Below are 72,089 nucleotides of genomic sequence, written 5' to 3'. Positions count from 1 at the left end.
GCCATAAAACTTCACGGTCTGTCGTCACCGCAGCACCGGCATACCTTTGCCCTTGAAACACAAAACTACTGCCGTCTGAAAACATGCTGATATCAGGGTCATGTAAAGGAATGTCCGTAAGATCAGAGCGGAGGGACGAGATCGTTGCCAAGGTTTCTGGGCAAGAGTGTAAAGGGGGATTCTGTCCTTCAGGCAGCAAAGTGGCTGGGTTTAAGGTTGTGGGAGCACAAAAACGTATTCGGGGCTGGTCAAGTAGCAATGCTTGATATTGGGTAATCCGAGCATTTGACAGCCATCGCTCTGGGGGGAGCCCGCAGTAAAGTTTCCACTTCATGGGGCCCCGTGACAGACAATGCTTGCCCTAAGGTTAGTTTGTCTGCATCTTTAACTAGAAGCGCAGTGGCAGCAATTTGTCGAATGCATGGGGGCCACACGGAAACAACTGGATCCAGCCGTTTTGATAAATAAGCCACTGGTCGGCGCCAAGGTCCTAGGCGCTGTGTCAGAACTCCCTTGGCTACCCCCCCTTTTTTGGCTACAAACAAATGGAATGGCTTGGTGGGATCTGGCAGGGCCAAGGCTGGTGGGGTCATGAGAGCATCTCATAAGGCTTGGAAGGCTTTGGTTTGAGTCTCTCCCCACATGAAGGATTCTGGAGACCCTTTGAGGGTGGCATACAAAGGGGCTGCCAGTTCAGCAAAGCCAGGTATCCATAGTCTGCAGTAGCCTGCCGCCCCAAGGAACTCGCGGACTTGTTTGTGAGTTTTAGGCAGAGGAATATCGAGTATGGCCCGAATTCTTTGTTCACCAAGGTAGCGCTTACCTTTTTTAAGGTTGTAACCTAGATAGGTCACTGCAGTACGACAGACCTGTGCTTTTCTGGCTGACACTCGGTACCCCAGTTTTTGTAGAAGACTCAAGAGTCCTTTGGTGGCATTCAGGCATTCTAAATGAGAAGGGGCCACCAGCAAGATATCATTAACATATTGCAATAGAGTTACCTGTGGGTTGGAAATCCGAAATGGCTCTAAATCTTGGTGCAGGGCTTCATTAAAAAGAGTAGAAGAATTTTTAAATCCCTGGGGGAGTCGCGTCCAGGTGAGCTGTCCGGCTTTTCCCTCTTCAGGATCAGTCCATTCAAATGCAAATAGTGGCTGGCTTTGTGGGGCCAGCGGGATGGCAAAGAAGGCATCTTTTAAGTCCAGAACTGTATATAATACACCTGAGAAGGGGGAAGCAGACTAAGGAGAGTATAAGGGTTGGGTACAGTGGGATGAATGTCCATTACCCTGGCGTTTACTGCTCTTAGGTCTTGAACTGGCCGGAAATCGGATGAATTAGGCTTCCAGACAGGAAGAAGCGGAGTATTCCATGGCGACTTGCATGGGATCAAAATGCCAGAGTCGCGCAAACGCTTGATGTGAATAGCGATTCCCCGCCTAGCCTCCCGGGACATGGGATATTGTTTTAGTCTTACTGGAAGTGCGGATGCCTTAAGTTCCACTATTATGGGAGCTTGATGAATTGCCAGCCCAGGTGGATTAGTTTCAGCCCATACCTGGGGAAAATCCGTCTGGAGGCTTTTAAGGAGGGGATCGACTGCATGAACATTTTCATTAGGCACTGGAGTGAGCAGGCCCTCTTCCCCAAGTGGCACAGTCACCATTACTGTTGTTGGACCATCCTGGCCGACTTTAATATACATACCCCCTTCAGTGAATTTCAAAGAAGCCGTTAGTTTATGCAGTAGGTCTCTACCTAGTAATCCAGGGTAGGGGCATTCAGGCATGATTAGGAAAGAATGTGTAACAGTTTTACGGCCTAAATCTACTTGTCATTCAGTGGTCCATTTACAAGTCTGGGACCCAGTTGCTCCTTGCACCAGGGTTGCCCCTTGCCTGGTGGGGCCAGGATCTTGTTTTAAAACTGAAAATGTTGCCCCAGTGTCCACCAAGAAGGTCTTAGGTTGGCCCCCTATATTAACAGTAACCAAAGGCTCAGAAGGGGCCACCGAGCCGCGGCCCCATCAGTCGAAATCGACTCCCATCACAGATACCTGGGGTGGCCCAGTTTTGCGTTGGGCTAAGTTGGGGCAATCCTTTTTCCAGTGTCCCTCTTGTTTGCAATATGCACACTGATTTTTTTCCCAGTGACACTTTAACCCTTTGTTTATCTCTTTTCTTTTGTTCAGACCAGAATTCTTTGGGTGTTCTGGGTCCTCTTCCCTCACGGGCATCCAGGACGGCTGCCACCACCCTGCTTAATTTTTTTGTCTGTCTTTCTTCCTGAGAATCCCTATTGTTGAAAACCTTTTGGGCTATTTCAACTAACTCAGATAAATTTTTTTCCTTCAAACCCATCTAATTTTTGTAACTTTTTCCGAATGTCTGGGGCTGCCTGTGAGACAAAAGCCAGATTTAATGCCCTTCTATTTTCAGGTGCCTCAGGGTCAATAGGGGTAAAGGTGCGGTACGCCTCCATGAGCCTTTCTAAGAAGGCCGAGGGGCTTTCCCCAGCTCCCTGAATTACTTCTGTTACCTTAGACATGTTTGTGGGCCGGCGGGCGGCCGCTCAGAGACCTCCCAGTAGAGTCTGGCGAAATAGGGTTAATGATTGCCTACCGTGAGGAGTGTTTGGGTCCCAATTCTCAGGATTCGAGGAAGGAAAAACTTCCTCCAGCACAGCAGGATCCACGGTGGGTTGCCCGTTTGGCCCCATCACTAATTTCTGGGCCTCACGACGGATCTTATCTCGCTCCTCAGTGGTGAAGAGAACCTGCAAGAGCTGCTGGCAGTCATCCCAGGTTGGCTGATGGGTCACAAATATGGTTTCAAGAAGAGAAATTAAGGTTTGGGGTTTCTCTGAGAATGAGGGGTTTTGAAGCTTCCAATTATAAAGGTCGCTAGTGGAGAAGGGTACATAAGTCATAAAGGGTCGGACTTCACCCTGCAGGGGTGGCCCTGGACGAAGGGGTAGGGCAGTGGGAGGGGGATGAAAGGGAGTCCCTGACCGGGTATGAGATGGGCTCAGGGGAGTGTCCTGACTCGGGCTTGCCTCCTGATCCGAAGCATCCTGACTTGTATTTTTTTGAGCGAGAACTATAGGGCGGCGGGCGGTAAGTTTCTTCTTCTTCCTCTGGTGCAGGTGATAGAGGGGGCAGCTGCTTAGTCCCATCAAGATTCTTATTTTGAGCTCCAGATGGGCTGCCTTTGAGTGGTAAAGCCTGTACTTTAGGGAGGTAAGGGGAAAGGGGAAGGAGAAGTTTTAACCAATCTGGAGGGTTTTCGATGAGGGTCCTCCATGCCCCAATATATGGGATTTGGTCTTCGTGCCTAGAAAAGACAATATCATGAACCTTATATATCAATGTAAGGTCAAAGGTCCCCTGTGGAGGCCATTCCACCTGAAAGCTGGTCCATTCCACCTCGCAGAGAGTTCGAAGGACTGAGTTCTTAACGTGGAGGCTGAAAACTGAGGCAGCTCTCCTATAGTCCTGGAAATGGGTTAGTATGAGACTCAGAGGGGTGGGGGTACTCTGATTTTGACCCATGACAAAGATAGGCAGAACTGACAAGGACGCACAGACAGTCAACAGGAAGAAGACAAGACACGAAGAAAACACAAATTTGAGATCTCTAGGCCAGTAGGCCATGGCAGCCACCTGAAAATAGGATCCTTCTTGACAAAAACCAAACCAAATGGGGTCCACCGGCGTCCCGGTAGGATCCCTGACTCTGGGTCTATAGCCGCGTCCAGCAGACCCTCCTGAGTCATCCAAATGGCGCGCCCCAAGAATTCCTTACCTCTCCCAATCCCGAGCTTCTTCCCAGGGGTCGGCGGAGCAATCCGCAAAAAGGGCCCTGTTTCAGACCTTTAACTTTCTGGCGGAACAATCCGAGGAAAGGGCCCTGTTTCAGACCTTTAACTTTCCCGTGGAACAATCCAAGAAAGGGCCCTGTTTCAGACCTTTAACTTTCCCGGCCAACGCACCAAATGTTGCATCCACACGACTCCTGAAACAGAATGCTACGGGCACCAGTGACAGTCACAACAAAGTTTATTACAATGAGAGGCAAGGCCGACCGATCGGGACCAACACTCTTGATAAGAGTGCGGCCCCGAACAGCCGGGGTACAGAGTTTTTATAACCGATCACATCGTTTTATCATCACCTGGGAACAGAACAAAGAAACAATTTCCAGATGAGTTAGAAACAGTTGCCTGATGAGGTGTTTACTTTAGACTTTCTGCCTCTAAGTTGCAACCAGTGGATCTCCTTGACCCTGCCTCTGATGCTCTTTTCTTTGAACTTTTGTTTCCTTAATTGGTGAAGCCTAATTTACAAGAGTATGAGGCGTAATTTATAAGAGTAAAGCAAGGCTGTTATCTCTTAACCTTCAATGTCAACACAAAGCTGTTATTTTTCAAGCTAAGCATTAGCCCTACACTACAATTTAACCCTTACATCAGTTAAGCACAAAGCATGTTTTTTAAAAGATTTAAATATGTTTAGTTTTTCTGAAATAAGAAGCCAAAAGCATAAACTTATGTTTAGTAAGCAATGCCCTAGCATTCCATTGGATTTGGAAAAGGAATAAATGCCCAATGAATTTAATTCAGTTTATCATCCAAGCAAAACTCTAAAGTTTCAGGTTACCAAAGACGCTCAAAGCTATTTTACCAATTACCCATGAAAATTTTGAGACAGAGGCGCCTGGGTGACTCACTTGGTTAAGCGTCAGGTTTTGATTTCAGCTCAGGTCATGATCTCATAGTTTGTGGGTTCGAGCCCCATGTGGGGCTCTGCACTAACAGTGCAGTCAGTGCAGTGCCTACATGGGGTTCTCTATTTCCCTCTCTCTCTGCCCTTCCCATGCACTTGTTCTCACTCTCAAAATAAATAAATAAACTTATAAAAAACTTTGAGACAGCAAAATTAAGTCACCTTTTTGCTGACAAATTGCAAGAGAGATAACATGAGCTTGTTTGACCTTCAGTAAACCTAGGTAGAAAGTTTTATATTTAATGCTGATAACTCTAAAGCCATGTTTGTCTTAATTAAACCAATAAACTTAAATTAGCTTTAACACCGAATATGTTCCACCTGTGTCCATTTAAGAGTCAATCAATTTGTTCACCATTGTCAATTTTTACCTGGGCACCAGTGAGTAAATCTGAAGTGGGCAGTATAAGTTTAAGGGGGTGTTCTTCACTCCTTGACCATGAGGGGAACAGGAGGGGCCCATGGTGTCAGAGGCATGGAAGATGGTGTAGGAGACAGCTGTGCAGGCTGCGCCCAAGGTGGTGGAGAAGCAGGAGGAGGGGGAGGGAAAGGCAGAAGAGGTGAGGTGTTGCCAAGAAGCCTCGTGGCAGATAAAAGCCCAGAGGTCAGAGAAAGAGGGCTCCCAGTCCTAAAACTTGTCAGCTTGGACAGATGAGTGGATGCAGATTTTTTTCCACCAACCAGTGGAAATGGAGAGTCTCCAGAAAAGAGAGGGAACTTCTTTGAAACAAAAGTTTTGACAGCTGCTTGGAAATATTCCTTAAAGTCCACATCCTGTCTCGAGGTAAACTAACCAGAGACATTTGGCTCTGATTATCATTTTCATCTTGTGGGAGCCTGCCAAATGTCTTCTCTCCCCATGCCCTTGTGGGCATCAGCAGCAGGAAGAGGGTAGTAAGCCCAGAAGGTGTTGAAGTAAGTCCTGCTCCCTGCCCCACAAGAGACATTTGAAAATAAAAGGTAAAAAAATGGGGAGGTGGGAGGTGAATGTGGCCAGAGTGTCAGAAATGGAGGCAAGCTAGGGCGCCTGGGTGGCTCAGTGCTTGCCATGGTGATGTGGGAAAAAGGCAAATGAAAAATTAAATTCCCTAACTGCCTACAGCCCATTGACAAGTCCTTGAAACAGGCAGAGTGACCTTCCCCTAAGAGCTCAGCTGCTTCGATGATGACACTTTGCTAGGGGCAAAAGGGAATCTTGGCTTAACATCCTGACCCCCACCCCCCCACCTTCCCCCGCCCCACCCTCTGCCCAGGATCCTGTGAGTCTCCTTATACACCTAAAAATTCCTTTGCAAACCTCCTTTATCTTTAACCCCCAAGTATATGTTGGTAATTATACTCCAAGCATATGGCCCCTGATATACATCTGAAGGATCTCATGACTGAGGTTTTACTAAATAGTAATAAATGACATTTTCCTGACAACAGCTAGCCCCTCAAGGTCCTGGGAAACTTGTTTCAAAAATTCCTTAGAGACTTATGCTGTCCCTAACTTGCTCCCAACATGAAGGTATATAATCAGTCACTCTTCACAACCTCAATGTAGCTTTTTCTGCCCACAGGCCCTGTCCCCATGCTTTAATAAAATCACCTTTTTGCACCAAAGACATGTCAAGAATTCTTTGTTGGCTGTCAGCTCTGAACCCCACCATCACCCCAAAACCCCATCAATATAGGATAGAAATGAGGGCATTAGCTGCTATTTATCTACAGTTAGAGGATGTTGAGATCCCGACAAGCTCCCAAAGAAACTTTGTAGGATTATTTACCTCAATACCTAGGGTTTATTGTCTCACCACTTCGAAGAATGAAGAGGTAGACACAAAATAAAATGAACAGGCAAAAGTTTATAAAAAAAGCTAGAATACGTGGTGCCTGGGTGACTCAGCAGGTTAAGTGTCCGACTTCAGCTCAGGTCATATCACGGTTCATGAGTTTGAGCCCCAAGTCAGGCTCTGTGAAAAAAGCTCAGAACCTGGAGCCAGCTTTGGATTCTGTGTCCCCTCTCTCTCTGTCTCTCTGCCCACTCTCTCTCTCTCTCTCTCTCAAAAATAAATATTTAAACATTTTTTTAAAAAAAAGCTAGAATAGCAAAGGTAAGAATAGCACAAAAGCTCTCTTTGCAGAGAGAGGGCATCTGAAAGTGAATACCCCTATGAGAAAGCAACTTTATTTTATGGGGTTTTGGTCCATTTCCCCTTTTATTTTCCTTTTTTTGGCCTGATAACTCTTGGTGCTGAGTTGTTTAGTCCTGTGGGAAACATGAGGGGGGAGTAGGTAGTGCTTGTTACATTCTTAAGACAAACTTTACATCTGAGGGAGTGTCTCTCATGGTCAGACGTTCCCAGCACTGTTTTTATTTATTTATTTATTTATTTATTTATTTATTTAATGTATTTTATTGTCCAATTGGTTTCCATACAACACCCAGTGCTCATCCCAGCGGGTGTCCTCCTCAATGCTTATTTCATTCACAAAAATAAACTCAAAATGGATGAAGGACCTGAATGTGAGACAGGAAACTATAAAAACCCTAGAGGAGAAAGTAGGAAAAAAACCTCTCTGACCTCAGCCGCAGCAATTTCTTACTCGACACATCTCCAAAGGCAAGGGAATTTAAAAGCAAAAATGAACTATTGGGACCTCATGAAGATAAAAAGCTTCTGCACCGCAAAGGAAACAACCAGCAAAACTAAAAGGCAACCGACGGAATGGGAAAAGATATTTGCAAATGACATATCGGATAAAAGGCTAGTATCCAAAATCTATAAAGAACTCACCAAACTCCACACCCAGCACTGTTTTAAAATATGTTTTTTTTTTTTTTTTTTTTTTTACAATCAGAGAACTCAAGTCCCAACTTTTCCCTCTCTACCTATTTAACTCTATCTTTCCCTATCATAATATGGGGGGCCCTCTCCTCCTGACACTGGCAGACTGGGTCTGGGGACCCAGAGGGTGTCCTGCAAGACCAGCCAAGAGGATCTTTGGTTCCATGCAGGATGGAAATCAAACAGGGGCCAGCAGGATGTGAAAGCAAAGTTTACTGAAGATAGAGAGCAGATGACAGAGTGAGTGTCCAGGAAATTCAGAAAGGAAGAAGTCTCTCCTATGTTCAAAGTCTGGGGTTTTTACTAGAGATGGCAGTCTGGTGCCTCAGGCCTCTAGGAACCAGTTAGAGAAAAGACGAGAGCCCAGGTGCCATTCCTTGGAGCCAGGAGGGTCTTGGCATTGATGTCTAGCTCAGGTGGTCTGGAATGAGCATACGAGAATTTCTTCCAGTCATTGTCCCTCCTAAGATGCTATTTATCCTAGAGAGTCATCAATGCCTTGTCCCATAGAGGGAGGATGTAGGTTATTTACAAGGCATGTGTAAAGTGGGTGGGGGGTGCAGTTTCTAGCAACAGAAGCAGGAAAAAGGAGGAAAAGCAGATTTTTATGGAGTCCTTAATTTTCCCTGTCTCTCTCCCACCTGGAGGAGAGAACAAAAACCAAAGACATCACCCAGGCTGGACTTTGTTTCCCTTTTATTCCATTTGGCTAATAGCAGCCTGGGGGTGGGGGGAGTGGTTACCCAGTGAGCCTGCTATCCTGAGATTAGATCTATCATCTTCAAATTCCATAGCTAACATTGACCTCTCACCACTGAGAGCAGCTCAGCAGCTGCTTCACACCATGGATGACAGCATAGCCACCCAGGCACTAAATAGTCCTGCCTCCCTCTTCTGTGGAACTTTGCATGAAAACTTTTTCCTTCATGATGAGACCAGATGCTTGGTTGCTGACCTTGTTTTGAAAGTATAGGCAGAACTGGGGTGCCTGGGTGGCTCAATCGGTTGAGCGACCGACTTCGGCTCAGGTCATGATTTCACGGTTTGTGAGTTCGAGCCCCGTGTCGGGCTCTGTGCTGCCAGCTCAGAGCCTGAAGCCTGCTTCTGATTCTGTGTCTCCGTCTCTCTCTCTGACACTCCCCCACTCATGCTCTGTCTCTCTCTGCCTCAGAAATAAACATTAAAAAATTTTTAAAAAAGTATAGGCAGAACTATAATTGTATTCGTTACATTAGTAACATCCATCCATGTTCCGTTTTGTTCTCTACTTAATTATGTTTTATGCATCTCTTAACATCGTACACCGATGAGGGAGCCAAAGGCAAGCTGAAGGCAAAGCACAAATTACCCCCAAAACTACCCCCCTCCCCAGGTGGGGTATGTGTGACATTCCTCAGGCACTCCTGGCTGCCCATGGACAAAGGAAAGGGAAAAACAAATGGTTAACTGATAGAGATCACAGCCATGTAGAACATAAGTCCCCATCAGTTTGCAGCTGTTTTAATCATTTACAAGGAAAAAAGTAATCTCTAGAAACCTATTGACTCAGTTTCCTGGAGCCCTAACATCACCCTCTCCTCCATAGTGATGCGGGGAACAAAGGCAAGAAGAAATTGTAGTTAAATTAAATAAATTTTTTAAAGTTTATTTATTTATGTTGAGAAATACAGAGACAGTGTGAGCAGAGTAGGGGCAGAGAGGAAGAGAGAGAAAGAATCCCAAGCAGGCTCCACACTCATCACAGACCCGGGGCTCGAACCTGAGCCAAAACTGAGAGTCTGACGCTTAACCAACTGAACCGCCCAGGCGCTTCCAAATTAAATTTCTTTATAGCCTGCTGCCCATTGACAGATACTTGAAGCAGGTGGAGTATATTTCTCCAAGAACTCCTATTTTTATTTTTTTCCTTAAGTTTATTTTTTATTTATTTTGAGAGAGACAGAGAGAGAAAGAGAGAAAGAGGTAGCTTGCAAGTGGGGGCAGGGGAGGGGCAGAGAGAGAGGGAGAGAGAGAGAGACAGAGAGACAGAGAGAGAGAGAGAGAGAGAGAGAGAGAGAATCCCAAGCAAGCTCCACACCAGCAGCCAGGAGCCCAATGAGGGGCTCAAACTCACACTGTGAGATCACGATCTGAGCCAAAGTGGGTTGCCCAACCTGACTGAGCCACCCAGGTGCCCCAGAAATCCTTACTGTCTTGATGTTAATGCTTTGCTAGAGGCAAAAAACCTTAGCTTCACAGTGACTCCAATGCCATAATATATAATCGGTCACTCCTCAGCCCCAGTGCAACTCTTCCTGCCCATGGGTCCTGTCCCTGTGCTTTAAGAAAATCACCTTTTTGCACCAAAGATGTCTCAAGAATTCTTTCCTGGACATCAGCTCGGGAACCCCACCACCATTCCAAAACTGCATCATGCACAATGGATCATTAACTTTGCCTTTTTACCCCTATTTCCTGTTTACCCATTGATTGCTGAAACCTAAGGGGACCAGAAGGTGAAATTTGTCTTGAAATTATCTGATGTACCTGATTGTACCAGGTCCCTAATGGTCCCTCATTGTCCTAAAGAAAGCATACTTCCATAATGTTTCAAGCCTCTCCTCCTTCAAGGTTTCCAGAAACCCCTCACAACTTCTCTCATATATAGGCTCTCCCTGGGCTCAACAGGGCAAGGCAGCTTTGGGAATGATGCCCCACCTTCTCACTGGGCTGCCTTTTTGATAACAAATCTTTTCTTTGCTTCAGAAAAAAAATTAATGTTTATTTTGGAGAGAGAGACAGGGTATGAGTGGGGGAGGGGCAGAGAGAGAAGGAGACACAGAATCCAAAGCAGGCTTTAGGCTCTGAGCTGTCAGCACGATCATGACTTGAGCCGAAGTTGGGCGCTTAACTTGATATCTTACCTCATCCTCTCCACTCATTCTCAATATTCTGTTGCTAATGTCTCTTGAATATATCTTGATCTATTCCCTTCTTGCCACCACCTTAGTTTAGACTTGAAAGACCACATCAGCCTCTTAAACTAATTTCTTAACTAATCTCATAACCCCCAACTCATGCTCTGCAGATCAGCAAGTGTGATCTTTCTGAAACACCATTATGATCACCTTCCCCTCCTAACCTTCAATGGTTCCCCATTCCCTATTCCATTTCCCAGCTATTTCCTTCTTTTTAGGACTTACCTTAGATGTCAGTTTCCTTTCCAGATCCCCAGGATGGACAGGATGGAAGCATTTCCTCTGTGGCCCTTCAGCTTTCTGTCCACTTCTGTGATCTCGCTGAGGTGCCAATGCCTGTTTTCCTCTCGCTTCACCCTGCCACTAGACCATGAGCTCTGTGAGCCCAGGGCTATTTCTTTCTTTCTTTTTAAACCTTTTTTTAAAGTTTATTTATTTTGAGAGAAAGAGGGTGTGAGTGGGGAAAGAGCAGAGAAGGAGGAGAGAGAGAGAATCCCAAGCAGGCTCCACAATGTCAGTGCAGAACCCAATGTGCAGTCTATCCCACAATCATGAGATCATGACCTGAGCAGAAACCAAGAGTCAGACACTTAATTCTTAACTGACTGAGCCACCCAGGAACCCCAGGGACTATTTCTTTCAGCTCTGTGCTTGCTTCAGGCCTGACTTACAGTAAGCAGTTGATTGAATGACAGAATGAATGAATGAAGCAAGCTAAAATAAAAGACTTTGAGCAACCCCACTGAAAATGAATCAGACTTGAGTGGAAGCTTATAGAGAGAATTGCCAGAACCAGTTTCCACTTGCAAATGACACGATCTTTTGGGAAGCGCATTACAAGACAGGCAGTAATGAATGTCTGTGTCAGGTACAAACATGGAACAAACTCATGAACTGGTGGTTCTCATTAGATTTCCATCATCAAGTGTGAGATTTGCTAGGTGTTGGTGTTTATCAAGGGCTTTTACCAGGCACTGTGCTAAGGGATTTACAAGTCTTATCTCAGCTCCCCTCAGCCATGGCCTAAAGCATGTTCTATCACCATCCTCCCTTTTCAAATGAAAATGAAGAAGCACAGAGAGGTTAATGAACTTGCCAAAGGTCACTTAGCCAGCGGATTACGTTAAGTAAAACCATTTACTTGAGTGTGGGCTGTATAGTCTTTACCTGATCCCCTGTTATGAAATGTAGGATATGGGAAATTCAAAACAATGGAACCTTTGTAACGTATTTTGGTTCCTTACTGATACAGATTGAGATAAAGTATCACATTTAAATGATTAGCCTAGTCGATACAAGAGTAAACAGGATCCCAGTCAATAAACATACTTTTTTTCTTTCTGGGATTATAATCTTCAGTGCATATTTCTTACCAAGACATAAACATTCTATTTCCTGCCACCGGACTCCTTACTAAGAGTGGAGAAGTGAAATTATATATGCATTTAATGTGGCCAATGAGCACATTCTCTGTTTCTAGTGTAAGATTAATGTTGGCTTCCCTCGTATTAACTAGTCTTTACTACGAAACTTGTCACTTCCCCCTCCATCCTACAAAATGTCCAATCCTGGGCCTTCATCTATGTGGCTTCCCTTTCCTGAAAGCCACCTCCTAGTAAATCTGTCATTTAAGGTCAAGTCCGTGCCCCACCTCCTATCTTGCCACATCTTCCCATGACGTGGGGCTCCATGCTCTCTCTGCTCCGTCTTGTACTGATCAAGAAAACATCCACCCTTACACATGTTTTTGTTTGGCTTGCATGATTTGGCTTCATAGAATTTGTTTTTTAATCTGAGTTTGTTGCCAACTTTAAAAAATCATGAAACTCTACATGAGGATCCACCTTCTGATTTTTCTTGGGAGGCCGCAAGAGTTGGTATCTCCACAGCCATATTCTTTCAAGGCTACAATTATCCAGTACCGAGTAGCCGCTTCTCAAGATAGGAGATATCCACCAGACACCGTCACCACCTAGCACTTCTGGGCACCCAGCTGGACAACTGATTTCCACCTACCGCCTGATCAGGTTCTTTGTGTAAAGTATCCCCCTACCCGTGGAGACTGCTCTGTCTCCTTGTAGGACAGGAAGCACCAGGGAATAAACACCTCCTCAGCCCCCTCCAAGGGCAGCTCTCAACCAATGACTGCAAGAAACTCCCTCATCATCTAAAAATTTCAGAGGACTGACATCCTGGTGGTCTGCTTGTGATCCAGAGACATGTAATAATCACCCCCGAAGGCAGTGGCTTAAAACATTGTATTATATCTCACTATCCTATAGGTTACTTGGGCAGTTCCTCTGCTTCACCTGGTGTCAGCCGGTCACTGGGGGGCTGCAGTCATGTGCAGGCTCATGTATGCTGGACTGTCCAAGGTAGCTGAAGATAGTGCTGGAAGCCAGCTGGGAGCACAGCTGTATTGGTCGAAGAGTAAGCATTCCAAGGGGTGCCTGGATGGCTCAGTCGGTTGAGCATCCAACTTTGGCTTAGGTCATGATCTCACAGTTTATGGGTTCAAGCTGCACACCAGGCTCTGTGGTGACAGTTCAGAGCCTGGAGCCTGCTTCAGATTCTGTGTCTCCCTCTCTGCCCCTTCCTGGCTCTTTCTCTCTCTTTCTCTTTCTGTCTCTCTCCCTCAAAAATAAAGAGTAAGCATTCCAAGAGACCCAGACAGAAACTACAGGCTGCTTATATCCTGGCCTGAGATGCCACATAGCATACCTTCCCCCATATTCTATGAGTCAAACAAGTAAAGGGACTGGTCCAGACTGAAGGGAAGGAGGATTAGAGCCCACCTGTCCAAGGAGGCATGATGGAGAGTTTTTAGACATCTTTAATGCAGCACCTGGTCTACTTGAACAAATAGACATTGGCTGCCACTTTGTTATTTAAATCACTCATTCATCCTTTCATTCAACATTTAGTGAACATTGGAGAAATAACATGAATGAGACAGGGCATCTGCCCTGGAGAAGCTCATTTGGTAGATGGTTTGTGACCATAACAGGTTGAAGTCCACCTCTGCATTCATTACGGATCACATACAGTTGCACACTAGAATCACCTGGACTTTAAAAAAATATGGACACTTTTCTAGAGCAGCATCTCTGAGGATCCTTTGCAAATGCGTTCCAGCAAGCTTGTGACTGATAAGATGGGACCAGGAAAGCTGCTAGGGTGACATTGGTTTCTGACTGAAGTGGGAAAACAGTGGCAGCACGTTCCACTGGAATCATGGTCAAGAAATAATATAGTCTAGGGACACCTAGGTGACTCAGTTGAGTGAATCTTGATTTTGGTTCAGGTCATGATCTCACAGTTTGTGAATTCGAGTGCTGCATCAGGCTCTGCACTGTCAGCTGAGTTCAATGAATTCTACTCGGGAATGCTCTCTCCCTCTCTCTCTGTCCCTTCCCTGCTCATTCTCTCTGTCTCTCTCTCTCAAAACAAATAAGTTTTAAAAAATTAAAAAAAGAGAACATAGTCATTGGCCAAATAGAAGACTCAGAATAGTCCCAGAAAAGGTTTTCACTGAAGAGAAAGGGACATCTGACGTTAGGAGAGCACAGCTTCTAGCTAGGAATAAAGTGCCCCAAGTCAACTACTTCATTCATTACACTGTGCGGAGCCCCTGCCACAGCACATCTTAGAATGTCCTCTTGGGGGACATTACCACGTTGCTAAAAATGAGCCATGCCATCCCCTTTAAACCCGATAAGGCTCTTCTACAAGCCGTGACCACTTTTGCTCTTGGGACATAAGGGATTAGACTGATTTGGTTGAACATTTTACAGGACAAAAGAGGTGTTTGTTTGGCCAGTAAAATTGACAGATATGTGCTACAGGCTAGGAGCTTGTCAATTCCATTTTTGTTGTGCTCCTTGAATTGACCTGTATCAAGTCTCAATATACTCCAGTAATTTTGCATTTCAATCTAACTGGCACACGGATTCTAAAACTCAAAGGGTCATTGTGGAGATTTAGCAATTTTTGGGTACAAAGGAAGCACTCAAATTCCCTAGTTACTCTCTCCCTGCTCAAAAGCCTTCCCTGGCTCCTTGCTGAACACAGGAGAGAATTCACACTCACCCTGGCCATCACCACACAACATCATCATGCTGCCCAGGCTTAATCTCTTCAACTCTTTAACACATGCCCTACAATAGGGAAGGGAATTAGACATGAATTAGTCTCTAGCCTTATGACATGCTCTATCTTCAGATTGAGACACCCTCGTGAGAGTCTAGAGAGAGGTAAATACAGGACAACTTTACAGCTAACTGGGGGTTTAGTTCTTGACCTCAGAGTATGCTCTGGTGGGGTATGCCCTGATGGACAGAAGAGAAGTTTATGGAAAATCCCCTTGCCTAAACCCAGTATAGGGCATTATACTGGGCATTTAACATAATCATCATTCAGTTTGGGGCCAGGCACTGTTGTAGGCATTTGGCTTATAATATCTCATTTAATTTAATATATATCTGTATATATAAATAATAAATATATACAATGTATAAATATATATACATATAATATATTTATAATATATTTCATTTTAATTTAATATATATCACAAAGTCGCAACTCTGTGAATTGTGTGATTTTGTCCCCAAGGGGGGACAGAAGAGGAACCCAAGGCTCAATGAGGTTCAGTAACTTGCCTGAAGCTACCCAGTGAATAGATGTCGTGATGCCAAACCAAGTCCAGATATTTTTAACCATTGGAGTGGCTTTCAGATTCAGGTTGTCACTGAAATTCACAAGACACATGGTAAGCTCACCAGGCACAAGGTTTAGTTTGCCTTAAGAAGGGATACAAAACAAGAAGCAGAGCAACATGTTAAGCTAACAGCACCATAAAGGCCTTGGACACCCAGAGCCAAGGTCCAACTTCCCAATCACCATTTTGGTCCCAAGGATGAGCACTGTGGGTCACATCAGGATAGGGAAGCTTCAGGGACTTGTATCCTTCAGTTTGAACCTTGTTAGTGACATGGTGCCTGGAAGGGAGCATGCCACACTGTCACCCTCCAGCTGTTGCACTCCATAAACCACAGGTCATGTGATAAACCCAACAACCAAGTACAGTGTGCTTGGGTACATTTTTGGGTCAGTGATCATCAGGTAGCCACCCCAAGACAATCATTTATCTCTAGTGGATAAATTCCTTCAGTTGATATCACATCTAAGAGTCCAGCTTCCTTCAGGCATCCCTAAAGCTGGAAGATTTACAGTTCACTGTTAACTCCTCTTCTTCCTTCTGATGATGGTGATGGTGATGGTGATGATGACAATGCTGGTAAACAACAATTAAGAACTCACTATTCTCAGTTTTTAAGAGTCTCTTATGCTTTGGCTCTCTCGCACTCTAACTTCTTTTCTTTTTTCCTTCCCCTCCCCCATGGGTTGTATGGAAACCAATTTGACAATAAATTTCATATATTGTAAAATAAATAAATAAATAAATAAAATGTACTAACCCAACCAAAAAAAAATAAATAAATTGTGTCTCTTATAGAAGGCATAAAAAAACCTCACTATGTACCAGCCCTGTGCTAAGCTTTTTTCTGCAGTGCATCAACTAATCAGCACAAGCCAATACAATAGGTCCAAGTAATATTGTTCCCCTTCTATACTGTACACATGGAAATGGAAACTTTTTTTTTTTTGGAAATGGAAAAAGAGAGGTTCAGTAACTTTCCTAAAGTCATGTCTCTAGAAAGTGGAGGTGCCAGGATTGAAATCTGGTGCGTTTGACTCCCAAGCTAGTGTTCTTCAGCAGTCTACAAAAGTGGGTCAGGGATTAAAACTGAATTTGTCTCTTAGAATTAAATTGGTTGTGGGGCGCCTGGGTGGCACAGTCGGTTAAGCGTCCGACTTCAGCCAGGTCACGATCTCGCAGTCCGTGAGTTCGAGCCCCGCGTCAGGCTCTGGGCTGATGGCTCGGAGCCTGGAGCCTGTTTCCGATTCTGTGTCTCCCTCTCTGCCCCTCCCCCGTTCATGCTCTGTCTCTCTCTGTCCCAAAAATAAATAAAAAACGTTGAGAAAAAAAAATTAAAAAAAAAAAGAATTAAATTGGTTGTGTCCACGAGTCTTAAATCAAATAAATAATTCAAGTGGGACGTTTTTATCAGACCAGTAGGTTGTCTAAATTGATTAGTTATTAACTAAATGGACAAGTGATTTCCTTTAAAATAATTGAGCTAACATGGGGCACCTGGGTGGCTCAGTCAGTTGAGTGTTTGCCTTTGACTCAGGTCACGATCTCACAGTTCATGAGTTTGAGCCCCGCATCCAGCTCTGTGCTGAAAGCTCAGAGCCTGGAGCCTGCTTCAAATTCTGTGTCTCCCTCTCTCACTGCCCCTCCCCCACTCACGCTCTGTCTCTCTGCCTTTCAAAAATAAAGAAACGTAATAAAAAAATTAAAAATAATTGAGCTAACAATCATGCGTATAGGTGATATGTGGCTTAGTTACAGTGATTAATAGCTTTACTCATTTTTATCACTTACAAGTTGTATTTCTGAAAGTATTCTCTGAGATACTGGAGATTTGCAGGTGCCCCACTGTGGTCAGAAACTAGGAAGTTACTGGAAGTAAGCCATGTTGAAGGTGTTGCTTTACCTCAAGAATCAACGCAACCATGGGGCACCTGGGTGCCTCAGTAGGTTGATGTCCAACTTTGGCTCAGGTCATGACCTCACAGTTCATGGGTTAAAAGGTCATGATCTCATGGTTCATGTGTTTGAGCCCTGTGTTCGGTTCTGTGCTGACAGCTCAGAACCTGGAGCCTACATTGGATTCTGTGTCTCCCACTCTCTTTCTCTGCCCCCTCCCCAGCTCATGCTCTCTCTCTTTCTATAAAAAATAAACTTAAAAATTTTTTAAATAAAAAAATAAAAAGAATCAACACAGCCTTGAAAGGATCCCATACACCGTGAACCTCCCATGGCAGTCAGAAGTGCAAAGATTGTCCAATTCCTGTTCCCTTGGCCCCCTCTTTGGGTAGGAATAGACAGTTCCCAACATGCACTGGGAAACCCTGCTACATACTTCTCCTTTCTCTTTGTGCCCCTCTTGGTTGCTCTCCTCCCAGAACTGAAGTGCTTCCTTGGCCCCCATTGTTCTGCCTCACATCAGCTCCCAGCTTCCCAGAGCCCCATCTGCAGCATAGCAGACATCAAGAACATTACAGTTCCCCAGGGAACAAGGGCATGGGTTTCACAATGCATTATGTAGGCTGGACCTAGCCACTGTTGAGTACATCAGCTCAAAGAAATGATTTACAAAGGATTCAAGAACAAAAGACATGTGAGTGTGTGCATGTGTGCACACACATGTAAAATGCTATTCGGTTTCATCTATCAAGATGCCTTTGAACAGATCTCGTAAATGTAAGAAAAAAGTTTATGATAGTGAACAATGCACTTTAATATCTCCTGAGTTGTCAGGAGCACCCACCACAATAATTTCTCATTTTGTCCTCCCTGGTCACTGTTGGCTGCTCTGAAAAAAAATGAGCTTCCAACTGTATTAATAGCATTTTCATCTTCCTGCCACTGTTCCCTTAAATGGTTTGCTGTTATCTATTTATGAAATAAATAATCGCTACCTTTCATGTCTCCAAAATTCTCCTTGTGTCTGGCAAGATTAGAGAAATTGAATCTCTCCAAGGGCTTTCCAAATTCCGTATTGCCGAGACTTGAGAAGGCTGACTCTGCATGAAGCTGGTGGGAACCAGGGATGTTAGACCACCTTTTTGTCACAGGGGTGCTTCCATATGGCCTCAGCATAATGTACTTCTGTGTGTACGTGTTCACCAGTTGGGTGAAGACTTCCTTGGGTTCATCATCCTTCCTACTAATTCCCTGTAAGTTTTATAGCTATCTCTCTCTGCAGAACGCAGCAGATAGACATTAAATCCAACAGACATGGGTTCAAGTCCCAGTTCTACCACTTACTAGCGCTGTGACCTTAGGCAAGTTGCTTTGCCTGCCTGATGCTGAATCTCCCCTATTTGATAAAAATAACGAAAAGCTATAAATTTTTTGTTATTTATTTTGAGGGAGAGTGAGAGAGAGACAGAATACAGAGGTGGGGCAGAGAGAGACGGAGAGAGAGAATCCCAAGCAGGCTCCATGCTGTCAGTATAGAACCTGACACAGAGCTCAAGCTCATGAACCATGAGATCATGACCTGAGTTGAAATCGAGAGTTGGACACTCAACCAGTTGAACCACCCAGGTGCTCCACTTTTTCTTATTTAATAATAATTTATTATCCCCACTTCAGATTTGAGCAAATGGATGCAGACAAGTTCAGTAGTTTTTTCATGCCCACAACTGAATGTGTGTGGCAAAGGCAGACATTAAATCCAGTTTTTTTTGATGCTGAAATTTGTGTTCATTCCAACTATATGGTCAGCAACAGGTTATCAGTTTATTCCCAGGTTAGTAGTTAATACCTGAAAACCAGAAAATAGGGGTGCCCAGGTACAAGTCTTAATCAGCTTTTGTCATGTGGCAGGTGCTGTTTTAAGAACTTCCTACTTATTTAATCCTTACTACAATTGTATAAAGTGGGTGCTGGTATTATCCCCATTTTATAGATGAGGAAATGGATGGAGGATGGGTGGATGGATGAATGGTTTGATGGATTCCATTACTCTATTCTCCAGTATTCCCCAGATTAGCCTAATCATACAAATAATCTAGGTTCTTATTAAAAATCATATTCCTGAGCTCCAACAACTCCTCTAACCCTGGGACTTCTATTGCAGTATGTTTCAGTGGGCTCCAACCCTGGAATGTATATACAATAGAGCAATAGAGTCCTCTCAAAAGGTCTGATGAGGTTTTTGTTGTTTGTTTGCTGTTTCTCAAATAAAAATTTTGGTCCAAGGATGATAATCATAAGCAGCTGCTGAGAATGAAACCAGTTCCCATAATTTGATGAGGAGACTCTAGCAGATCAGGGTCCACTTATAAGCAACTACTCTACTCGTGAACTATATTGGCAGCCAATGTGAATGGCAACGTGAGAACAACTTATTGGCAAAATTCTGAGCCCACCTGAGAGATGACATGGGTGGAGTTGGCTGGGAAGTGGCCAGTGTTTGGTGTCAGAGATACTTGGGTTTAAATATGTGCTTTGTCTCTTGTTACATGTGTGCCTCTCTGGGCCTCAACATTTCTGTCTACAAAACAGAAGTGATAAATCTTAACCTTAGAAGGATGTTTTGAAAATAAAACAAGGTAGTAGAAAGAAGACTCTTAGCTCGCACTCCTCTTCCTCCTCATTATTATCACTAGTGACAGATAAATAATGTAGCACAGTTAGCAGAGGGCCCAGGTCACCCTCCTACTGACAAGAGTCACAATGATCTTAGTTGCTGTCTGGTAGGAAGAAGCCAAAGAAAATATCCTGAAGCAAATAACCAGATTGGCCTCATAAATGTGCCCAAGTCTCTGAACCAGAGATCACCAGAATGGGGAGACTCTATCCCAGGATGCAAAAGACAATGCATTCACTGCAAATGTTGTAGAAAGAAATTAAAGAGGACCTCAATAAATAAAAAGATGTTTCATGTTGATTTAAGACTTTTAAGATTGCAATCCTCCTCAAATTGATTTATAAATTCAATGCAATACCTATCAAAATCCCAGCTGGATTGTTTTCCTTACAGAAACTGACAATCTGATACTAAATTTAATATGGAAATATGAGGAACACAGAATAGCGAAAACATTCTTTAAAAAGAACAAAGTTGAGGGGCGCCTGGGTGGCGCAGTCGGTTAAGCGTCCGACTTCAGCCAGGTCACGATCTCGCGGTCCGTGAGTTCGAGCCCCGCGTCAGGCTCTGGGCTGATGGCTCGGAGCCTGGAGCCTGTTTCCGATTCTGTGTCTCCCTCTCTCTCTGCCCCTCCCCCGTTCATGCTCTGTCTCTCTCTGTCCCAAAAATAAATAAAAAACGTTGAAAAAAAAAATTAAAAAAAAAAAAAAAAAGAACAAAGTTGGAGGACCTTCACTTTTTTATTTCAAAACTTACTACAAAGCTGCAGTAATCAAGACAGAATGATAGTAGCAGAGGCTAGCCATAGAAACCAATGGAACAAAACTGAATCCACAAATAAGCCCTTACATTTTTGGTCAACTGATTTTTGACAAGTGTGCCAAGATCATTTAATGGGAAAAAAACTTTCTCAACTAATACCAGTTAGTATTTAGTATACTGCTGACATACCTGGATTTTCACAAACAAAAGAATGAAGTTGGGTCCTTTCCTCATTCCACACACAAAAATTTACTCCAAAAGTATAATAGACTAGATCTAAGGGCTAAAATTATGATATTTTTAGAAGAAACCATAGGAATAAATCTTCAGGACACTGGATTAGGCAAAACCTTCTTAGATCTTATACCAAAAGGAGAAGTGACAAAAGAAAAAGGTAGATAAATTAGACTTTATCAAAATTAAAAACTATTTTCTTCAAAGGACACCATCAAGAAGATGAGAAGACAGCTCACAGAATGGGAGAAAAAGATTTGTAATGATACATCTAAGAGACTAGTATCCAGAATATGTGAACTCATGATTCAATAGTGTATAGACAAGCCAAGTGAAATTGGGCAAAGGATCTAAATAGACATTCTTCCAGAGAAGATAGGCAAATGGCCAACAAGCACACAGAATGATGCTCAACATCATTAGTCATTAAGGAAATGCAAATCAAAACCATAGTGAGATACCACTTCACACCCTAGAATGGCTAAAATTTAAAAACACAAAATAAGAGCTGGAGAGGATGGGAATATGTCAGAACCCTTGTACCTTATTGATGGCAATGTAAAATGGGGCAGCCACTTTGGAAAATAGTTGGCCAGTTCCTCAAAGGTTATAAATAGACTTATATGACTCAGCACTTCCACTTTTAGTTACTTGGCCAAGAGGAATTTAAAAAATATGCTCACACAAAAACTTGGGAACTGCTGTTCATAGCAGCACTATTTGTAATAACCTTAAGTGGAAACAACTCAAATGCCCACCAATAGATAAGCATAACTAAACATGGTCTATTCATGCAATGATATTTTATTTAGCGATAAAAAGGAACAAAGTATTGATAGATGCTACAGTGTGGATGGACCTTGAAAACATGATGTAAGTTGGAAGAAGCCAGTCACAAAAGACCATATACTATATGATCCCACTTATATAAAATACACAGAATAGGTAAATATAATCACTAAAAAGTAGAATAATGATTGTCTGGGGGGTGGGGGAGATTGAGGAAAAATGAGCCACTACTAATGGTATGGGGTTTCCTTTGGGAGCAATGGAGACACTCTAAAATTGATGGTGATGCTAATTGTACCACCCTGTGAATATACTGAAAACTATTGAACTGTGAATTTTACACTTACTTGTTAATTTATATTTTTTTAATTAAAAATTTTTAATGTTTAGTTTTGAGAGGGACACACACACAGAGTGTAAGTCAGGGAGAGTCAGAAAGAGACAGAGACACAGAATCCAAAGCAGGCTCCAGGTTCTGAACTGTCATTACAGAGCCAGACACGGGGCTTGAATCACAAACTGTGAGATAATGACCTGAGCCAAAATCAGCCACTTAACCAACTGAGCCCCCCAGGTGCCGCTGGTTTTTATTTATTTTTTAAGTAGGCTTTATGCCCAGTGCAAAGCCCAGTGTGGGGCTCGAACTCATGACTCTGAGATCAAAACCTGAGCTGAGATCAAGAGTCAGATGCTCAACTGACTTAGCCACCCAGGCACCCCTGAATTATATGTTTTAAATGGGGGAATTGTATGGTGTATGAATTGTATCTCAATAAAGCTGTTTTTTATTTAAATTTTTTTTAACATTTATTTTTGACAGATAGAGACAGAGCATGAGTGGGGGGGGAGCAGAGAGAGAGAAGGAGACAGAATCTGAAGCAGGCTGCAGGCTTTGAGCAAGCTGTCAGCAGAGCTTGATGCGGGGCTCGAGCCCACAAACTGTGAGATCATGACCTGAGCCCAAGTCAACTGACTGATCCACCCAGGTGTCCCAAAAAGGCTGTTTGTTTTTTTTTTAAACAATACATTGTTGGTTTAGGAAGAAAACATTAGAATACATATTTCTATTTATCTTATACCTTTAAATTTTCAAATTTATATATGTTCATATATGTTTCATAATTTTCATATTATGGGTTAAACTGTGCTCTCCCCCCAAATTCATATGTTAAAGTCCTAGTCCCCAAGATCTTGGAACATGATCTTATTTGGCAATAGAGTCATTGCAGATATAGTTAAGATGATGGCATACTGGAGTAAGGTGGGCCCCGCATCCATTTTAACTGGTGTCTACAGAAAGGGGAAATTTAAAGACAAATGCACATAAAGAGGAGACAGTGTGGAGAGACATCAGGGGAAGACTGCCATCTGAGCCACGGAGAGAGGCTTGGAATGGATTTTCTTCAGAGGGAACCATCTTTCTGATACCTTGATCCCAGACTTCTAGCCTCCTGAAAAGTACAATAACTTTCTATTTAAGCCACCCCTTTTGTGATACTCTGTGATGGCAGGCCTAGAAAATGGATACAGTCCATATGACAGTAGTAGTGGTACATCCATACCTCATACATACTTACTATACATAGATATATTTACACATATTGGGCTACAATCCTTTTTTCTGTGAAAGAAGCACGAGTCCTGCAGTACATTGGCTGGGGAAGGAGAACAGGTCCTGGAGTCCATCTGACCTACATCTGACTCCCCATCTGCCCCTGATGGGGCAAGTCCAAGTAAATTTGTTAGTCTCCTCAGTTGCAAAGCCTGGATAATCATCCCTTCCATGAAAGTTTACATAAAAATTAGCAATAATATATTTATGATGCCTTCAAGATGCTTAGAATGTAGGGGCGCCTGGGTGGCTCAGACTGTTGAGCGTCTGACTTTGGCTCAGGTCATGATTTCATGTTTTTGTGAGTTAGAGCCCTGCATTGGACTTGCTGCTGTCAGTGCAAGAGAGACCATGTCATGCTGAGAGACCATTTCGGATCCTCTCTACCTCCCTCTCACTGCCCGTCCCCTGTTTGTGCTCTGAAATAAAAAAAAAAAAGATGCTTAGAACATGGGAGGCATTCATTAAATGATAGCTCTAATTATAAATTGTGTGGGATTAGCAGTACGATATGTAAAGGAAGCTTTTGAGCCAGGCGGACTTCATGTATTTATTCAGAAAATGTTTCATGAGCACTTACTGTGTGTCAGGCACTGTGCTCGGACCAGTGAATACAGCAGCTAATAAAATAAATACAATTTCCTCACTTAGAGTCAAGTAGGAGTGAGCAGACAATAAAATATATGCATAATAAATAAGTAAATTATATAGCAAGATAGTGTGTTGAAGGTAAAAATTGCTCTGGAAAGATGAATGATCCCAGACATGTAGGGAGAGGTTGGGATTCTACAATGATGGTGATGATACCTGGCATTCACATAGGGATGTCCAATGTGACTTTATGGAAGTAGGCCTTTCTCTCTGCCATATCTGGTTTTTCTATATGCTTTCGGTATGATGTTGGGAAAGCCTTCTTATTTCTCAAGTCTCTGTTTCATGATCTTTAAATAGGAATAGTGACACTAGGGGCGCCTGGGTGGCGCAGTCGGTTAAGCGTCCGACTTCAGCCAGGTCACGATCTCGCGGTCCGTGAGTTCGAGCCCCGCGTCAGGCTCTGGGCTGATAGCTTGGAGCCTGGAGCCTGTTTCCGATTCTGTGTCTCCCTCTCTCTCTGCCCCTCCCCCGTTCATGCTCTGTCTCTCTCTGTCCCAAAAATAAATAAAAAAAACGTTGAAAAAAAATTAAAAAAAAAAAAGGAATAGTGACACCCACTTCACAGAGTTGTCTAATTTCATAACAAGTTATTTAGGGCATAGATTTTTTTTTGAGTTTATTTATTTTGAGAGAGAGAGAAAGAGAGAGAAGGAATAAGTGGAGGAGGGGCAGAGAGAGAGGAAGAGGGAAGATTCTAAGCAGGCTCCAAACTGTCAGTGCAGAGCCCAACTTGGGGTTCGATCTCACGAACTGAGGGATCATGATCTGAGCCAAAATCGAGTTAGGTGCTTGACTGGCTGAACCACCCAGTCACCCCAGGGCATAAAATATTTTTAAGAAAACCAGACAAATAATGGCTAACATTTACTCGACACTTCTTCGACCTCCCAAGCCCAGCCATAGGTATTTTTATGCAGTAGCTTATTGTAATCCTCATTGTAGCTCAATGATGTAGGTAGCATTCTGTTCCCATTTTACAGATGAGGACAGTTGCAGGTTCAGGGGTTTGTCATCACTAATGAGGAAGTCATACGGCCAGGACATGAACCTGGGTCTTAGCTGACTCTTGAATCTACTAACCCCCTCCCACTCACTGGCCATGTGATCTTTGACAAATCTCCCCTCCACACCTGCATTTATCATTATTTAAGATTGGAGGAGCCTTTCTTTTCTATCAGATAGCTTGGTTAGCATCTGAACTCAATCCAGTTGGGCCTGGATCTGAGGCAGTCTTATAGGAAAAGATGGATGCCTAAAGTCACAAAGCCGCATTGATTTCACCTTTAATCCAATTGGGACCAGGTGGCAGAGGCTTTCTGGCACACACTCCTGGGAAGGATTGTAAGATAGAAGGCGTGAACAGGCCATAGTGCCATGATTAGTGATGTGTGGAATGGATGAAGACAAGGACAAAAGAGGTCTATGTGATGCAAAAGTAACTTTTGCTGGTCCTAAATGGGAAATCCAGGTATTTTAAAAAATGAAGACCTGTCCACTTATTTTCTTTGTTCAAGGCAGAAAGCAAGATGAAGCCAATTACCAACTTTTTAAATTAAGTTTATTTATTTTGAGAGAGAGAGAGAAAAGTGTGAGTGGGGGAGGGGCAGTAATAGGGAGAGAATCCCAAGCAAGCTCCACACTATCAGCTTAGAGCTCGATGCAGTGTTCGAAGCCACAAACCATGAGATCATGACCTGAGCTGAAGTTGGACGCTTAACTGATCCACCCAGGTGCCAACTACCAAATTTCATGGGGTGAACATGAATTTACAACATTGTGAACTTCAATGATCCTTTTCATTATCTTGTTCTTGACCTTTCTCCTTTGATTCCAACGTCTTTGACAACATGGTAAAGAAACAGACTTTTCCAGTACTTTTGAATTGAACATGGAAACCAAAGGCATTTTCTTGGTTGAAAAGGAATATGGTTCTCTCGAGGATCACTTGATGTATGGCAGCCCAAGAAAGGCAAAGAAGAGAGAGCGTCCCTCAAACTGCTGACTCAGGGACCCTTCCATCTCAGCAAGGGTTGCCTGATTTACAACACCATGCACTGAGGAGACCATAAAAAGGTACACTAACCAGGGAATGCACCAAGGAAAGCACACTCCCTTCTACCTTCAGAGAAGAAGGATTTATACAGGAACTTGATAAAATAACTCCCAGGTGTGACAAGGTGCATTGTATCAACCACTCTCAATTACCACAGACAGAAGCATCTAGGAACACGGGCAAAGTGAAAAAGGGGGAAAGCCAGCAATCATTCCTATTTAGCCTTGGGGTTCAGCGCAAAGACTTGGGAATTTCTGACAGACTTGGTCTGAAACTTGTTTGGATCTCTTCCTACTGCGTGACCTTGGGCAAATATTTGTCCTCTCCCAGCCTCAGATTCCTTGCCTTGACAGTGAAGATAGTTGCATACCTTCCCCCTGGCATGTATGTATTAAATGAAATATGCAGCACTCAGCAGAGTGCCTGCAACCTGGTGAGCCCCCCATACCTATGAGTGCGCTTGTTTTCAAGATGAGGAAATAGAGTGTATTTCTATTTCTTAATGAGTGTGCTGTGCAGATTAATATTAAAGTGTGTCAGAATCCTTGTATTAAATGTGAGAGATATAGTGGGGAAAGTTGCTGGCTGAGAAACCTAATTCTCACTCTGTATTTACTTGCTGTTCAGCCATTGGGGTTTTACCACACTTGTTTGAGCCTCAGTGATCACATAGAAAATGGTAGCATGGGGTTTAAGACATGAACCCGGGGTTCAAGTCCCAGCACAGAATTTTCTGTCTGACTGGCACATCTGACTGAGGCTTGGCTTCCTGATCTGTAAAATAGGGATGACGATAACAGCACCAGCTTCCCAGTGAAGATGAACCAGAAAAAAAAAGCATTCAAAATGCGAGCCATACTAATTCTTAGCTTCTTTAATTATATGAATGTGATTATATTGTTGTTGTTTATTGTTATATAATTAAATGATTATATCGCAGGCTCTACCTTGCTTCAAGAAGCCAGTGGCAGCAACAGGGTGGAAGGAAACCAAACTGCAGTGAACAATTTGTCCCCAATATACCACACATAGGGAGCTGAGCATCACACACTGGTCACCAACACCCTGAGATTCTGTCTCCCTCAAATATTCCATCCTTCTCTCCCCACTAAAAGTGACAAAGACTATTGAGCAAGTCGTGACAATGTAAATATCTCCTTTCCAGCGTTCTGCAGTTCAAATTCTAAAAGCAAAGCTCCTATATCAGCATTAATTAAACTGCCAGCTAGTAAGTGTCCCATTTGTCAACGTATCTGTTTGGCAGGAATCCTTAAGCCACAAAAACTCAAGCCAGGATTTTATGTGAGCTTAAAGAACTTCTGATAGCTTCTAGGGTCTTGCCTGTCCCCACTGATGTCGCAGTATCTAGAAGGTCTATTCTGCATGTTAATGGGAGAAATATCTTCCCTTGGGATTTTCCCCATGTTGATTTTTTAATTATATTAAACCCTTAAGGAAAATGGATTTGCAGAGTTCTCATTAAATAAGGAACTATGCAGTGCATAAAACAGAGAGATGAATTCTTTTTTGAAAGCTACCTTCCCAATTGGCCTTAATGAATTCTCCCTTTGCTGCTATATTACACAGAGTGCAAATAGAGCACTTTGTGAGTGGTGGATGGGCAAATGGATACTTAAGCAGTTCTTGCAGCTTCCAATTGGGATCTTTCTTCCTAGGAACTCAAGGAAATTGGTGCATTATATCACAGCCCTCTCTCCCTGGAGACTAACTGTATGCCAGGATGGGAAGTTAACTCATCCTTGGAACCCACCATGGAGGAAGAATGGCTCCCATGCAATTGCCTCAGAGGAAGCTGTGGGAATGTGCTTTCTAGAAGAATACACAATGTTTACTTAACACCTACTCTAACCAGGCGTGATACTTTTCCTAGTATCTGTGGCTCTCAGCTGTGATAAATTGATTTTCTGTTTCCACCTCCACATCCCTCCTTGACAGAATTGTACATCCATGCTCTTTGCCCATGTTACTTGTAGGTGGAGTCTACCTCTTTGCTTTTGGTCTTGTGACGTTTTGGCCAATGAGATGCAAGAGAGAGCGTTAGTGTTACCACTAGAGGTAGTGATAGTTCTAAACCAAGCTTCAGGAAGTGTCACAACCTCTTGCTTTCCTGACATCACCATTATAATAAGGGCATGTCCCCAGAAAGCTGCTGGTCCCAGAATGAGACACACAGAGCACACAGTCGAGAGTTACATCCAACTGAAATTGACCGAACTTTGGCATATTTGCAGACAGAGAAGTGAGAAAAATACATATTCATTATTCTAAGTCATTGAGATGTGGGAGTTATTTGTTTCACAGCATTATTGCAGCCATGGCTTACCAATAAATCAAACATGTCTCACGAGCACCTGGGAAACTTTTAAACATCTAATCTCTAAGCCCCATCTTAGAGATTCTGACTCAGATTATCTGAGTGACCCAGAAACAATTGGGGCAAAAAATTGTTAGATCTCTGATCGGGACCAAAGTAGATTGGCCGTGATGTTCATGAGATGTAAGTTTCAGGACCTCTCACCTTAATGGACCTGGCAGATAAATATGTACTTTTATACCTCAGATATATTAGTAATTTTGTGGGGTTTTAAATAACTCATCCAAAGTGTATAAGCTTCAGTCTCCAAGTTCTGATATGACCCTGTTAGGCTAAAGTTCACCAAGACATTAGGTTCACCAGATGAACCTACATGTGTTCCACAAGGTCTGCAGGCAGCGATGTTTCAACCTGCATTCTACCTGCCTTCCCAAGGAGGAAGTTATAGCTGTGTGGCCAGAGAACCCTGGAGTGGAGCATATCTACATGCTGAACTCGGATGACGCTGCACTTCTGAAAACCTTGATTTCTTCATCTGTATAATGGACACAAGAACAGTGTGCATACAAGGGTAGTGAGAATACAAGCCAATAGCTCTGTGTAGGGTTAGTTGTTTAACAGAGGCAGTATGCAGTGATTTAACACTTGGCCTCTAGAGGCAGAACTCTCAGGTTCAAATCTTGCCTCTGCCACTGACCTACTGCATGACTTTGCAGGTTCCCAACATTTCCGAGCCTCAGTCTCTTTGTGAAATGGGCCCAATGTAATTCCATCCTGGGATCACTCTGAAGATTAATCAAATGGTGCATGAAAAGGATTCGTTGACTCAGTGCAGAGTGAGAATTCATGGTCACTATTATTATTTTGCAAACAGATTATGGCTTGTTCTGAAGCATGTAGAGAAGATAACAGAATGCCACGGTCAGGATTAGGCTGAAGGACCCCATGACCCTGGAGCTGAGTTACGTCAACAGGCCACCCAGGGTTCAAATCAGATTGCAGTGCAGACACAGCCTACTCCCCACAGAGCCAGCCTTCCATGGACCACCAAGCCTGTTTCCTTCTGCAGAGACCTGGCAGCCACATGAACCAGTTCACAATTCATTCCCATATCATTTCCCCTAATAGCTCCCTGGAGGCTGATTGATAGCTACAGACGACAATCTATAGCTGTATGACAGAATGTTTACTACCAGTCCTCTAGGAAATGATTACTTTAAGCTAATTTTGAACCACCAGACTATGATGCAGTGTCTCATATATTAAACTGCAGCAAGCAGTGTATAAAAGTATTACAAAGTGACCTGGTATTTCACAGCTTACTGGGGAAGGAGAACACAGGGGCAAATTGGTTTCAGGGGTAGGCAAGCACAAGAGGATTCAAAATTTTTGCATACAACTTCAAGGAAGGAACAGAGGTTTAAGATTCAAGTCTACATGGCCAAGGTCAATGCCCATTTCATACCCCTTGACTTCTCCAGGGGAGATTCTACAGCCACTGAGGCCCCAAGACACTGTAATTCATACTACTAAGGAGGCTTCAGGACCCTGTTATAGCTGCCTCCAGAAACTGGTTGATTTCTTCTGCCTCCCACAACCATTACCAATAATAGATTCCTTGGGCTATCTCTCTCTTTGCAAATCTCCCTTCCATATCAACGTTTCCAAAACCCTAGCTTTATAGACCAATGAAAAAAAAAGAAAGTTCAGAAATAGATTCATAGGTATATAACCACCTGATCTATAACAAGGGTTCACTGGAAGAAGAAAGGGAACAGATTCTGTTTTTAAATACTGGATATAGAAAAGAAAATTTCTTCTTGAATCCTACCTCACACCATACACAAAAATTAATTCGAGATGGATTATACAGCTAAATGTGAAAAGTAAAACAGTGAAACATTTAGGGAAAAACAAGAGAATGTATGACCTTGGGGTAGGCAAAGATTTCTTAAACAATTCACGTCAGAATTAACTGAGGGAAATACCAGCAAATTGGACTACAACTACATCTTTTGATAGTAATCAAAACATTTCATGAAGGGAATAAAAGAAGGCCAGTAGAATGAGAATGGGTATTTGCAAATTAAAAATAAACTTTTATCCGAAATATAAAAAAACAGTTGACCCCTGAACAAGATGTTAGACAGCATGCGGATTTTTTTTCAGTAGCTACAGTAGAGGATTATAGATGTATTTTCTCTTTCTTATGATATTCTTAATAAAACTTTCTTTTCTCTAGCTTGATTTATTGTAATTTTCTTATAATATGTGTTAGTTGACTCTATGTCATTGGTAAGGCTTCCATTAACAGTAGTTATTAGTAGTTAAGTTTTGGGGAAGTCAAAAGTTATATATAGATTTTCAATTTGGCAGGGAGTCAGTGCCTCTAATCTCTGCATTGTTCAATGGTTAACTCTATGACTTAGTAAGAGAAAGACAGATGAAAAGAAACATAGGCAAAAGTCATGAACAAGAAGTTCACAAATGATGATATCCAACTGGCCAAAATATACATGAAAAAGTTCTTAGACACCAAGGAAATACAAATCAAAAACATATCTCTCACTCTTACCATAATAGGCTAGAATTAAAAAGACAGACAACACTAAGCATTTCAGCAGTTGCAAACTCTCATATATTATTGCTGGTAGTGTAACTTGGTATAAACACTTCATAAATTGATTGCACTATAGTAAGGCAAATCATACACATACCCTATGACTCAGCAATTCTACTCAAAGGAAATGCACAGATCTGTTCACTAACAATCATGTGCAAACATATTCATAGAAGCCTTACTTCTATTAACTGAAAACTATAAACAATCCAAATGTCAACAAATAGTTGAATGGTCACACAGTGAAGTACTACACTGAAATAAGAATGAGTTACAACTACATGCAACAACATAGATGAATTTCAAAAAGTGTGGAATGAAAGAAGACAAAGAGATTTTATATATTCCTTATGTAATTTCATTCTATTATATTTACATCCATTCCATTAATATTTCCACTAATTTCTTTACTAGAAACTCCATTAATTTCACTCTATATATAACTTTGCCAATTCCATTTCTCTTAAATTCAAAAATCAGGGAAACTAGCCTGTGCTTTGAGAGGTCTAGACAGCAGATACCCCTGAGGAATAGTAATGGGAAGGGAGCTCAGCAGGGTCTTCAGGGGAGCTGGCAACATTCTGTTTTCTGTTTTATGCGTGGATACAGGAATTTATTCAGTTTGTAAATAATTAACAAGGGTCATAATTATGCTTTGTGTGATTTTCTTTATGTACGTTATTCTTTTATTTTAGGTTTCTCTATTTATTTTGAGAGAGAGAGAGAGAGCATGAGCAGAGGAGGGGCAGAGAGAGAGAGGGAGAGAGAAAATCCTAAGCAGGCTCTGTACTCTTTGTATGGAGCCTGATGTGAAGCTCCATCTCACGAACCCAACTGTGAGATCACGACCTGAGCTGAAATCAAGAGTTGGAAACTCGACCAACTGAGCCAACCAGGTGCCCCTGCAGGTTATTCTTTAATAGAAAATTTACAAGGACAAAAAACCAATCTAAGTTTTCAAAGATGGAGTCCCAGGATTGAGCCACATGCTCACAAGTGAGTTTTTCACTTTATCCTTGAGTAAGCAGGACTCTAAAGGGAAAATGCCTCCAATAAGGAAGAACATTATAGTGATGCTCACTGCCTGTAAGGTATAAAAATATATCCACTAGAGCAGATGGAGTGGGAGGGGAAAAGAGCTTCCACTCTTGAGTGCCAAACCCCATGCTGAGTACCTGTGTACACATCTCTTCATTCAAGCCTCACCTCTGCTCATGAGGTAAGTTCTGAAACACCCCATTAGGCAGGTAGTGCTGAGGAAACCAACACAGGGAGTGGGCCAGACACACACCCATGTCTCAATGGCTCCAAACCCCCGCCTCCAACCTGCATGGGTAGCTGATGGCTGCATCCTGGGTAGAAAAAGCTGTCCTTCCAGAGCCCTGTGTCTCAGTGAACCCACAGAAGAAAAGTGGGGACCACTCTTGGCCAGAAAATGCTGCGCTTCTCAGCAGACATGCACACACTGCCCTCTTGCTCAGCATCTTCTGTGTTTTTAATTGGCATGAACTGCTCCACAACAAGGAAAATGTTTACCATGTTAACCAGGAAAACTGTTAAGACAGCAGAACCTTCAGGGTATTTTAATTTAGGGTAGGCACCAACTGGGATAAAGAAGACATTCAAACCATTGGATTTGTGTAGTTTCTACACCCAACTGGTTACCACTTGATTTAATATAGATGACATCTTTGTAATTATGACTTCCAAGTGCCTGTGAACGAAGCCTTCAGCATGTCAGAAGTGTTCAGAGCCTGCAGTTGGGCGTTAATAACAATAAAGGGAGGATCTGTGAGGCAATGAAGGGGGAGAGGTAAGCTGCCCTGGTTTGAAGCCCAGCTCCACCATGTACTAGATATAATGTTAACATCTCTGAGCATCGGGTCTCTCATCTATAGAATTAAGACTACCTGCCCAGCCAACAGGGTTTTTAGGATTATTAAAAATGTATGCGTGTATACCCACATTTTATATGTGCACATATACATGTAGATAAACACATCTTCTTTAGCACAGTCCTGCGGTTTGTCTATTCTGGGTTTGGCTCTGGGAAACTGAAATAGATGTTGTAAACACCTTGATTTCAGGGGCACCGGGGTGGCTCAGTTGGGGAAGCATCTGACTCTTGGTTTCAGCGCAGGTCATGATCTTGTGGTTTCTTGAGTTCAAGCCTCGCTTTGTGTTCTGTGCTGGAAGTGCAGTCTTCTTGGGATTCTCCCTCTCTTTCTCTCTCTGCCCCTTCTCCACTCTCTGTCTCTCTCTCAAAATAAACTTAAAAAAGCCCCCTCGACTTCAGACAGATAATGTAAGCTGCCCAGGGCCACAGACTCATAAGACTTGGTAGTTAGCCAAGGTGAGGTTGGGTCCCAACTGCATCTGACTTCTGAGTTCTTCCTTCTTCCCTGGACTTTATTACAGCTGGGAGCTGAATTTAGACGTCCCAGAACCAGCACAAAAGCTCAATTAAGAGTAATTTGCATTTAGATCCCAGGTGGGCGCTGGACAGGAACCCCGGTGGTTTCAAAGCAGATTGCCTTCACATTGTTGGTTCCCATGGGAGTTTCCACTCTGGCTGCCATTCTTGGCCAAGGATGAGATACGTTGTGGATTTCACAGAATCTGGAGAGTCTATTAAGGGTTGAGGCAAAAAAAAAAAAGGTGAAAAATTTGATGTCAGAATTATTAGAGCCTCTGAAAACCATTGCAAGGCCTCCCCTCGGTGGAATCATTCCTTTCCCGTGTTCCCAGTGAGTGATGAAGTGACCAGAGGAGACTAGACTAAATCATTCAAATGCTGGATTCCAAAATAAACAAGTCTGAAGCCCTCTAATGTTCACATTCCAGCTGCTTGAGGTGCATTTTTGCCTATCAGAGCCCTGCTTTCTCTGTATGGCTTGATTTTGCCCATGTGACTCAGGAATCATATATAGATTCAGGTTTATCTATAAACCCTAGGGAGTCAAAAAATAGATGAGTATTTATCCTAATCATTGATCTAGTAACAAATTGCATCCATATTCTTGTACTACTATGTTATGTATAGGGTGGTGAGATGTCTATTATAAAACATGGAGAAAATGCATAAAATATAAAAGGAAGAGTTGGAAAATAAACACAAATAGACAGTCTAATACCTTCTTACCACACCCTGTACATACAGTCAACACTCTCGGTGTCTGATCCTTTCCTTTTCCCACACGGAATGTCCATTCACAGAAGAGCTGCTCTCTTTGAATTGTCCTTGGCCAAAGTAAGCTGCCTCACTTTGAAGTGGACAAGATTCGTCACTGTAGGGTCAGGTGGTTGACCGAGGTATACAGAAATCAAGGCCTTGTGGTGCATTTCACCTTCTAGTGCTCCCAGTTGGATCAAGCTGAAGCTAGACTCCAGAGATGAGACCACACCTTTAGGTAGCATTTTCCTTTGACTCCATCTTGCTTCCCTTACTCTCTCATAGGTTCCTCCTAAGTGGACTCACTGAATAAATCACATGCATCCAAATCCTTGCTGTAAGTTCTGATTCCAAGGAAATTGAACTAAGAAATTGCTAAATTATGAAGCATGACTTGAAATATAGCTTCCAAACAGATACAGAGCAAAGTAAAGGGACATGGAAGTTCTTGTACCTTCTTCCCTTGGCCAGGAGGATCAGCATCCATTGTCCCATTTGTGGATGTCCCGTTTCAGAGACCAGCTATGGTAAACTGAGCCTTTGCAGGGTTTGAGGCAAAGACTGGGTCATATCTGTGATTGAAAAAGCAGTTCTAATTGCCAAGTAGAGAGGGTAATGAAATGGAATGGGCGGGCTGGCTGGAAGCAGGGAGCAGTGAAGAGGTGGTGTCAGGCATTTGAGCAAAAGCTGAGGGCAGCTTGGCCTAAGGTGGTGGAGTAAAGGAGAGGGGTGGCTGATGGGAATAGACTTAAGAGGTGGGATCCCCAGCACATGGCAGCTGAGTGACTATTAGAGGACAGGAAAGGAGGAGGGAGGAAGACTGATGCCCAGTGTCTCATGTGAACCGTCGACTGTGGTACATTCTTTGAGACAGGAGCCTCGAGAAGGAGCAGGCATGTGGCAGGAAAAGACAAGTTTCATTTTGGACACCACCACCTCCGCCATCCCAGCCGGGTTCTCTTTTCTTGTGAAGAGCCAGGAATTCAGAGAAGAAGCACATTCTCCATTATGAGGGTAAGCCTTAGGGCACAAACCACAAAGCAGACTCAAGAAGTCTTCAACACAAGATTCAGTTTAATTTGTGAGCGATTTATTGAGCACTCTCTGTAAACGAAGCCCTTTGCTGGGACTGAGGCAGACACAAGGGGGAAGCCACAGGGCAGGCCCTCTGGAAGCTCGCAGTCCCACGGGAACGACACACTCAGAAACATCTCTAATGGACTTCACTGAGAACTCAGTGGGCTTTGGAGCCAGACCTTACGGGGTCCAATCCTGGCTCTTCAATTTAACTGGTGGCTTATTTTGGGGATGTAATTTCCTCTCTCTGAACCTCAATTTCTTTGCCTATAAGAAGGAACATGAAAAAAGTGGTACCTGCCTCATGGCTGTTGCCAGAACTGCAAGAGCAATAACTAGCACTTACTGAGGCTTGAAAGATCTAGCGCTATATACCTGGCACAAAGAAGATGCTTAATAAATATTAGTTGAATGAATTGATGGGGCACTTACCATATTTGTCCGATGCTGGGGATTTGGTACTCAATGAACGATGTTATTTTTTTTAAGAATTTTTTTAACGTTTATTTATTTTTGAGACAGAGAGAGACAGAGCATGAACGTTGGTGGGGCAGAGAGAAAGGGAGACACAGAATCCAAAGCAGGCTCCAGGCTCTGAGCCATCAGCCCAGAACCTGATGCGGGGCTCGAACCCACGGACCATGAGATCGTGACCTGAGCTGAAGTCGGACGTTTAACTGACTGAGCCACCCAGGTGCCCCTGAACGATGTGATTTTTCAATGATTCAAATGTTTAAATTAAAGTAAATGATGTTAAACATTCCATCCCTCATCACACTAGCCACAGTTCAGGTACCCAGTAGGTGCATGTTTACAACACAGAACATTTCCATCCCGACAGATGCCTCTCCTGGGCAGCTGCTCTGAGCCTGGCCCAGGGTGTGCTCATGGAACCCACCTAACCCAACATGTGTCCGTCACAGTGGGAAGGTCAGGTTGGTTCGTGCCCAGGTGAGAGCTATCACGATCCAGTGCACCTGGGGAAGTGCCATGTGAAGGTGGATACTTTCTCTCATTTGAAGGTTTGCAAGTGTGGTCAATGTCTCGTTGAAGGACTCTGACCCGAGCCCAGGGAAGGTCTGAGGACCCAAGAAGGACAGCTGATGCTGGGTGGGCCAGCATGGTCTCAGCTGGAGCAGCAGGAACAGGGGAGACCCTCTCTCTAGTACCCTGCTTGCTCATGCTTGTGTCTGTAAAGATTGGATTGTCTTTACTGAAGCTACGATTCGAGCAACGAGGATGAAGAAGCCCTAGGTAGGGAACAGCCCTCAGGTGTATCAGGAAATGGTTTCTGGGAGCTGTCAGGTTATACCTGCAGCTTTGGAGACTGAGGGAGGTGGGTATGAAATCAGAGAGAAAAGGAAATGTGCGTCCTTCTCATATTTTAATGCTGTAGGAATAAGAGCTGTTATGTCTGTTGACTTAGGGTGTACTGTTCGCAATCTTTTCTTGCTTTGTTCTTTAAAGTTTCTCTTTCCTCTAAGACCTGCTCTTTTCTGCTCTGCCTCTGCCAAGCATCAAAGGCTTGGTTACGGTAGGTTCCCACGTCTTGGGACTGGAGCAGGGGCAGTTTACTGGGTCGGATTTGGTGTGATCTGTGACAGAGGTGGTCTGATGAGGCATATTCTGGCATGCACACTTGAAACGGAGACAAAGTGCTTCCATGTGAGCTGGGTGCTGGGGACCCGGGGACCCTCTCCCTCTGCACCTCCAGGTCACAGAGCAGCACCTGTATGGGCTACCTTCAGCTTTGCCCTGGGTGAAAGGGTGCTCCCTGGGTGGGCATCACAGAGAATGTTTCCTCTCCAACTCCTGCAAGTGCTCCTGGGACCTCCTGAAGAAGTGAGGTGGGAGGTGCTCCCTGGAGCAAGTTCTTTCCTTCTCTCCTCACCCAAATCCTGGGTCCCTGGAGCCAAATAAATCCTATACTTGCCTCCACGTGGGAGGGACCTCTGTGCAGCAACCCCCCACCCCCTACCGCTGATAAACTCCCTGGTTGGCAGAATTTCTAGAGTCCTGTGTGAATGCCACTGAGCCCTCGCACACTCTGGGTCTACAGGCCCCGCTGAGCTGTCTCCTGGGAGTGAACAGCTCCAGGAAGGAGGCTCTTGGCAGTGGGGCTGGGGTTCCTGCTCCTGTCAGATCCTACTCCTCCAGCCACACAGCAATGGGCCTGCTCCCCACACCACGGTTATAGCCCCCTGTGTGATCTTTATTGTGCTTTCCTGGGTCCTCCTGCACTCCTTCCAAGGCTCAGGGCAGAGGCTGGCAGGCACAGATGTTTCTATGGCTGCACCTGTTGATGTTTTCCCCTCGCTTCACCTATAGACTGGGGGACTTTGGGCAAGTTATGTTACCTCTAATGTCATGGTCACTGTTCCTAAGGGGTTGGGACCTATGCAGAGGAAAGGGTTGTATGAAGGTCCAGTGTCCCCCAGGCTCCTAAGGTCAGAGCAGGCACAGGTCAGCCACATGGTACGGGGAATGGATTGTCTTCTCCAACGGCCCAGCACAACCATGAAGGTGACCCTGGATTTGGCTGGGTTAGTTGATTGATTGGTTAGGGAAGCTGGCAGTATGCCCATGGCATGCACACTTGGGTTCCACTGTCCCCATATTGGAGAAAAATACAAAGGTGGAGGCTGACCAGGAGACAGGAAATGGACAGGAATCTGGAGGCAGTAAGGAGTCCAGGTGGTCATTGGGGAGGGAACTTGGGAGGCGGGCAGTATATTGCACACAAAGTCCTAGGGACAGTGACTGCCTCTTGGAGGGACGGGGTGGCTCAGGTGCTGCTTCCTGGTCCCAGATATGGAATCTGAGGACTAGTAAGGGCCTGGAGTCCCTGGACATGCGCCTTATCACATTGGAGAAAGGTGGGAAGAGGGCCCCAGGGGGATTGTAGTGTGAGGCCACAGTTGCCATCTGGGATCAGGGATGTAATCCCAGAAGCAGCTGCCTGAGTTCTCACCTACGCTGACCTTATCCTCTCTTTCCCACGGCCACCCCATCACTGTCGCTGCCCTTGTGCACACAGAAGTCTGTTTTACAGATCCTGAGGATTAGGATTCAGACACTAGCCATCTGCATATAATTTACTTCCTACTTCTGGCTCTTTTCTATTTATTTCTGGCGCTTAAGTCTCCTGTGTGACTCTTCCCTGCTCCCTTTTGGATGATTCCGATCCTGAAGGACCCAGTCCCATCCTGGCCCAGGAAGGCCTAACATCTCCAATGTCTGTACAATCTCCCCAGCATCCCATCACCAGCTTTCCCAGCAGCACCCTGTTTCCAGGGCTGAGCAGCCCTGTGTGGTGGGCTGGGCACCGGGCTGGAATGAGGAGGGCTGGGATCACTGATGGAGGGCTCCCCTGGGAGCCTGTGTCTGCCCTGGCCGAGCCCATCTTGGTGTTCTGCCCCAGAGACGGGGATGGGGGCCTCTGCAATCATATGACTGTCTTCTGCCTTACAGCTACCAAGATCACACAATTTTAAAACAAGAATTATTCCATCAGGAATGATTCCAGAATTCCTCCTGTCATGGATGAAAGAGAATGCGTCAAGAAAGAAGGGGCATGGAGTGGGGTAGGAGGAGGAAATGGAGTGCAGAGAGGCAGGAGGAAGTGCAGAAGGCAAATAAGTGCCCTTCAGGGAACCTTAATGCCCAGGAGCTCGCTGGGGCAGACCACAATGCATGTGGCCTTGCAGGAGGACATGAAAGTTATGGCCACGTGCCACAAGTGAAGGGTGTACTGACAACATAGTTCAGGGAGCAGATAGCCATGCCCTGCCCAGCCCTAACTTTATTGGGCCACTGACTCCTGACTCCACTGATTCCTGCATTTGGGAGATGGGGCTGAAGGTCCCTGCAGGGCCACATGGAGCAGGTCACATTGTGCTCTTTGGGAAGGTTGTCCCTGGAGGGTTCAACATCTCAGTCCTGCGGGACCCTATGTTGCCCAGCCCTCTCAAGGTAAACAGGGAGCACATCAGCCACTCAACAAGATGAGATAGTGCAGGGTGGGCTGGGTTTTTCCCAGTTCAGGCTCCCGGGGAAAGAGGGAGGGGGACAGAGGCCAGAGGTCTCCCTGTGAATCAAGTAAGGTGGTTCCCCTGGCTCAGCTCTGCATCCTCGTGGGCATAGAGCAGCCTGTCTTTAAGTAGGGGCCACAGCAGGCTCCAGTCCGGGCTGGGAGTTGCCCAAGGCCAGTCTTTCCCTCAAACCCTTCAGAGTCCTCTGGACGCCCTGGGTCACCTTGTGGCACAATTTCTCAGACTGGGATTCTACAGATTTGTCATATATACAGAAAAACCAAAGAGAGCAGACAATTTTGAAACAAATTCAATGCGGTGTTAACTTGGAATATGTTAAGGAGTAAGGTTCTCCAGTTACTTACATTTCTCTTTCCAATTTTGTAAATAAATATAAGAAATAGAATTTGTATTATATTTTAAAAATCAGTGTCTTCTGTGACCTTACCTTGCTGGAATATGCTAAAGACATATAATTCATGATTTCAATAGGACGCATACTGATTCTGTTTTAATTGAAAGCTGTAAGCAAAGTTTGACGGGTGTTAGGAAGAAGGATTTTGAGTGAAGAAAAGAGGGGAGAGTTTCACAGTCCACTGTGACCCTGCAGGTGTCATGACAGGCTGTATTGCATGTGGGGTGGGGAGCAGGGTCACCATTCTCACCACCCTGTATCATTAGACCTCTTGTTCCTCACAGGGCCCAGAGTGTGAGACTTGGGCTTTTCCTCTTGTGATTGTCTCTGTTAGCTTCCCCAATTGCAGCTTTGTGTATAGAGTTTGTCTGCTTCCCCCTGGGAGAGTGGTAAAGCTTTCCTTGCCCATAGGAAAGGATCCGGTCTATAAAGGCCACGTATGTTTGCTTGGACCTTGTGTTTCAACATCTAACTTAGCCAAGGCTGATTCCTACCTCCTGTCCCCGGACTTGAGTCAGAGGACCTGGGACAGGACAGATGCCTCACCTTCGTATTTCAGCATCCTGTGAAAAGGATGAGAATAGTTCTCCAAGGTCACTCCAGGTCCTCGATCTTGGACACCAGCTTCCCCAGCTGACCACCTGTCTTTATCTTATCTTTCTGAGTGACCACAGACAAAATGGGCACAACAAACCATCCTCACAGGGCTCCTTCTGGCATGAACTCACACACTGGAGGCAGTGGACATCACCACCTTTTAGGAATATGGGTTTTTCAAGATAACTGAGGCAGATGAGACATCTTCCTTCTTTAAAATGTTCAGCCATATCCACTCTGTGGAAAAATGAGCGTGTTATTAGAGTTTCCTAAGGACCTAAAGGAACAGGACTGCATGGGGTTTTATCCTCTTTGCTTGCATAGACATGGCACGTACCTACAATGTGTCCTCCCTCTACTAGGAAATGCCACACACTACAAATATAAACATAAGTGATTCTTGGTGCTGCTCTTCTGATATCTTCTGATATTTGAGATGCTAAGTAGAAATAAAGATTCAGTTGGTCATTCAGCTTTGACCTGAGCTGGGAAAATAGACCAGACCTGGGGTGTCCAATATTGTAGCCACCAACCACCTGTGGAAATCGAGCCCCTGGAATTCAGCTCCTCTGAATTGAGCCGTGCTCTGAGTGTGACATGCACACTGATTCTCAGACAGAATAAGAAAAAAAAAAAAAAAAGAAGAAACTTTCTTGTTGAGGTTTTAAAAACAATGTATTTTTGGGGCGCCTGGGTGGCGCAGTCGGTTAAGCGTCCGACTTCAGCCAGGTCACGATCTCGCGGTCCGTGAGTTCGAGCCCCGCGTCAGGCTCTGGGCTGATGGCTCGGAGCCTGGAGCCTGTTTCCGATTCTGTGTCTCCCTCTCTCTCTGCCCCTCCCCCGGTCATGCTCTGTCTCTCTCTGTCCCAAAAATAAATAAAAAGCGTTGGAAAAAAAAAAATTTAAAAACAATGTATTTTTGAAATCAAACATGAAATACATGTTGAAGTGGTACCATTTTACCCATTACAATGATTTGATTTTTGACTTGTTTCTTTTTGCCATAGAACTACTAGACAATCTGTAGTTGACATGGGTGGGTCCCATTCTATTTTTGCCTGCGATTGCCAGTCTAGGCTGAGAGATCCTCCCAACTCGCAGACCACTCCAACCTGGCTGTGGTTCAGACCCACAGCAGCATCTGAAAGGTTGAACCAATCAATGGGAGAAACTCAATTCAACATCTCGTATAACGGTCCAAGTCATGATCTGTTTAGGGAAAAGAAAGAACATGACATCTCTCAAGCCTGGGTACTGAAAATCTACTCACGCCCACAGCTCCTAGAGCAGAGAGCCCAGGCGTATATAGTGTCCCTAGGGGCACACACTGTCTTTGTGATGGAGGTGGCCTCAATAACATTTGCTGTATTCATAGGATTCATTCCCTGGACTTTGCCGTCTCACATGTGTCTTCTGTAGAACACTCACCAGCAAAAAGGAGGTTGCAGAAGAGTGGACTCCTCCTCTAGGAGATTCTTCTCTGGTTCCCAACTCCCTTCAAAGGGGACGCAGTTCTGAAATGAGATTGACTCAGAAGGGGTTTCTTATGTTAAAGGGTCCTCTTGCTACCCTACCATATCAGGACTCACCTATTTTATCATCTGATCAAGAAGGGGAAATGTTAAGATTATCTAAGAAATTTTTCTAATTTCCTACCTCAGAAGTAAAGTGTACAATTCTCCTGCTTCTTGTACATTTTCACACTTTTCCAAACTTGAGCTGAACAAATGAAAGCAAATATGAAACTCGTACAATGCCAATATTGAGAAGTGGCGGTTGTTTTTGACTTTGAGAAACATTGTTCTAAATGGACTATCAATGCTCTGAGTTCACACCTTTGCCAGCCACCAACAGATTTGTACCTCATACACTTTACTAGGATTACCAAGGGGTGGAAATTCTGTGAAATAACTAATCATTAATAGTTTTCCTGTGAATGTTAGTTTAAATAGAAGATGCAGGATAGGATTTATTGTAACAATAGTAGTCTCATTTCTGTTACACTCGGGAGAATTTTTTTTTTCAACTTTTTTTTTTTTTTAATTTATTTTTGGGACAGAGAGAGAGCATGAACGGGGGAGGGGCAGAGAGAGAGAGGGAGACACAGAATCGGAAACAGGCTCCAGGCTCCGAGCCAGCAGCCCAGAGCCTGACGCGGGGCTCGAACTCACGGACCGCAAGATCGTGACCTGGCTGAAGTCGGACGCTTAACCGACTGCGCCACCCAGGCGCCCCATCGGGAGAATTTTCAAAACAGAAAAGTTACTGTCCAATTTCCTGTGATTTTGCACACAGTCCAGTTTGCTTCACAAATCCTTGAAAATATATATTTGCAATCACAGAGAGAAATAAATATCCTGGGAGAAATGGTGTCCACGGAGTGAGCTTTTAGAGTACACTTTTTGAAACAATGATTGTTACATTTCATGAAAATATTTTAGTTTTTTACAGGACCCTTGGGTAGCTCAGTCAGTTAAGCATCAGACTTTGACTCAGGTCATGATTTGTTGTTTTACACGTTCAAGCCCCACATCAGCTCTGTGCTGACAGCTCATCCTGATGCCTGCTTAGGATTCTGTGTTCTCCCTCTTTCTCTGCCCTTCCCACACTCACACTCTGTCTCTTAAAAACAAGTAAATATTAAAAAAATTTTACATTTGGGGCGCCTGGGGGGCTCAGTCAGGTGAGCATCCGACTTTAGCCCAGCTCCTGATCCAGCGCTTCGTGACTTTGAGCCGTGTGCCGGCTCTGTGCTGACTGGTTCAGAGCCTGGAGCCTGCTTTGGATTTTGTGTCTCCCTCTCTCTCTCTCTGCCCCTCCCCTATTCTGTCTCTCTGTCTCCCAAAAATAAATATTTAAAAAATTTTTTTTTAAATTTTCCTTTTAAGTAACCTCTGCACCAAATTTGGGGCTGAAATTCATGACTCCGAGATTGAGTCACACACTCCACGGATCGAGCCAGCCAGACAAGCCCTCATTACTTTTTACAAAATCTAAATATGAGAATATATTGCATTCACACCCGTGGGTTCTATGCCTAATTCCTTATAGATAGATAGATATCAACCTTTTAACATTGGGTTCAAAGAGATTGGGAGGAATCCTTTTTCTTAAAGAGACTTAATAGACATGGCTTAAGACAGGGTTTCTTAAACGGGGCTCTGTTGATATTTTGCGCAAGATAAGTCTTGTGTGGAGCTGCAGGATGCCTTACAAAATGTTTAGTTGCATCCCTGGCCTCAACCTGCCAAATGACAGTGGTGACTTCCCCACTGTTGACAACCTTAAATGTATCCAGAATTTGCCAGATGTCCCCTGGGGGCCCAATTTTCCTTGATTGGGGACCACCAGAAGCCAATATTATGTGTCCCAGAGAACTGGGAAGGTACTCTCTCCAGGTACACTAATCTATTATGTACCTGAATTAAGTAACAGCAATATTGGACTAATGAGGCATTGAGAGGGTGTGAATACAGTGAGAGAGAGAAACTCCAAAGTCTGGACGCCAGGATTCAAGGGGAGGTGAGGGGAACGCTGAATTATTTTAATTAATTTAAATGATTCCTATATGTTCATTAAATTAATTGGTTTCTCACATTTTAAAGAAGATGGTTAAGGAGATAGCAAGATGGAGAATTTAGATGATTAAACCATTACTGAGTGCCTACCATCCAATCCATGCCTGGCAACATGGATGTGGTTTTGTCACACACTGACTCCGAGTCTGGCGATTCCAAGCAGAGATGCGATTCTCAGGACTATGACAAAGTGGATTATTTCATTATGTTCCTAAAGTATAGCCTAAGAGATCCTGAACAGTACCTTCCACTCTATTGCTGTGCTGTGAATGATCTCTATTTCCACTCTCCTCTATGGTAGCACCCAGCTCTGAGTGGCTCTCATACCCTTGAAATGTGGTCACGTTTCATGTGTCACAGTGGAAATCTTATATTTTTGATCCGATACATCCAAAATATTATTACTCACATTAGCTTCACTGTTTTACTGTTTTTGATTTTCCTTTTTCCAGTGTGTTTACTGGAAAAGCCAAAACTCTGTATAGGCTTTGCATAATTTTTATCAGAGAACAGTGACCTAGAAGGTGGAGAATTGTGTCCTGTTGGAATCCTGAAAGTCACCCTTGTTCTGGGTTCATGTCTAGGCCAGGTAGTACATGCAGACAGAACGGGGGATCCTGCCAAGTCTGGGTCCTCCTTGCATCTCAGCTCAAAGCCCTGGGCAATTTTTTTCTTTTTTTGCAATGTAAAGACATATCTTTATTACTTCATTTTATACCTTTATAAAATGTATACTAATTTAATACTTTTCCTATTGTTTTTCTGATTAAAACATACATACAATGGCAGTGTAGAAAATTAAGATTATAACATATAAAATTAATAGAAGTCTGATTCTACTATTCAAAAAGAACACAATAACATTTCTTTTCACCTTTCCCATATTGACACAAGAAAATTTTACCTTAGTTTTAGTTGACATTTTTCTTTTCATTATATTTTCTTAATGTATATGTTATTTTAATTACTATTTTTCATTTTATACCTTTATATGTACCATCCCTGATTCTAAACTTCTAGACTAATTAGGTAGAGAGAAAATATGTAATTAATGTAGCTCTTAGTTTTTTATCAAAAACACAGGCATGTGTGTTTCAGTGAAGAGGTAAAAGTAAACTCCTTGTCCCACAACTTTGCTAAGAAAATAAATATGGCTTGTATGTAAATACTCTACATCAAATTGTGTTTATAATTATTGTGTCTATAATCTGACTAAATTTCTTTAAGATATAATGATTCCAATATTTCATCTGGGACAAATTTTAAACTTCGTTCTAGAGATGTCCTTGGACTCAGTTTGGTAGAAAGGGGTAAGGATTGTGTTTTAAATTAAAAAATGGGACCTGTCTTTATTCTCAAAATATTTTCTTTTTCCCTCTTCACCCTGAAATTTTGACTAGTGATTATAATTGGTGTTGAAGGGGTCAGGTCATTTCCCTTCATGTAATTTATTTTCAACACAGAGAATGACAATGTGTAGACCAGGGTTCAACTTTTGAAACAAAAGCACTTAATCTCCAATGTTGCCCTTGTCTCTGTAGAGACGCACCTGTCCACACAGCAGAAATTGGACGGTGTGCACCTGCATTCCCCATGAAAGCTCTGTTGCCATGGCGATGAATTGAGGTAAGATGCCCTTTTTTTTCCAACTGCCAGTCTCTGAGCTGAGCAGTTCAAATCTGATAGCGAGTGGGTTCTCAGATCTGTACCTACCGTCTTCGAAGATGGGCAATCTGAATTGTTGCTGGGGTGGTATGTTCATAAAGATCTTCTTAACATTGCTACTAACTGGACAGTTAGCTCTTGCTCAAAATGTTTTTCCGTGATTTAAAATCTCCTCTCTCTATCTGGTCGTACAGAGTTATGAATGTTTTATAGTTTGGTTTTATCTCTTGATTTTTGGTCATTCTATCACGATAGCTCCCTTGATATTTTTTCTCCATTGGGAAAAATGGACTATATCCTGCACCCCTCTCTTGTCACCACTAGGTATTCCTAGGGGAAGACATACGGCAATGTCTGTTGTAATGTAAGATCTTTTAAAACTCCAAAATATGTATTCAAATTGTTCATTACAGAAAAGTAGAGTGAATCCAGAATGGTTGATATGGATGGTATCCATCATTGTTTTTAACATGCTTTCCCTATACTCCTTATACCAAAAAGGGGTATTGGGTTCAGTATTTGGGGAGATGTGCTCCTTCATTCACATAGACTTGCCCAAAAGAGACCCTAACAATATGAGAGTTTCAAAAATTTGTGGGCCCCAAACACAGATTTAGTTTTATACTTTAGGTGTTATCCAGAATTACACTGTATACAGTGGATCACTCTGGAGAACAATCATGAGTATTTCTGGTCAAAGGCCACAGAGAGTGGGATCCAGGGGTCACCAACAGCTTTCTTTTTTCTTTTTTCTTTTCTTTTGTGTTCCTTTATTTTTTTTTTTGAGGCCTCTGATTCTGTCAAAACTAAATTATGTTGAGGTAAAATGATAGTTTTTAGGCAAACCAAAGCAGCTCTGTGTCACAGAACAACCGTTTGGGAACTCAGACTCCCAGGTTTGAATCCACCTCCGAAACATGAAAAATTGTAAGGTCTCATTTAATAGCTATACCTTCTAATGAATCTTCCTGACCCCTTGTCATACACCGCACACTTTACATGCAATAATTCATTCAATGCCATCACAAACATATGTGATGGTTTGTTACTCTTCCTACTTCTTAGGAGGAGAAACTGAGGCAAAGAGATTGTTGTTTCCAGGAACATGAACTCCTAAGAGTCAGGATGTGAACCCAGACCTGTAGTCCCAATGCTCATGCTTTAACTACCGAACTGCACTTCTACTTAGCCATGAGATCATTGGCTGTGCAAAGGAGTTCCAGCATTTGTGTGTATGTCAGGAATCACCTGGACAAAGGAAAATCCCAAATGCTGTTATTATGAGGTAGTCTCTGTGGTCCCATAGCCCAGGGAAACTCTCAAGCCAGATTATAATAGAACTTGCTGTAGTCACTAATGTGAAAATGATCTAGAAATCTTACATGGTTCTGGTCAGTTCAAAGATTTTGAAAGTTTGGAGGCACGAGTTAGGAAGACCTGGTCAAATTCTGCCAGTGCTGAGCTACTCTTCAGCACTTGGCTGGAGTCCAGTAAGGACTGAGGAGGTCCTTTAGAGGTGTTTGATGGCGTTGTTAATATGAGTGAGCCCTAGTAATGCTTAAGTTCTGTGAGCCTACCTGTGAGACAATGAAAATGAAGCCTAAAACTACCAATTCGCAATGAACCTTGTGCCATCACCCTCATTGCTGCTCCTTTGTACAGCTGAGTTAGAGATCTAGTCATTGCCTGGTCATTTTCACGGTGTGGTCATTTTTTCAGGACACGGCACAAATCTGATAAGAATCGGGAATATAACGGGCTGGTGCCTTACTCAGCTTCTGGAGCATGCACCTCTTGCTCCCTGGGTGATGAGTTCAGGCCCCGTTGCATGTGGTGTGTGAAGACTCATTACGGAAAAAAGATTCAGGGACATCATGTAGAGCATTTGGTAACATTATCAGCATGAACCCTAAAAACAGCTTGATTCCCATGAACTACACACTGTAGGGACTGTGACCAATAAGAACTCAAACATTTGATTACTAGCCCGGTGTCTATCCTCCTTGTTTTCACACTCTCACCCATGCTCCAGTGGGGCCTTTGCTCCTTAATGAACTATCCCATTGCTTGCTAGTAAATGAAAGCCAATAGCTGACAAGCTTAATGAATATATATCCGGGTAGCATCTCAAGGCAAGATTAGAAGAAAAATAGCACATAGTTAATAATACTGTTTGGTTTTTAATGGTGGGCTTTCCTTATGTAAAATTTGTTAATAATTGATGAGCTTCATAACAAAAGATTTATGATTAAATAACAGACTGCTGTGCCTTGATTTGAATCTAGTCTCTCAGTAAAGGGTTGTTTATAATCACTTGCAAAAGAGTAAACATCAGATGAAAGATCAAAGCAGGTCCGGTTGATCCTTAGGGAGAGTCATGGTGGTAGAGGGGGAGGAGGCTTCTCCAGGCCGTGGGTATGGAAGGGTCCATCTAAAAGGAGATGGGACATGGGCCCCTGACACTGCAGGGTATAAAGAAGGATGAGGAGTCTGTAGAGATCAGATTTGGGGGAGGGAGGAACTGGGAAGGGGCCCATTCAGAGCCAGTACAGCCCCTGCCTTCCACCAGCCAGGACTTAGTCCTGACTGCTCAGATGGTTCCACAGACCAATAGTCAGTGCCACGTTAAGTGTCGCGGCCTACATTCAATAAACAATCAAAGCACCAGCCTGATGGGCCAATTTCTCAGTTAATTCACAGTAGCTGCTCAGCCAGGGTTAGTCAACTGAAGGGAAGCTAATTCTTGGCAGAGTCCTCACGTGACAGATGGTATGGAAGGCTGTGGCTTCGGAGTCAGCTTGGGAGCTGAGCAGACCGCTGGACACTGATGGTGGCCAAGTGGCCATTGGGGAAGTCTCCTTGTGATACCCCTGGTAGTGTGGATCCCGGGGAAGGATGGCCACTGTTGGGCTTCCCCTGCTCCTTTGGAAGGGCTTCACTTGGTAACTGCATTGTGCCTTGGGTCAGGGGTTGAAACCTAGAGGTGGGGGCCTGAGTTAGGATTTGCACTTTTCTCTTAGCTTAGGCACCTCCTCCAGGGCATCAGGTGTCTTCCACAGAGACCTTGGGGAGGAAGGTTTGATAAAGAGATTGGGGGAACACCTGGCTCAAGGGTTCAAGGCATGATCTCAGGTGCCCTGGGAAGGTCCCAGATTTTCAGGGATCTCTGTCCCCGGGGAACATCGATATTCCTATCTTGGACCTCCCACTGTTCAGAATAGTGAGACTTGGTGAATCATTTAATCTCTCACAGAAAATATGGGTCACAGGCCCTGCCCTCTCTGCCCCATGGGGTTGATATGGGGATCCCAGGAGATGGTAAAAGGTCTTCCACATGAGCTGTAAAGCATCCTAGCCATGGACAGGATGAAAAGGAAGCTTCCATCCTCCTTTTTCCTGTAGCCATCCAAGTCCCCACCCTGGATTCAACCACTACCAAGTGTTGAAGTTCCAGACATTTAGTGACTAAACACACACTGCTTCTGAACTATCAGTCATTTTTTCCGGACTTTTCCTACATTTAATCACTTTCAACTTCATACCATAAGACTAATAGACCGTAGGAAAGCTTTCATTGTGCACTACAGGAAACTTAGGCACAACCCAAGAAGCACCAACCCCATGCTTTCAATGACTGGATTGTTCTGATTTCTATACTGTCTCACATAGATAAAGGTATTTGCCCACACAGTGTCTGTTGGAAATTTTCTTTTTCTTTCGTGGTAAATGAACTCAGCCTACAAACTCACTCTTACTGATTTTCAAGCAGTTCATCACAAGCCCCATGTTGCAAGGTAGGTTTCCAGAACTGATTTCTTTTGTATAAATGAAACTTGGTGCCTGATCACCAATTCCCTTTCCCCTCCCTTCAGCGCCTATGCTATTCTCTGTTTCTTTGCTTTTGTCTATTTTAATTTCCACATGTAAGTGACATCTTGCAGTATTTTTCTTTATGTGTCTGGCTTATTTCGCTTAACACCAAGTCCCCCAGGGCCGTCTATGTTGTCAAAAATGAAAGGATTTCCTTTTTTTTAAGCCTGAATAGTCTCCCATTGTATGGACAGACCACATCGTCTTTGTGCATTTTTTCATCAATGGACCTTCAGTTGTTTCTATATCTCAGCTTTTGCGAATGCAGAACAAGGAAGTGCAGATATCATATGGAAGACCATATTTCAATATTTTGGATGTGTTAGCCAAAGTGGGATTGCTGAATCAAATTGTAGTTCTTTTTTAAATGTCTTGAACACCGTCCATATTGTTTTTCCATAGTGACTGCATCAGTTTACATTCTCTGTTGGATAACTTTTAAAGGTTATTCATTTATTGAGGGAGCGGTGTAGAATCACAGTCAGAGATTTGATTCCAGAAACCTTGAGATCATGACCTGGGCCCAAATAAAGACTGGGACACTTAACCAACTGATGAAATTATATGGTCAGGAAGATCGGGCATTCTTGCTGGCATCAGTCTGTTGAGCTACCCTGACTCCATGTTCTTTGTAGGACAGAGGCATGAGGGTATGGAGAAAAGACAGATTTCCCAGGGGGAAAACTTAAGTCCATGTTTACAGTGTGAGAAGACAATGAATTCACAGTGTGTTGTGTGTGTGTACGTGCCCGAGTGCGTGTGTTTGAGAGAGGCAGAAACTAAGGGAGAGGGAAAAACAAAGAGAACGAGACACACTCATGAGAGAGAGAGAGAGAGAGAGAGAGAGAGAGAGATATGTGTGTTTCTCCAGGAAACACGTGACATTGACAATGCACAATAGCCAATGTCTACTGTCAACAAAACTCATACTGCACACTTCCAAGAATGCTGCCGAACGAGACTCAGCAGGAACATTCAGTCCATGCTGGTAACCAAAGCCTCTGTATGCTCTGCCCCATGATCGTATCAAGGAAGAATCCCTGAGTTATTCTTGAGCAGCACCAACAATGTACTGCCATACATTCTCTGTCCTTCTAGGTGTCCCTAAGAGGGAAAAGATGCATGCCATTCGTGTAAGAAGGTACCAGGCTGTTGCTGAGGTGAGCTTCCCTGTCTTGAGGAACACAAGTGCTTTCTTAGAGTCTTTCCAATCAACTTCTGTTGTCAATATGACAGTGTACATTTTAGACGATATTGTTAGTTTCCCTGGTACGGAGAGTGGTGAGTGGTTGTCTCTTGCCAACTGTAACTTTGGTCAGGGGACATTTACCACTGGCAGTGCAAAACCTGGTCAAAAACAGTGTCATCGAATCTTTTTCATCAGCAGCGATTTTTTCTGCTTGTGTGAAGAGTTTTGTAGTCGCCATCCTAAGTGGTCTTGAGAGACACATCCCCAGGAAAAACAACTTCTGACAGGCATCCTATTCATTTGCTTTTGTGGTCTTTGACTCACCCACTGTGTCCTATCTTATATCCTAAAGTCACCAAGAGAACTGAAGAGTGGGGCAAATACTGTATATCATGATCTCACCCTGATGGTGTTTTCTTTCCTAATATTCATGTGGCCGTAGGAGCACGGGAAAAAGTTATGTATCCTGGAAACTGTTGCTGAAGAATATGTTTGGGTGATGATGTTTGTGGGGTATTCTTGTCTTCAGTCTGGAGAGCTACCCTGATTCCAGAGTCCTGGGGGGACTGGTGCTTGAGGGTGGCAGGGGAAAGACCGACGTCCCAGGTGAAAAACTATGTCCATGTTTCTACAGTATGCGAAAGATAATGTATTGCTTGTGTGCTGTGTGATTTTGTGTGCATGAGTCTTGGGATGGTTCTGTATGTGTGTGTATGTCACGTGATTGTGAGTGTGTATGTGTGTGTGTTTTTTCTTGAGAGACCCAGAGACAGAGAGAGTATCACTCCGAAAGAGACAGACATATTGAAATACAGAGAGAGGGAGAGAGATGTGGGTTTTTCCAGGAGATATGTGCCACTGACACTGCACAATGACCAATGTCTACATTTTCAGAACGTTCTCATACTGCACACTTCAAGGAAGCCCATGCAGGTAACAAAAGCCTCCATATACTCTGACCCATGTTCATATAAAGGAAGAGTCCCTGAATTATTCTTCAGCAGCACCAACTAGGTGTTGACATGCATTCTCTTTTCTTCTAGGTGTATAGGTGGAAGCATAGACCGTGTGGCTTTTTCAGGCTGACTTCTTTCACTGATATGTATCCAGTTAACATTTATCCATGTCTTTTTGGGGGCTTGATAGCTCAATTATTTTGTTACAGAATATTTCATTGGATGTATTGAAAGTTGGTTATCCTTTCGCCTATTGAAGGACAGTGTGGTTGCCTCTAGTATTGATCATACATAAAGCTGATATAAGCACTCCTGGGTAAGATTTTGTGTGAACACAATCTTTCAACTCAACTGGGTAAATACCGAGCGATAACATTGCTGGATGATACAGGAAGACTGTGTTTTGCTTTATAAGATTTGTTAGACGTCACCAGTGAAACCTTCTGAGGCTGGCACTTCCTTTATACATTATTTTTAAATTAATCAACTTTTTCTTTTTTGTATGTAGTTTTAATTTTTTATTATTTTGGTTCGTTATTATGCAGTGCAAAATTAGTTTCGAGGCAGAATTCAGTGATTCATCATTTACATACAACACCCAGGAATCATCACAATTTCTTTCCTTAATACCTGTCCACCCACCTCCCTCCAGCAACACTGTTCTCTATCCTTAAGATTTTCCTGTGGTTTCTCTCACTTTCTTTCTAAACCCCTGATTCCCACGTTTTCATCTGTTTTTTTCCTTAAATTCCACATGTGAGTGAAATCACATATTTTTCTTTCACTGACTCAATTTCTTTGATACACATCTATTCAGATGATATATTCCTCTTGTGTGGGTTTTGGTAGTTTGTGTCTTTGAAGGAAATAGCCTCTTTAGTTTAAGCTATATCAGAGTTGTTCCAAGTATTACTTCAGAATTCTTTCAATGTCTATAAGATCTGTAGTGATGACTCCTTTTTCAACTGATGCTACCATGTTTTCTCTATTTTCTTCATGGTTAGTCAGGCTAGAGCTTTAACCATTTTACTGACAATTACAAAGAACCAGCTTTTGTCTTGCTTTTGTTTTCTCTCATAATATCCTATTTTCTATTTCAGTCTTATCTGCAATATTTTTTCCTCCTGCTTCTTTTTATATTACATTACTGTTCCTTGCTTTGTTTCCTAAGGTGGAAGCTTAAATTATTCACTTTATGTCTTTCTTGTTTTCTAACACATGGCATTCAGGACTGTAAATTTCCCCCAACCACTGATGTCCACAATTGCTCATCAAATTATATCTTCACTTCATTGAAAAAAATACTTTTCAGTTTCTCTTGAAACTTCTTTGACCACTGTATTATTCAGAAGTGTATGATGAAATCTCCAGATATATTTGGATTTTTCCAATAATTCTCTTTGCTGTGGATTTCTAATTTAATTTCACAGAGGTGTGAGAGCATACATGGTAAGATTTCTACTCTTTTCAATTCGAGTTGGGTTTTCATGGCCCAGCGTGTGGTCTCTATTGGTGAAGGTTCCATGAGAGCTTGAGAAAAAAGTGTGTTCTTCTTGAGAGACTCTGCTCCAGTAAACTTGACTCCCCTTAGTAACTTTTCTGTCTCTTGGGGGCCAAGGTTTGTCTTGTATTTTTCGCTCTCATAAATTCCAGAAGAGTTGTGGATTGTTCAGTCTCTTCAGGCTTTTTCTTGTTAGGATGGAGAGAGGTGATTTCCATGCCTCTTGCCTGTGGGGCCCTCTACTTTTGTTTGAACACGCCTTCATGCTCCTTTTCTCCTTAAGGGTGTATTGAGCTCAATATATTTGGGCACATGCTGCTTCTATTCATATAATTAGCTTTCCAAAACAGCTGAGAAGAACGTGCATGGACGTGTTTATGGACCACAATGCACATTTTCTTTTAAATGTTTGCTGTTGGGGCGCCTGGGTGGCGCAGTCGGTTAAGCGTCCGACTTCAGCCAGGTCACGATCTCGCGGTCCGTGAGTTCGAGCCCCGCGTCAGGCTCTGGGCTGATGGCTCGGAGCCTGGAGCCTGTTTCCGATTCCGTGTCTCCCTCTCTCTCTGCCCCTCCCCCGTTCATGCTCTGTCTCTCTCTGTCCCAAAAATAAATTAAAAAATGATGAAAAAAAATTTTTAAAAATAAAATAAAATAAATGTTTGCTGTTACCCCCACTTATAGTTTTACAGAAATGTCAGCCATATGCTTTCACTCAACTTTTTACCCTCTGCAGATGGAAGAACTTGGGAAAATAGTATTTTTTTGTGTATATGTGTGTGTTTCCTGTTTTTTTTAAATATCCATTGAGTATCCAGCCTTTCACACACAACAGTAGATAGTGTGTTGAGATGAAAAGTGAAATAAGAATTATATATGTAGCTAACTGCATAATTTTTATGTAGAGGTCCAGCTTTAAAAAATAACAAGTCTCCATTAATGTTGTTTTGATGTAATGCTTGACTCAGATCTCCTGACTCTTCATCCAGAGCTCTCTTCAAAGGCTACACTATGGTCATTTAGATGACTTGGCAACAGTCTTAGTTTGAGGACTCACATTTAGAAGGAATCAACCATAGAAGATGATACGGTTTCACACATTTGACAACACCAATATGTTATGTAGATGATGCGTCTTTTCCCAGGGCACATTGTTTTCATCATGTTTGATCAGATGTCTGCTGATCCTGGGTCAAGCAACTGATACATTCTGGAAGCATCGTGCACATTAATTTGGGAAATGGCCACTTACTGTGTACTCAGGCAGTCACCAATGTCATTTTTGAGAACTTTATCTGACAACTTAAAAACTGTCTTCTTTAAGATAAAGTGATTCTTTTTAGAAAAAGCAGCTGTGTCATGGAAAAAACACTGCCCTGGGAGCTTGGACCCCAGTGTTTGAATGCAGCTCTCAGTTTTGTTAGGTTGTGAGATATCAGACAAGTTATTTCCTTTCTGATTAAACTTCCTGAGCTTTAACACCACAGGCTTTACTTGCATTAATCATCCCACCCTCATGACAACTGTTGTGCTGTACTTTCTGAGGGCACTGTTCAGATGGAGAGATTGAAGCACGAAGATTATTGTGACCAAGCTCACAAACTCTTAACTGAAAAGCCAAAATGTGAGAACAGCCCCATGCTGGTATTCTGAGCTTTTGAATTATACTCCCCACACTGACATGGTTGACTCTGAACCATGGAATCAGTAGAAACCAAACAAACTCTTTCCAAGTTCTGTGTATATTTCTGGGACTGCATGCATCTCTGTGGTCACATTGAGGACAGTGTTTGGCATAGCCATCATTGTGAAAACCACATAGAGGGTTCAAATCTGTCTGGTCAGCTCATAAAGAGACTGGGAGGCACAGTATCGAAATCCCTGGTAAATCTCTTTCAGTACTGGGTCACTTCTCAGAAGCTGGCCATAAACAGGGATTCAGAGATATGCAGGGATGCAGTGTTCTTTGATAGCTTACCTCAACCCCAGAAGTGCTCAAATGCTGGAAGCTATACAGCTCAGCAAAAATGGCAAATAAGAACTCAAAGCACCTTTTTGGTTATTAACCCAAAGTGCATTATATTTTTTGCAACTCTTTTACAGAGTTGGGTTAGAGAATATAAAAAGGTACCCATGTCTCACACTGTAATGAACCCTTCCATTATTGGATGTCTGCTTTTAGCTTGGAGAGCTGCCTAACTCAAGGAATACACAGATGAGACAAAAACTGGATGGAAAAATATTATAGGATAAATTATGGTCATTTTAATTCATTTTACCTTTTGAATTTTTTGACTATCTTCTTTTTAGCGTTTTTCATTATTATCATTATTATTGTTATTATTGTTGAAGTAGAGTTGACACACAATGTTACATCAATTTCAGGCATAAAGGATAGTGATTTGACAGGCCTATGTGTTCATTATGTACTCACAAGTGTAACTACTGTGTGCCACCATGCAGTGCCATGATGGTACCATTGACTAAAATCCCTATGCTGGACCTTTCAACACTGTGACTTATGCATTCGATAATTGGAATGCTGTTCCTCCCACTCCTCTTAATTACAGCTAGATTTCAAAGGTATAATTCCAGTATTTACGGGAATCCCATAATGGATCATCCTTATAACTGATTATTGGAAAAATACAATAGAATTATAGATTCCATAGAACAGTATAGAATGACTTGCATTGAACTGAGCTCATCAATAAACAGGTTAAAATCACATGGAAAAACCTTACAAAATAGATTGCAGCCCGTGTGGATCCACAGAGGTAGAAATGGTTTTGCATGACATCATGAAGTTAGTACCAGTTAGTGGGGCTTCACAGCAAGCAGTTTGTGTAATGGGACCCGTTTTTCGAATCGTAGAGCATAGTTTGGTTCCATTTGTAGATCTATTTCACAGTGCTTGAGGTTGATTTTAATGACAAAGCCACGACTCTGTTTATCCTTTCTTTCTTTTTTTTTAAATTTTTTTTAACGTTTATTTATTTTTGAAACAGAGAGAGACAGAGCATGAACGGGGGAGGGGCAGAGAGAGAGGGAGACACAGAATCAGAAGCAGGATCCAGGCTCTGAGCCATCAGCCCAGAGCCCGATGTGGGGCTCGAACTCACGGACCGCGAGATCGTGACCTGAGCTGAAGTCGGACGCTCAACCGACTGAGCCACCCAGGCGCCCTGTTTATCCTTTCTTGTCTGCTGTTCGTCTTGGCCTCTCCTTCCATGAAGAAGGGTGGCTCAACAGCAGTCATATGCATGATTTTTAACCATCTGCATCCATCTACAGAGTTCTCTTGTCCAGGTCAAGGGAGCTCTTTGAGTAATTCATGAGATATAATTCCAAGGGCTGGAAGATACTCTGTGTCCTCCTAGTCATCTCCAGTTGGGTGGCAAGTTGAAGGAGCTTCCTCCTGGCAAGACAAATGAAGAGACATCTCAATGGGCAGGGAGAGATTGGGACTCCTCCTCACAGCGTGTCCATTTGTACATTTGTGTCCATTCATGCTGTCCATTTGTACACTGACTCTTTCACACTAACAAGGTTGCCTTAAGCTGGAATGTCAAAGACTGTTTCTCCTGCATTTCCTCTTCCTCCTGGTTGCTTTCCTCTCTCAGCTGTTGCTGATAACCTAGCAACAGCTAAGTCCATGCTTATGATCCAGGCAATACCAGACAGTCTTGCCCCATATCCGTACTAACACTGATTGCTGGGAAATTCTGGAGCAACACTAACAATGGACTGACAGTTACTCTGTGTCCTCCTAGGAGGAGCAAAGGAAGAAGAGCAAAGGAAGAGGACAGAAGGACAAACAAAATCTGCTTCTATGGTGAGCTTCCATGTCTTTGCTTGAGATAGAAATGTTGACTTCTAGGTTTTGATTATTTTCAAGTGAATTCAGACGAAACAATGTGACAGTGTATTTTTTAGAGGTTAGGTACCATTTTCTCAGGGTAGGAAGAGGAGGTGTAAATTGTACGGCAGACTCAGAAGAAATTTTTGCTCCTTGAACAAAATATTTTGCTTATTTATTTATTTATTTATTATTGGAGAGAGAGAAAGAGAGAAAGAGAGCATTGTGATTGAGGGAGAGGAGCAGAGGGAGAGAGAGAGATTTAAGTAGGCTTCATGCTCAGCACAGAGCTCCTGATGGAGCTCAGCTCCATCCCTTGACCCTGGAATCATGACGTGAACTGAAATCAGGAATCAGAATTTCAACCATCTGAGCCACTGAGGTAGCTCATTGAATGAAGAACTTTGGAATTACTGCTTGAATGGACTTGTGAGATTCATTCCATAGGAAAAACTCATGTCTTTTCCACTGGTGTATTCTGTGCTTGATTCAGGGGCCTTGACTTTACTGGTTCTTCCAGATCATTTGCTTTCTAATAGTCATTAAGAGAACCAATGACAAGGTACACATATTACACTCATGGTGCTAGTTTTTCTGTAACTGCAGGTGTACTCAGAGGCCACTGTAAATGGTATGTATTCTGGAATCAGTCTCTTGCTAGGAAAACTCTAGATGTTAAGGCAGGTGGTGCATTCTTGTGTTCAGTCTGGAGGACCTTCTATTTCCAGGACTAAGTCATGGGTGTGCGGGGGAAAGATAAAGTTCCCTGGGAAAAAACTATATCCATATTTCCATAATACAAGGGAGTCATGTGTTCCATTAATGTGTTTTGGGGAGAGTGTTCATGAGGCTTGGCGGTGTCTTGTGTGACTTTATGCAGTGTAAATGTGAGTTGGTGTGTGTGAGAGAGACAGCACCACCCCACCCACCCCTACGCTCACACACACACACACACACACACAGAGTTGTTCCCCCAGAGGATATGTGCCACTGACGCTGCAAAATTGCAAATGTCTACCTTCTCAAAAAAACTCATATTGCACACGTCAGGTATTATTGCTGAGTGTGGCTCAGCAGTAACATTAAGTCCATGCAGGTGACCACAAGCATCCTTATGCTCTGGCCCATGTTCATATCAAGGAAAAGTCCCTGAGTTATTCTTGAGCAGCACAAACAAACAAGGTACAGACGTGTAATCTGTGTCCTTCTAGATGTCCCTAAAAAGGAAAAGCGGAGGGCCGTTTCTGTAAAGAGGCAGCAGGCTGTTGCTGAGGTGAGCTTACCTGTTTTTCCCTGAGGAGCACAAGTGCTTTCGTAGTGACTTTCCAACGAAGTTCTGTTGTAAATATGACAATGTACATTTTATTTTTATTTTTTATTTTTTTAAAATTTTTTTTTCAACGTTTTTTATTTTTATTTTTGGGACAGAGAGAGACAGAGCATGAACGGGGGAGGGGCAGAGAGAGAGGGAGACACAGAAGCGGAAACAGGCTCCAGGCTCTGAGCCATCAGCCCAGAGCCTGACGCGGGGCTCGAACTCACGGACCGCGAGATCGTGACCTGGCTGAAGTCGGACGCTTAACCGACTGCGCCACCCAGGTGCCCCGACAATGTACATTTTAGATGATAATGTTACTTTCCCCGGTGGGGAGAGTGGAGAGTGGGTGTCTCTTGCCAACTGTAACCTTGGACAGGGGTACATTTACCACTGGCAGCGCCAACCCTAATAATAAACAGTGTCATAGCAAATATTTCTTCAGCAACAATTTTTCCTGCTTGGGAAATTTTTCCCACTTGTAGGCATCCTAAGTGGTCTTGAGAGACGCATCCCCAAGAAAAACAACTTCTGAGAGGCTTCCTATTCATTTGCTTTTGTCGAAATGGGCTCGTTATTTATTTTACCTTTTTCAATACTTACCACTCTAATATATTGACTTTCCACGGACAAAACGTTAGTATCTCAGAAGGAAGTTCAGGCATTCCAGGAGGTGGGGAGAAGGCAGGGAGTGACTATCTGGGGCCACACAATCTTGCCAAGCACTGAGTTGTAACAGAACAACTTTTCTTCCCCAACATCAAAAACGAATTGCTGTGTGGCAGCCCACCACCAGAGTGGGAGCTTGCCTACTCACTGAGGACAGACCAGTCGCTCCTGACTCTGACCTCTGATGTCAGTCTCTTCCTGCCCCTGAAGTGAGGTGGGCTCTTTCCAGCACCACCTGTATTGAAGTGCATTTGGGTTTTATATTCCCCACTCTATTTGACATCTAACCCGATTGCTTTGCAACGTGACACCTTTCTTTGGATTGCATTAAACACACAGGGACACACCACTCTTTGCTTTATGTCTTCGGCTGTGTAGACATTATTAATATAACATACGGGACTAAAGTGGGAAGCCTTCCAGAGGTTGAGCTTTGGGTAATTCTGTGTGATCTCCAAACATGTAACTGATATCTGGCCCAAGTATAGAAATGTTTACATTCACATGAAAAGCAGTCTGTCACTTGTGGCAGCTGAATTTTGTCAAATTCTACTGTCACCTGGGAGTGGTGAGTTTGAATATTTTGAAACACATCGGATTAGAAAATGCATTAACATTGAAGCCTCATGATGTCACATTCTGCTCTCATTTTTTTCATACTTTATTCTAAATATTTGAGTGGCAAACAGTTGATTTTATGATACTGCTGATGAACTCTATGCACAAAGACAAAATAAAAACGAGCGTATTTAGAATCATGAGTCGGTCACAGTAAATCATTAGGCTTTTCCTTCTCTTTTTCCTTTTTCTTTTTAGTGATCTTTGGAATATGTTCCACACTGGAGCCTCCAGCTTTGTTTTTCTTCCTCAGGATTGCTTTGGCTATTCGGGGTCTTTTGTGATCCCACCAAATTTTGGGATTCTTTGTTGTACCTGTGAGAAAGATGCAGGTGGTATTTGGATAAGGATTGCATTGTGTAGATTGCTTTGGGTAACATAGACATTGTAACAATATTTGTAGTTGCAAACAATGAATAAGGAATGTTTTCTCATTTCTTTGTATCATCTTCCATTTCCTTCTTAAGTTTTCAGAGTGCATGTCTTAAACTTCTTTGGTCAGGCTGATTTCTAAGTTTCTTACAAAGTATCTTGGGGCGCCTGGGTGGCGCAGTCGGTTAAGCGTCCGACTTCAGCCAGGCCACGATCTCGCGGTCAGTGAGTTCGAGCCCCGCGTCAGGCTCTGGGCTGATGGCTCAGAGCCTGGAGCCTGTTTCCGATTCTGTGTCTCCCTCTCTCTCTGCCCCTCCCCCGTTCATGCTATGTCTCTCTCTGTCCCAAAAATAAATAAAAAACGTTGAAAAAAAAAAAAATTAAAAAAAAAAAAAAAAAGAAAGATTGGTTTCACCACAGTCTTTTCTCACAGAGTCGAGTATATGCATTTCCGCATAAGCCCCGCATAGGTTTTCAAACACTTCTCGTTTACTGAAATAAGATGTTAGTTGACGGGTGGGTTCCCCACAGTGTTTCATACACTTCAGAATATGGCACTTTCGGTTTAGTCCCCACGTGCGTTTTCAACTAAATCTATCCTAGTGTAACAGGATGTTGGTTGATAGAAGGCATCACCACACTGGTGTTTCACAGGCAGTTTCAGTGTGGGCCCCACGAGCGTTTTCAAACACTTCCAACTTCGTTGAACCAGGTGTCATTTTGAAAATTGGTTTGTCTGCAATGATGTTGTGCAAAGTGAGTAAAGGCCGCTTTCGTTATACTTCTATGTCTAGGATCTCAACGCTTCTAACTTTGTGAACATGTTGTTAGTTGAAAGATGTTTCAGCACAGTGATTTGGCACAATGTTGGGCGTGTGGCGCTTTCCGTAAGTACGCCATGATTTTTCAACACGCATCTTTGTTCCACTGAGAAGTGTTTGAAAACCTATGAGGGAAACTATGAGGAAATGGCATATACTCGACACTGACTTTCAACTCACATACACATCTTCCCCAAGATGAAAGTGTTTGAAAATCTATGCAGAGCTTACGCTGAACATGCCATACATCAACTCTGGGAAACAACAGTTTACTGAACCATCATTCAACTAACCTCTCGTTTCACAATGTTAAGAGAGTTTGAAAACCCACGCGGGACCTACAGGGAAAGTGGCGTATACTCAACTCTATGAAACAACACTGTGGGGGGAATGATCTTTCACCCACCATCTGGTTTCACTAAGAGTTGTTTCAAAAGCAAGTCGGGGACTATGCAGAAAGTGCCTTATACTCAAATCAGTGAAACAACAGTGTGGGGAACGATCTTTCAACAAACCTTCGGTTTCACCAACTTAGAAGTGGTGGGAAACGTACGCGGAGAACTCCGAGAGACGTGCCATACACTCAACTCGGTGAAACCACGCTGTGGTGACAACGTCTTTCAACTACCATCTGATTCCACTAATTTAGAAATGTTTGAAAACCCATGCGGCCAACTATGTGCGGAGAGTGCCATTACTCAACTCTGTGAAACAACATTGTGGGATAACCGTCTCTCAATTAGCAACTTGTTTCCCTAAGTTAGAAGAGTTTCAAACCTATGCTTGGGGACTATGAGGAAAGCGACAAGGACTCGGCTCAGTGAAAAAATACTGTGGAGAAACCATCTTGCAACTAACATAAGGTTTCACTCTGTTAGAAGTGTTTGAAAACCTATGCGAGGCCTATGCATAAAGTGTCATATATCCAACTCGGGCAAACAACACTGTGGGGCAACCATCTTTCAACCATCATCTTGTTTCACCGCGTTAAAAGTGTCTAAAAACTCACGCAGGGGCACTTTTGTGCTCACTTTTGTGCCCGGTGAAAGAGTTGTCTGATGGAAACATCTATCAACTACCATCTGGTTTCTGTAACTTAGTGTGTTTGAAAACCGCAGCGGGGCCCACATCAAATGTGCCATATACACGACTGTATGAAGCATTGTGGGGAAACCATCTTTCAGCTGACAGCTCGTTTCACTACGGGACAAGTGTTTGAAAACCCATGCAGGGCCTAGGTGGAAGAAGCCACATACTCAACTCTGAAACAACACTGTGAGGTAACCATCTTACAACTAACACCTTGTTTCCCCAAGGGAGAAGAGTTTGGAAACATGCACACGTCCTACACGGAAAGAGCCATATACGCATACTCATAAACACTGTGGGGGAAACCATCTTTCAAGTGTCGCCTTGTTTCATTAAGTTACAGGAGTTTGAAGACCCATGTGGGGCCTAAGGGAAAAGTGCTTTATACCTAACTTTGCAAAACAAGACTGAAGGAAAACATCTTGCAACATCTTGTGACAATCTGTTTGTCACAAAGTCAGAGGTCTTTGAAAGCCCATGCCTGGCCGATGCAGATGGCTCTATATAGTCTGTGAAACAACCCTTTGTGAAACCTCTTTCAACTAACATCTTGTTTCACTAAGTTACAGTGTTGTAAAACCCATGCAGGGTTTATGCGGAAATTGCCATAAACGTAACTGTGAAAAAACAATGTGGTGAAAGCTTCTTTAACTACCATCTCATTTCACAAAGTTACAAGTGTTTGAAAACCTATATGCAGGGCCTAGCAGGGAAAAGTGCCATAAACTCAACTCAGTGAAACACTTGGGAAAACAATCTTTCATTTAACATCCGGTTTCACCAAATTACAAGTGTTCGAAAATACACACGGGGCCTATAGGGATTGTGCCTTACACTCAACTCTGTGAAACGACCCTCTGGGGAAACCGTCGTTCCACTACCCCCGGCTGTCACTAAGGTAAAAGTGTTTGAAAACGTACGAGGGGCCCATGCACGAAGTGCCATATACCTAACTCTGTGAAACATTACAGTGGTGAAACCATCTCTCAACTACCCTCAGGCTTCACTAAGTTAGAAGTGTTTGAAATCCCAGGCGGGGCTTATATGAGAAAGTGCCATGTACTCAACCCAGTGAAATAACACTTGGGGAAAACAATCTTTCACTCAACATCTGGTATCACTAAATTGCAAGTGTTGGAAAACGCCTGTGGGGCCTTGGTGGATAGTGCCATACACTCAACTCTGTGAAAAAACACGGTGGCAAAACCAATTTTTGTTACACGAAGTCAGATTTGTTTGAAAACCCAAGCGGGACTACACCAAAACTGACACGTACTCAACCTTTTGAATGCAGAACTTTGACATCCCCTGGTAGTCATTCTTATCCCATTTCTGCTTTTCTCTCTTGACCTCACTTCACACACCAAGACCATGGGGCAGCCGTGTAAACAAGTGAGTTGCAAGGATGCACGTTCCAGAACATTCCCGAGTCTAGACAGGGCTCTCAGAGTCGGATATCGCTGAAGAGACCTATACATTCTGTCCGTGAGCCGTCAGTTCATAGTAGGCTACTGTATCACGGGAATGGGTAGCCACATGGACCCCTGAGCCTAATGGATGGACATACCCTCAGGCAGAGGAAGAGACAGGATGTGCCTGCGGCCTGCCGCATGACTTGAGCAGAGAACTCCAAGTCTCTGGAACGTCTTCTGCACCAGGCCTTGTTCTCATCACTCAGTCCTCCCATGGAAGCACATTTTTCCTATCTCAGTGTCACTGGGGCCCTATCTTCTGATACGATGGGCAGAGAAGCACACAAAAAGCCACAGTTTCCCCTCTACTTCTTGGGGAAGAATGTGGAGCTCTTGTTCACAGGGCTCCGAGTGGCTCCCTTTGCCCAAAACCTGTAGCCAAATCCCACAAAAGATCTGATTTGTGAGCAAGCCAGCTTGCTAATACATTGTGATAGTCAGTTTGTGCTAAACATTATCCCATTCCCATCCTTAATGCAGAACTCTTGCCTTAGGCTTATCAAATCTCATGATATTGTTGTTTATATATCAAGGTATGCCTTGGGCCCCATACGTTTCAGTCTTGCACGGTAATCGATCGGTCTTGCAAAAGTCCAGTGTGGACCAGCCCGTGTGTCGCATGTTAGAGGGTGAGGTAAAAAGGGGCCGGCATATTTGTTGCAGGACTACATGGACATCCAGAGCGTCAGGGCAAGGTAAGGGGGTCCAGCCGAGATCTGTTTGTGTGGAGGATGGGCCAGAGGTATTAGGCGCACGCTGGCCTTCATGCTGGGCCTAGGGGGAAGGAAGTTTAACATGTCCGGTCGACGTTGATCACATTCCCATTCTCTGGAAATGTTGCACACTTTGGTCCTGGCTGCAGCCATTCACTTTCCTTTAATGTCTTTCTGACTGGTTCTTTGTTCACCCTTATGAACCACGGAGCTGGCACTCACTCAGCAGGCACCAAGGGGTGGGCGTCGGCTACCCACCTGGTCGCCTGCTCGGTGACAGCCATGAGCATCATCTACCCCAAAGGAGAATAGCCCTCGTATCCCTGAGCTTGGTGATGGGCTGTTTGTAGCAAGAGGTGGGGAAAGGAGCAAACTTGCCTCATTGCTCTGCCTGATGGAGGGGCCTCCCTTCTGAAAAGCACAAAGTTCACACAAGATCAGGAGGCTCCAGAAGCTTGTCAGCTCAGAAAGAGCCCTTTACAGCAAGAGGGCCCCGATGCCCCTTTCCACTCTCTGGGGCAACAGTGGGGGCCACGTGACGGCCACAGCAGTGTCACTGCTCACTCCTTTCAATGATGGGAAAAGGAAGAAAAGCAAAGTCCAGGACTCTCTAGGTCCTTGTTCCACTGTTTTCATTACATGGCACTTTCCGAACGCATAGGACCCTCCTAGGGTTGGGAAGCTTTTCTCAATGCAACCAGAACTTCGTTGAAAAATTCTTTCTCGACCGTCTTGTTTCACGGAGTTGAGTATATGGCCCTTCACGCATAGACCCCCGCATGGGTTTTCAAACACTTTCTTTTTTTCCAAACTGAGTGAAACAAGATGTTAGGTGGAAGATCGTTTGTCCACGGTATTCTCTCACAGTGTCGAGTAAAGGTCCCTTTGAAACAACACCTCGCGGAAACCATCTTTCAACTAACACGTCGTTTCACTAGGGTAGAAGTGTTTGGAAACCTATGCGGAACCTATGTGGAAAAGGCCATATACCGAAATCTGGGAATTTACACTGTGGGGTAACCCGTCTTTCAGCTAACGTGTTGTTTCGCTAAGGGAGAAGGGTTGGAAAACCTATGCACGGCATATGCCGAAAGGGACATATACTAAACTTTGTGGAAGAAAAAAACAAAACAAAACAAAACAAAACAAAACAAAACACTGTGGAGACGCAGTGTCTTTCAACTCGCATCTGGTTTCACAAAGTTAAGATAGTTTGAAAACTTATGAATCACTCACAGGGAAAGGGCCACATACTCAACTCTGTGAAACAACACTGTGGGGGAAAGACATCTTTCACCTAATATCTGGTCTCCCTAAGTGAAAAGTGTTTGACTACACATGCGGGGCCTAGGCAGACAGTGCCATAGACTCAAGTCTGTGACACAACACCGGGGTGAAAGAATGTTCCAAAAAACATCTGGTTTCTCTAGGCTCGGTGTGTTTGAAACCCCTGACGGGGCCATCACGTAAAGTGCCATACACTCCCCTCTGTGGTAAAACATTCTTTCAACTAACATCTGATTTCAGTGAGAACTGTTTGAAAACCGATGCGGGGGGCCTACACGGCAAGTGCCATGTACGCAACTCTAAGAAGCAACAATGGGGAGGGAACCATCTTCCAACTAAACCTCTCGTTTTCACTAGGTTAGAAGAGTCTGAAAGACTAGACGGGGCCGATGCCGAAAGTGCCACATACTCAGTTCTATCACGCTGCACTGTGCGGAAACCATCTTTCAACCAAATGCTGCATCACGGAGTTAGAAATATTTGACAACCCATGCACGGAACGATGTGGAAAGTGACATATACACGACACTGTGAGAGACTCCTGTGGACAAACCATCTTTCCGGTAACATCTCGTTTCACCAAGTTAGAAGTGTTTGAAAGCCTATGCAGGGCCTATTCCGAAAGTGTCATGCTCTTTGAAACCACTCGTGGAAACAACGCGGCGAAACAGTCTTTCGACTAACATCTGGTTTCGCTAATTAGGTGAGTGCCGCTTGAAACCTATGCGTGGACTACAGGGTAAAAAGTGCCGTACACTCAACGCGGAGGAACAACACTGAGGGGAAACCGTCTTTCAACTAACATCTCCTTTCACTGTTGCAAGTGTTTGAGAAAGTAAGCGCGGCCTATGCCCAGAGTGCCGCACACTCAACTCTCGAACTGCACTTTGCAGAAACCATCTTTCAGCTAACATCTTGTATGAAAATTGTTAAAAACCTATGCAGGGAACGATGTGGAAAGTGACATACAGCCTAGGCTGGGAGACAATACTGTGAACAAACCGTCTTTCAACGAGCCTCTTGTTTCATTAAGATAGAAGCGTCTGAAAACCCATGCAAGGAGGTAGGAGGACAGTGCCGTAAACCAACAGTGTTACCGAACCATCTTTCCACTTACACCATGTTTCACTAAATGAAAAGTGTTGGAAACCTATCGGGAGTCTAAGCGGAAAGTGCCATCCACTCAACTGTGCGAAAACACTGTGGGGAAGCCATCCTTCAACTACTATCTTGTTTCATTACCTTGGAAGTTGTTGGACAACCTAGCACAGCCTATGAGGAAAGTTACATGTACTCAACTCTGTCAAGTAGCACTTTGGGGAAATTATCTTTCAACTACCATCTCGTTTCCCTAAGGTAGAAGTGTTTGAAATCCCAGGCGGGGACTATGCGGATAGTGCGCCATATCTTCTACTCTGTGAAACACTGTGGGGATCCCGTCTTGCAAGGAAGATCTCTTGTCACAAAGTTAGACGTGGTAGTAACCATATAAGGGGCCTGGGTAGAGTGTCATATACTGAACTCTGTGAAACAACATTGTAGGGAAACCCTCTTTCAACTGACATGTCCTTTCACTAAGAGTGGTTGAAGAGCAATGCGGGGACTGAGCAGAGAGCGTCATATACTGAATTCTGTGAAACAACACTGTGGGGAAACCCTCTTTCCACTATCTCGTTTCACTAGGAATTGTTTCAGAAACTGTGAGAAGCCAATGTCGGACGTGCCATAGCCTCAACTCTGTCAACCAGCACTTTGCAAGCACTAGTGTTTTGAAACTCTCTTTCAACTCTCATCTGATTTCACCAGGTGAGAACGGTTTGAAAACCTATTCGGGGCCTAGGCCAAAAGGGCCATATACTCAGCCACGTCGACCAGCACTTTGCAAAAAGACGATCTATCAACTAACAATCTTGTTTCCCTAAGTTAGAAGTATCTGAAAACACACGCGGGGAACGCTGCAGAAAGTGACATATACACGACTCTGTGAGAGAATACTGTGGACAAACCGCCTTTCAACTACCATCTTGTTTCACTAAGAAGGATTTGAAAACCTATGCAGGAACTATGCGCAAAGGTCCATATATGGACACTGTGAACAAAGCATCTTTCACCTAACTTCGGGCTTGAAGTGAAAATAGTTTGACAACCTATGGATCACCTACAAGGAAAGAGCCATATGCTCATCTCTCGAAACAACACTGAGTAGTAACCACGTTTCATCTGAGATCTGATTTCACTCAATGAGAAAAGCTTGGCAACCAGTGCGGGACCTAGGCAGATAGTGCGATATACTCCAGTCTGTGAAACAGCACTGGCTGGAAACACTCCTTCAACTCTCATCTGATTTCACTAAGTGAAGACTTTTTGAAAACCCTTTCGGGGCCTATGCCAAAAGTGACCTATACTTCACTCTGTGAAAGAACACTGTGGTGAAACAATCTTTCAACTAACATCTGGTTTCCCTGAGTGAGAAAGACTTCTTTAAAAACCTAGGCGGGGCCTTCACAGTAAGTGCCATATACTCAAGTTTGTGAAAAAGCACCGTGGGGAAGCCATCTCTCACCTGCCATCTAGTTTCTCCAAGTTAGAAGGGTTTCAAAAACTATGCGGGGGCCTGTGACGGAACTGCCATGTACTCGGCTCTGGCAAAAAACACTTTGCGGAAACCGTCGTTCAACCAACATTTTGTATCACTACGTTCGAAGTGTTTGAAAACTTATACGGGGAACGATGTGGAAAGTGGCATGCATTCGACACTGAGAGAATACTGCGGGCAAACCGTCTTTCAACGAACATCTTGTTTCGCTAGATAGTAGCATATTAAAACCTAGGCGGGGACTACGTGGAAAGGGCCAGGTAATCAACTCTGCGAGAAGACATCATGGAGAAGGAGCTTTCATCTAATATCTAGTTTCACCAAGAAGACTTTGAAAACTTATGCGCGAACTACTACGGAAAGTGCCATGGACAAACAACACGGTGGGGAAAGCACGTTTCCCCTAGAATCTGCTTTCACGAGCTTAGAAACGCTTGAATACACATTCGGGACCCAGGCGGATGGCGCCATGTACTCCACTCTGTGAAACAACACTGTGGTGAAACACTCTTTCAAATAACTCCAGATTTGACCTTAGTGAGAACTGCTTGAAAATCTACGCGGGGCCTACAGCGTAAGCGCCGTGAACTCTACTCTGTGAAACAACATTGAAGGGAAGCCATCACCCAAAATCTGGTTTCACGAAGTCACAGATTCGTTGGAACATACATGGATGGCCTAAGTGATAGTGTCTTTTACTCAACTCTGGCAGAGACACTGTGTGTGGAAACGATCCTTCAACGAACATCTTGCTTCAGAAGTTAGAAGCGTTTGGAAAACTATGCAAGGTCAGTCACGATCTTGCCATATACTCAACTCTGAATGGAAAAAAACACTGTGCTGAAGCTATCCTTCAAATATCCTCAGGTTTCACTATGGTACGTGTGGTTCAAACCGCTTATGGGGCCGAGACATCAAGTGCCTTATACCCCACTCTGGCAATCTACACTGTGGTGAAACAATCTCTCAACTAACATCTGAATTCACTAAATGAGAACTGTCTGGAAGCGTATGCGGGGACTACACGGTAAGTGCCATTGACTCAACTCTGTGAAGCAACGCTGTGGGGACACCACCTTGCAGCTAACATCTCACTTCACTTAGTTGGAACTCCTTGATAAACTTGCGGGGCTTTTTGGCGAAAGTGCCCTACGGTCAACTTTGGGGCGGAACCCTGTGGTGAAAAACTTTCCACTAACATCAGGTTTCACTAAGCGAGAACATTTTGAAGACAAGTGCGGCGCCTACAAGCCAAGTGCCATATTCTCAACTCTGTGAAACAACCCTGTCGCCAAACCATCGTTCCACGAACACCTCGGTTCACTAAATTGGAAACGTTTGAGAAATCTATGTGGGGAACGATCACGACAGTGACATATACTCGACTCCGTGAGAGAATATTGTGGGCAAACCATCTTTCAAACAACACTGTGAGGGAACCCTCTTTTCAGCTAACATCTCGTTTCCCTAAAATTAAAAGTTTTTCAAAACTATGTAGCGCCTATGCCCAAAGTGCAATACACTCAACTCTGTCAAACTGCCCTTTGCGGAAAGCATCTTTCAACTACTATCTTGCGTCACTGATTTAGAAGTATTTGGAAAATCTACGCGGAGAACAATTAGGAAAGGGAATTATAATTGACACTGTGAGAGATTACTGTGGAAAAGCCATTTTTCAACTAACATCTTGTTTCACTGTTAGAAGTGCTTGAAACACTGTGTGCAGCTTAGGCAGAAAGCACATGTCCTCAACTCTATGAAAGAGCACTGTGGGATCAACATCTTTCAGTTAACCACAAAATGAACATGGTTTCAAACCCTTTGCATGGCTTACATGGAAGGAGCCATATACTTAACTCTGTGAACCAACACTGTGGAGAAACAATCCTTCACTGAGTCAGAAGGGTTGGAATACACATGAGGGGCCTAGACGGAGAGTAGCCATATGCGCTACTCTGTGAAACAACACTCTGGGGAAAACGTCTTTCAACTAACATCTCGGTTCACTCAGAAGTGTCTGAAAATGTCTGCGGGACCTATGCCGAAAATGCCTTCTCTAGCACTTGGCGTAAACCGTCTTTCAAGGAACATCTTTTATCACTAAGGTAGAAGTGTTTGAAAACCTTTCTGGAGATCGATGTGGAAAGGGACATTTAATACTCGACACCGTGAGAGAATACACTGTGAGACAAACAATGTTTCAAGTAGCATCTCGTTTCACTGAGTGAGAACTCTTTGAAAACCTATGCGGGGCCTATGCGCGAAGTGCCTGCCATGTACTCAACTCTGTGGAAACCACATGGTGGAGAAAGGATTTTTCAACTAACTTCTGGTTTCACTAAGTGAGATATCTTGCCAACGCTATGCGGGTCATATGCGTTCAGAGAGTGGCATGTACTGAAATCAGTGGAACAACACTGTGGGGAAACCCTCTTTCATCGCTAGTCTCATCTTTCACCTAGTCTCATCGTTAGGTGAGACGTGTATGAAAACCTACGCCCGCCCTATGAGGAAAGTACCATATACTCACCTTTGTGAAAACACACCTTTCACCTGGCATCTGGTTTTACGACGTTAATATAGTTTGAAAACACAAGCATGACCTACATGGCAAGTGTCAAATACTCAACCCCCTGAAACAAGACTGTTGGGGAGGCGCTCTTTCACCTTAACTTCGTTTCACTGAGTTTGAGGTGTTTGAAGACTCATGCGAGGCCTAGGAACACAGTGCAATATACTCACGTCTGTGAAGGAAGCCTGTAGAGAAACACCTCTTTCAACTAACGTCTGGTGCCACGAAGTTAGAAGTGTTTGAAAGCCCCTACGGAGACTATGCGGATAATGCCATATGACTCTGTGAAACAGCCTTGTGGGGAAACATTGACTATATGGTACTTTCCGCATAGGTCCCTCATAGTTTTCAAACATTTTACCTTAGTGAAACCAGATATTAGTTGAAAGATCGTTTCACCACACCTTTGTTTCACAAAGTTAGTTGAGTGTGTGGCACTTAGCGCTCAGGTTTCTCTTAGGTTTTCAAACACTTCTAATGTAGGTAGTTGAAAGACGGCTTCCCCACAGGGTGGTTTCACAGAGGTGAGAATATGGCACTATCCTCATAGACCCAGCATGGCTTTTCAAACACTTGTAACTTGGTAAGTCCAGATGTTAGTTGAAGGACAGTTTCCCCACCATGTTGTTTCACAGAGTTGAGTATGTGACACCAATCCTCATCGCCCTAACCACACAGGTTTGCAACCACTTCTAACCCAGTGAAACCAGGTGTTAGGAGAAAGAAGGTTTTTTCCCCCACTGTCTTGTTTCACAGAGCTGAGTATATGGCACTTCTGGTGTAGGCCCCGCATCGTTTTCAAACACACCTAACTTAGTGAACTAAGATGTTAGTTGAAGGACGGTGTCCCCAAAGTGTTGGTTGACACATTTGAGTGTAAGGTACTTTCCGTGTGGGTTCCGCATACGTATTCAAATACGTCTAAAAGTGATGCCGGATGTTATTTATTTGAAAGGTGGGTTCACCACACTGGTGTTTTACAGAGTGGAGCAGAGGGCACTTTCTGGGTAGAACCGAATAAGTTTTCAAACACATCTAACTAACTGAAACGAGAGGTTAGCTGTACATGGATTCCCAACAATGTTGTTTCACAGACTTGTCTAAGTGGCCCTTTCGATGCAGGCCTTGCATGGGTTTTCAAACACACTCTGACTTTGTGAAACAAGATGTTAGTTGGACGGTAGTTTCATCACACTGATATTCACACTTTTGCGTTTATGACTCTTCAGGGTTAGGCCTCTCATACGATTTCAAACACCTCTATCCTACAAAAACCAGATGGTAGTTGAAAGATGATTTCCCCAACTGGGTTGTTTCACAGAGTTGAGTGTATGCCACTTCTAACAGTGAAACAAGATGTTAGTTCAAAGATGGATTCCCCACGGTGTTGTTGGACAGAGTCGAGCATATGGCACCTTCTGCATAGGCCCCGCGTTGGTTTTCCAACAACTCTAACTGAAAGGTGATTTGGGTTGAAAGATCGTTTCCCCACAATGTTATTTCCCAGAGCTGAGTGTGCAGCACTTTCGGCGCAGGCCCCTCATTGGTTTTTAAATAATTGTAACCTAGGGAAACTTGATGTTAAGTGAAGGATAGTTGTTGCCCTAAAGAGCTGCTTGATAAAGTTGAGTATACGGAACTCTGCACCTGGGCTCCGCAAAGGTTTTCAAACACTTCTAACAGGGAACTGAGATGTTAGTTCAAAGATGTCTTCCCCACAGTGCTTCACAGAACTGAG

At 43.5% G+C, this 72,089-nt stretch overlaps 1 protein-coding gene and 1 long non-coding RNA gene across 2 annotated transcripts in view; both read right to left on the bottom strand.

Annotated features, from left to right (window-relative positions):
* LOC131489608 (uncharacterized) overlaps positions 1 to 1,520 on the bottom strand; it is a 3,090-nt gene extending 1,570 nt beyond the window's left edge. The window contains exon 1 of the mRNA XM_058691617.1: positions 1 to 1,520. This exon is cut by the window's left edge and continues 486 nt beyond it. Coding sequence (XP_058547600.1) covers positions 1 to 334 — 334 coding nt within the window. The 5' untranslated portion in view covers positions 335 to 1,520.
* A 39,629-nt stretch (positions 1,521 to 41,149) lies between these two features.
* Positions 41,150 to 42,000, bottom strand: LOC131489807 (uncharacterized). Its single transcript, XR_009250752.1, has 3 exons — positions 41,869 to 42,000; positions 41,641 to 41,726; positions 41,150 to 41,421 (listed from the first exon to the last, which is right to left on the bottom strand). It is a non-coding gene; the product is annotated as an uncharacterized LOC131489807 (long non-coding RNA).
* Between the last annotated feature and the right edge of the window lie 30,089 nt (positions 42,001 to 72,089).

The sequence above is a fragment of the Neofelis nebulosa genome, chromosome 11 (genome assembly GCF_028018385.1).
Source record: "Neofelis nebulosa isolate mNeoNeb1 chromosome 11, mNeoNeb1.pri, whole genome shotgun sequence".
Lineage (NCBI taxonomy): Eukaryota > Metazoa > Chordata > Mammalia > Carnivora > Felidae > Neofelis > Neofelis nebulosa.
This window is presented reverse-complemented; position numbering and strand designations above follow the sequence as displayed.